Raw genomic sequence first — 72,089 nt, 5'->3', positions numbered from 1 at the left:
CCCAAAACTGTGAATACATAATTTAATTCTTCAGCAAAGACTAGACAAATATAAATAAAATGAAGTGAAAATAAATAGTTTTGAAGCTGGTAAGGCAAGGTTCCTGGATGATACATTATTTCTTGTACAAGCAAAGACTGTTTAAGGAATAAGTACTCAAATAACTCATGACTAACTGATACCAGTATAAGAACCCCTGACCATCTGCTATTGTACTGCTCACAGCAGTGCCAAGTGGAAAGTTTTCCTGAGCCTAGAGCAATGCTTTCCAAGATAAGGTACTTGACAAAAGAGCTCTTAATATCAGTGATTGTGCATTGTTACAGTGCTATTCATAAAACAGATTGTTGGGTCAGACAGAAGCCAGTCTTTTAGTACTTTCTGGTGCTACAGACTGAGATCTATAACATGGTGCTGTTCACAGACCAACAGTACAAAAAATATGGTTTGGCAAGTTAGAGTTCAGTAGTGGAACTCTTGGGTTCAGTGTATTAAGTCTGAAATAACTGTTTTATTTGAATCAGTAGAGATATCAGGATAAAACATGTCAGACTGAGTACTCATACACTCATTGCTTTTGGACTTTCATAAGAAAATGTCCCTTCTACAGTAATCAAACTCCTCACCCGGAACACAGTTAGGGTTCCATTCCTCAACATCAAAGAGATGACTTTGCTTCTTTGAAATGTTTTTGTGCACGTTTGCATTCTTTAAACATGACCAGTGAGTATGTGATATGAGATTATTATCCTGCTATGTATTCTTAATGTAGTGCTATTCATCTTGCAAAAGACTGGTTCTGTCAGTGCTGTATCAAATTAATATTGCATATATTTATACCAAATTATTATCTGTCATTTATCTTACTGTACTCACTTTTGTCTCATAGTATCAGATGTTGTTTTCATAGTTATGAAAACCCTCTTCCTATTAAGCTTAATAAATGTATCAGACTTGGAACTCTGCAGTATAATGGCACTGAAAAAGTGTACATTGTGGAAAAGGGGCAGCATATATAATCAAACGCAATGGTGCACTCCAGGGAACTTTATGGACTTGAATAGCAGTTCTGTGTAAAATTGCTGGACAATAGTGTATCATTCAGTCAAAACTGATGAAAACGTGGGCATCACTTGTTAAAAGAAAGGTAATGTGGCTAAGGACTTTGCAGATGTACTGGGAGTTGTACTGCCTGCATTACCACTGACTAAAAGTCCTCCCATTGGGTATCACTTATCGCAAGAAAACACATAAACAGCTATGTTTCAAAAGTATTCCAGAAAGCATCCCCTCTAGACTGGTTCTGAAATAACCATCTGCCACTCCCCAGCATACGCACCTACAAAGACCACTGCCAAGAACACGCTGACATCCACATAAAAAGTCTCATGCTTGCACTTTCACCACTCCCCAATTTTTAGGGGCGGTCTTACCGTTTCCTTTGTTTGTTTGTAGGAGTATAAATGCTTAGTTTTGTAAATAAATGCATCTTATATTGGTTACTTCTACATTGTGTTTTATTTAATTATGGAAAGGTATTTTTAATCTATTTTATGTTGGAAGTTGAATATCAAGTGTTCCGTGTGTCAGGTGGTGACCTCCACTGTCCTTCTGATGTATCACTGTGCTTTGCCAGGTCAGCGACTAGGCATTATGAGTACCAAAGCACATTAAATAAATAAAGAATCTGGCAGTGAAAATGGAAACATAAGAAAGTGCTATCAAAGATGAAGTAGCTGAAACCAGTAAAGCAAAGAATGTTGTACAGGAACTTTTTCTTTTTATTTTTGTGTGTGTGTAATTGCCCCAGTTGCTATATACTGGTGGCTAGAACAAACTCATGGTGGTGTGGTAGGGAATACCTCAGGCTTGAACCCTGTATCTTATATGCAGGTGTTAAAGACCTGAATTCCCTACCCACCACCATTTGTAAAAAAAATTGCAGATTTTTGCCTCATATTTGATCTGATCTGTTCCTCATAATATCTGTGGTTTCTAAATGCTGCAATGCTTGATATTTGATGGTGCAGTGGTAGTATTATTGCTTCACAGCTGCGAGTTCTCAGGTTTGATTTTTGGCTGGGGTGCCTTCTGTGTGGAGTCTGCATCTTCTCCCTGTGTTTGTGTGGGTTTGCTTTTGTGTCCTCCCATGTTACAAAGACATGTCTGCATTATTTCTTCCTGGGCCTCTGCTGAAAATTGTTTTTTTGTTCCAAGTCAGACTGTCCTGATTAACAAATGTTAAATAAAATTGACAGGCATTTGAATTTCAGACTTCAGGTTTCAGAATGTTTAACTCCTTACTTATTTGATGTTGCAGTGGTAGCATTGTTGCCTCACAGCTAAAGGTTTTCTGGTTTGATTCTTGGCTGGGTTGCCTTCTGTGTGGAGTCTGCATCTCATCCCTGTGTTTGTGTGGATTTGCTCTGGTATCCTGCCATTTTACAAAGACGTGTCTGCAGTATTTCTCCCTGGGCCTCTGCTGAAAATTGTTTTTGTTCCGTCAGAAGTAAAATTGACAGGCATTTGAATTTCAGACTTCATATTCTTCAGAAAATACATAGTAACACTACCTAAGTTTATAAGATGAATATTTGAAATTTGTCCTTATTTTTGGGACTGTATTACCCCATTATTGGCTTTGTCCAGGTTTTTTGTGCTAAGGTTGACAGCTATGGCAAGAACTGAATTCACTGAATATGTTTGAGGGCTGTATTGGGTTTGTCCAGGCGTTTTGTGCTAAGAGGTTGACAGCTATGGTGAGAACTGAATTCATTAAATGATAGCCATTTAAGTTTCAGTCTTCTGCTCTTTCACAAAGCAGCTGATTTGGCGTAGTGGTATGTTGCTCTGACTGTTTTGCACAGAGATCTTGGCAGTAAAATGCATGGTGGTAACACAGCATTTTTCTTTCACAAAGCAGGTGATTTGGCATAGTGGTATGTTGCTCTGACTGTTTTGCACAGGGACATTGGTAGTAAAATGTATGGTGGTAAGCATTTTTCTTTCACAAAGCAGCTGATTTGGCATAGTGATATGTTGCTCTGACTCTTTTGTGCAGGGACCTTGGCAGTAAAATGTATGGTGGTAACACAGCATTTTATTCTAGCCACTTTCCAAGATTATACAAGCAATGTTTAATCTGTCCCTGGTTTTTGGGCTTTTGACCCCCCGCCCCAATAAATTTGGCTTTTTCCAGATTTCTTCTGCTGCGAAGTTGAGATGCAGTTGAGTGTTGAGTAGATTTTACAAGGAGCTGAGAGCTGCAGGGGAAGAGAAGTTTAGTGCTGCTTATGCTAAGGCAGCTTGCATTGTTAATAGCACAACAGGTTGTGGACTTGCTTTTATTGCAGAAGGTTGTTGGTTTTACTCCCACAAGGGGTGAATACTGCCGTACTGAAAAAGTTAAGATATTAGCTATGAGCCTGTTATCAGTTTGCCATCCATTTCCTATTGCAATATTACTAGCTTATTATTTTTAATGGAATATAGGCAATTTATTCCTCAGGGGCATCAGACACTTTATTTTTCAATGAAACCATGAAATATAAAGGTGTTTGCTAGCAGCAACCTCTTCATTAGTTACAGATTTATTTAATGTGGAATTATTTAGATGACTTTTTTACTTCTTCAGAGATTGTGCATATTTACTGATAATGGTGGACTGTAGAATTGTGCATATTTACTGATAATGGTGGACTGTAGAATTGTGCATATTTACTGATAATGGTGGACTATACAAGTTTGAGTAGACTTTTATGATGGAAATGTTCTGAACTGGGCAGCTTTGTCATTATGGGTGCATGCATTTTGTTTCATTGTTTACTGGAAAGATGTTCTGAATTGGGCAGTTTTGTCATTATTGGTGCATGCATTTTGTTTCATAGTTTACTGGAAAAATGTTCAAAACAATAGGAAGGTGTATCAAAGAGCACATGTATGTATGTTTCATATGCAAGGGGCCTATGATTTGAAAACAGCCCAGAATTAATCTTTATCTGCCACTGGTAAAATGTATTTTCTTTGAATGTGGGTTTCAAGGGCAGAGAAGTTTTAATGCTAAGTTTGTTTAGCAGATGTCTTAGTGTTTTGTGCTGTAAAATGCAAAAATAAAACTTTCAAATGAAGTCCAAATCATCATAAAAGTAAATCAGTATGCACATTAGTGTTTATGTAAATGGAGTGAAATAGCCAAGTAATGGATTATTGGAATGGCTGCAGGGGGAGGCTCCATTCGACCTTGATTTTGTGAGGGGGAAGGGCAGCAAACTTAAAGACAGCCCCAGCTGAACTATACCCCCAACTGTCCAGATTTTCAAAGAATGAATAGATTTTTGCTTCTTATTTTTGGTTTGTTCCTCATAAAATTTGTGGTTTTCTGGCAAATCATTTAGGAATTAAGTCACTAAATAATGACACACTGAGTTACAGACTTCATAACCTTCAGAAAAATGCATGCTAAAGTAAGACCTGTTGTTCTATCAACTGCCTCAGTTTATACAAGAGCAATTTTTAGTATTGTTTATATGTTCCCCCAATATATTTGGCCTTGTCCAGATTTATTGCATTAACAGGTTGAGAGGTACATGCAAATAAATTGCTTTATAGAATTAGGCATAGCCAAACATCTCAACTTTCCCTGATTTTGGCTCAAAATGTTGCTCTTCCCCCTAATAATCTCTCCGCAAAATAGCAATTTTGGAAGAAAACATGGAGGGTTTACAATTAAGAAATAACTGTAGTAATCAGAGTTATAGATTACTTTTATTTCAGAAATGCATGTAGATTCTTTTATTTTGTCAGCTGCTCAAGTTAGTAGTATTAATATTAAAGTGTCCCTTATTTGACAGGTTCCCAGCTATATCACATTTTTGGTCCATTTTTCATAAAATTGTGTTTTTTTTTTGCAAATTAGTGACAAATAATTAAAGACTGAAGTTAGAAAATAATGACAGACATTTGAGTTTCAGATTTCATACCATACAGAAAATTCATACTAATGCAAGACCTATTCTATTATCTTTCTAAGTTTATAAGAGCAATATTTAAAAATTGTCCTTATTTTTGGGCATTTGTCCCACTTCTTTGTATGGCTTTGTCCAGATTTCTTGCTCTGAGGTTGAGAGGTATGACAAATGTGTCAGGGCCATCACAGTCAGCCAGAGACATTTGAAATTGTGACATACTTGTTGCACCCCACTCCCCCATGTAGTGACTCTGGATGTGTCGAAGCAAGGCAAGGAGTAGTTATGCAGTGTAAATGTGCAGAGTACCCCCCCATCCAAGGTAGACACAAGTACTAGAGTGGCTTTTCACCTGTCCTTGATTTTTGCAGAATGGTCTGGTTTCTGTCATATTTTTTGTACTGTTGATTTATGCTTATTACTCAAAGTGCCTGTTGCTCTCTGTTTAAGTAGCAATACTTTAATGACCATCAGGTAAGCTTGGCTGAGATCGTAAGATGCAAGTAAGCTTTAATAAGCATACTGTTAAAGAATTGCCAACATTGAAAGCCTTTCTGTTGTTGCCATGTAGAAAATACTTAACTAGATAATGTATAAGCCTTGGGTATTGAAATGCATATGACAGTATTTGTAATAAAGGACAGGATTACATTATTTTAAGAAGCTCATTACACTTGGAGACTTCCAGTCATCTCTGCAGGCTTTGCCCGTAAACTAAACAGAATGCCAATTGTGTGGTCCATAACCTGTACGGTAATCCTTCTAAGCAATGTATCTTGAGCTTATTTCTTGTTTGCTTTTCATTTTTTAATTTGATCATGTTTTCCCCATGAAACAAGTAGATAGTTGTCGGGCAGCAGGTCTTTTTTGGATAAGAAACATTTTTACAAGTGGGGGCATTAGAGATTTCTACTTTCAGCATGTTTCTTGGTACTTTAATAAAGCTGAATATAAATTATAGTTAGAACTGCAGTGAAAGAAGTGGTTTGAGTTGAGTGCTGCTTATTTTTCTTATACTTGATTTTGACTGGCATTCCATTAATGTATTTAAAAAGTAATTTATTTTTTCATGCCTCACAACCTTTTTGTTTCCATCTAGATATTAAGTAAGTTGTCATGCAGCCAATGCATTGAAATATTTTTATTCTTCTACACTTCATTTTGTCTTGATTGGACTCTCATAATGACAGTTTGGCACCCAGGGCAGTGTATTTAGTTTGTTTTTGTGGTTTTGAGCATAGCTCCTCCCCTTTCTAGTTGGCCACACCCATTCTCATTGACCCCACCCATTCAGCTGTCTCCTGCAGCCCCCCTTTGATTTGAAGTCACCAGCCGCCACTGACTGGATCGCTCTCTGGCCGGTTTCCATGTTGGGGCTATGCCACTATGCCTACATGGAAAATCGCTCTGTGTAGGCTTTATTGAATTCCCCCCTTTGTTTGAGTGTGTGTGTGTCTGTGTGTGTGTGTGTGTGTGTGTGTGTGTGTGTGTGTGTGTGTGCGTGTGTGTGTGTGTGTGTGTGTGTGCGTGTGTGTGTGTGTGTGTGTGTGTGTGTGAGAGCGAGAGAGTAAAGAGTGTGAGTGATTTAGCAATCCCTGGCAGTAGCAGCAGCAGCAGTTAAGAGATATGAGTATTTCTTCACCATACCTCTCAATCTCTTGGCACAAGAAATCTGGACAGAGCCACAGATAAAAGTGGGCAAAGGATCAAAAATAGGGACTGATTTTAAATATTGCTCTTATAAACTTAGAAAGTTGCTAGAATAACATGGTTTCCATTACCACGTATTTCTGAAGGGTATGAAGTCTGAACCTCAAATGTCTGTCATTATTTAGTAACTTCAATATCCAAAAACTGGCAACAAGCCAAGCATTTTGGAAATAAGGGACCAAAGTATTACATTTTGGATGTAAAATGCTTCCTCCAACTCCATTAACATATACTACAGCATGTTTGAAACATTAGGTGAAGGAACTGTTTCATAAAAAAAATATTGTAATAAAAAATAAATAACTAAAACAATAATTTTGCAGAACAGACCATTCTCTAAGCACAATAATGCCCTCCAGGGTATGTGTTATTGTGGAAATAATGCCTTTCCAGGGGTGTACAGGCTCTCCACCTCTGGTATTGGGCCTCAGAACACCCTTGTGTGGGCATTATTTCCACAGTAATACACATCCCTTTTGGGTATTGTTGCTTGTTTAATAAATAAATTGTGTATGGTTTGGCATTGAATGCATTTAATTTGGCAATTATTTTTATGTGAAATAGAGTTAAACACTTTGCAAGGTGAAAATAAGAAAAGTGCAGCGTCACGTTATCTAAAGTATGGCAATTGTCTCCACAAAATTCAGTAGGCTCGATCTCCCATAACTAAACTCATAATGTTAAATATATAACAGAAGTCAGTTTTCAGTGTCATTCTGTATAAGCTCCATTATGATCCCCTCCAGGATCTTATGCAAACAGTTCTCAGTCTGATATGTTTAAAACTGCTTCAGACTGATATAACTCCCATGCAAACTGTCACCAATTCATCTTGTTGTTTAAAGTCACAGACATGTCCACATGACAATGTTTTGTTTGCAATTGCTTAAGTTCCTTTTAAAGACTTCCTGATTTACAGTGGAGCCAATAGCAACATTGTACCCATGCTTTCCGCCAAAGACCTTCAATATTATCTTATTGACAAATTTTACCCTTTAGTAACTCTTAACTGTAGAAGGATGCCTGACCATAGGACCCTCACTGCGCTCCGGCTCCAATCCACTAACCCACCCAAGCCCCAATTCCCACATACCCTCACTGCATCTAGTTTTATACTCATCTATCACAATCCACTATATCCTTTATCCAACCACCCTCCATTAAAATCCCACTCCCCCATAAAAACAACCTACCTCCTAATTCCCATAAGTCTACAACGCTTTCACCGCTGTACACATTTTCAAATTCCATACCACTAATACCTTTTCTACCAACCCTAGGCATACGCCCAGTCCTACACCACCACCACACACACATCTGCTTACCAGCTATAGCCTATCCTCACAAACATCACTCATTGCTAATAAATACATTAGTAGAATAATTCAATAACTAGTGCAATTTCTCTCAAAAATGCTCATTCACATGCTCCCAAGTCCTACTCTCTACCCCACGTATTTCCCCTACCATGAAGTGCCTACAATATCTCATTCTCTAATACAACTTTCTTATGTAACCACCATAGTTTCATAGGTTGGCACTAGGCTATTGCCCCTAGGGCCTATAAAAGCCTAGCCGTAACATTCCTCACCTATTTTTCCAGGAATTTTACTTCCCTGGTCCCCTGTCTAGCAGAGCGACTGACATGATCCCGGGGTGAATTTCTTATCTCCCATCCAGTCGTCAAGGTTCCTTCTTAACATATTCACACATATCACAACCTTAGAATCCCACATACAGCCTCTTAATTTCTCTCCGACAAACCCTCAAACACATCAGTCCTTTATAACTCCACATATTTCAATGATATCTCATGAACTGTTTCTACAGTCACTACTAAACACACACACACACACGCACCTTTAAACTTATAAACTCCAGTAATGCATCACAATCCACCCACCCACATGCAATACAGAAGTCAAAATATTTCTACTTACATCTGTATATTACAGTTAAGCTTTTCCATAGTGATGACATCTACCCCACCCTGGCCCACATAGTACTATTTAGCCAAAATCAACCCCTCCATCTCACAGTAGCACAACTCCTTTCCCAAACCACAAATCAGACCAAACATAAATGTTCGAAGCATATGCGACAAAGCCCAAGACCTCCACACATCCCTCTCACATTACCACCTTGAGAAACTTTTGCAACTGAAACCTGCCTAAGGCAGAAATAACTAATAATGAAATAGTAACCCTGGATACAACATTATCCATTCAGGCAGGCAAGCAAAAAGAGGAGGTGGAGTAGTAATAATCTTCAACACCCTAGAACTAACTAACACACTAAAAATACCCCAAAATTTCAAACTCAACAACAGCAAATCCTCTTTTGTAATAGGACTTTACATACCAACAGGAAATAATCTAGTTACAGCTGAAGGACTTCTACAGTGGATGCACAACAACATAAATATAGACTGTATTCTTAGACAACATGAACATTGATTGGAAACAAATAACAAATACCATACTTGACCTAAACATATTTGGGTTTGTGCAACTAATAAATATTATTACCCAGACACACAAAAAAAATAAGTAAAGAAACCACAATAGATTGGATTCTTACAAACAAGACTCAAAACAACAGCGACAGTGGAACTTTAACAGATAGTATTAGTGACCATCTACCCGCTAGGCACTAATTAAACATTCAGAGTCAAGTAACATATAAATAAGTCTAAAATTTAAATAATTTCAACCCTGGACTCTTTACAACAACCCTACATCAATATAATTGGTACAGCCTAAAAAACATATCATTAGATGAAGTCGTTATTGACTTTTAACAATATCTTCCTTACCATACTAAACAAATAAGCCCCAATCAGAAATAAAAGAGTTTCATCCATTCCAGCATCCTAGATAACAAAGACTACCAAGCAACTACTTATAAAAAGAGACCGTGCCTTGAAAACTCATCCAAAAAATAAATACATAAATAAATAAAAAACAAACAAACCTACAAAATTCAGGAATCTCACAAAAAGCAGATACTTAGTGACAAGAAACCAAAATTCACTGCCCTAAAAAATTCCCACCAAAATAACCCCAAACTTTTCTGGCAGTCCTTAAATTCACTGCTGAACCCTGGACAAACTTCTATTGCCACCTCCCCCCAACAACAACAAATAAAAACCCAGGTAACACAACAACTCATTTCAACCCCTACTTGTAAACTCTGTCTTGGCACTAGCCAAAAAAAAAAAACTCCTCATTACCCCTCACTATTCTTCAACTCCATAAAACAATAAGATACCCTTTAAACTTGATTGTGCCCTCACCTAAACAATAAGAAAATGCCTACTAGACCTGAAACCAAACACCTTGGCTGCTGACAAATTACCAGCTAAGTTCCTAAAAATAACAGCAAAAGCTATAACACTACCTGTCTCCATATTAATTAGTAGATTCATGCAAAAGAACTAAGCCCCCAACATCTGGAAATTATCATACATTATACCCCTCCATAAAGGCAGAAATTCTGCAGACCTTACCAACTCCCATGACTTGCTATTCTCCCACTCCTGTCCTTGATATTAGAAAAATGTATCTACACTCTGCTACAAAAATATCTCACCAGCCACAACCTACTCTCCTCTACTCAAAGTGGCTTTTAACCTAACTGCATCAGCAGTACTGCCCTTCTAATCTTCACAAATGCAGTTACTCATCTCAAAAACATTAGAAAATTTGTCTCAGCAGTCTTCCTGGACATGTCAAAAGCATTCAATATGGTAGCACACACAAAAAAACTCCTCTAGGATCTTGCCTGTCTTGACCTAAATACCTATCATTAACCTGGTTTCACAGCTACTTGTCAAATAAACAGACCATGAAATGGCATCAAGACTACTCTGATTTCCTCCCCATAACAGTTGGCTTCCCTCAGGGATCAATTCTGGGCCTCTTTACTCTTTGATGTCTTTATCAATAACCAGAACTGCACCACTAAACAAGCTGCCATGGTACAGTACACAGATGATGCAGTGCTCATGTGTTCAGCCCAAACACTAACCCTCCTGACAGGGCAACACCCAACAATCCTTTCTAATGATCGAATCCTGGTTAGAAAGAAAAAAAATTATGCTTTCCACCCCTAAAAAACTACTCCAATCAAAAACAATCATTCCACATCCTATCTTCCAATAAAACTAAAACAGAATGCATAAAACTAGCCAAACTCCTTTGAGTAATACTCAGTGATAGTCTCATATATGACCAACACCTACTACTAGCCATCAAAAGACAAACTGGAAGTTAGGATCACTCTACAGAGCCAAAACAATCCGTACTGATAACTCCAGGAAAACCACAGCACAAACATGCTTACTCTCCTCTGTATTCTATGTCTCTCCCATCTTTGTAAACCTTAACACAACAATTAAAAATAAGTTAGAGATAGCCTATAGCAAAACTGCAACATTTGCAACTAATAACCCTTTCAAAATCCAACACTGCACCGCTCAAAAAGCCTTAATTGACTAGAACATACAAATTACATGTACTTCTCTCACCTTACCACAGCCCGGAAATTAATACACCCCCAGAAGCACACCCAACTCTAACAGGGACACTACAACCCCATACCACTAATCAAGTCCTGTTGACCAACAACAGAGCTCTACTATCCCTCACAAGATCTAATAACAATACAGGTGATTCATTATGCTCTAATTAGGTAGCAAAAGCCTGAGCCAAATATCCCTTGAGATAAGACAGACAGACACAATAAATAGATTTAAAATGTCACTAAAGAAACACCCACTAAATAACTGGTTGTGCTGTTGTACTGCTCCACACTGAACCGCCAGAACTCAGCCACACTCCTTCTAATTATAGTTCATTAATTTTATCGTTCTTTTCTCAAACTTACACACAGTTTCTTTCTTTACATTATTATAATTATAATATAATACATGACACGTGTTCAATCTCTAGTCTCTTAAAACTTAAAAGTCTTAAGAGATGATAACATATTTAAAGTACTTCAAGAGGATTGTGACACTTTTTATGTGTTTTTTTTAACATTAGTAAAAGTATGCTTTTGTATGGGTTTGTAACAGTATTAGTAGTGTTTGTCTTTAATATGAACAATTGAATAATTGTAGCAGGTTTTTTAGATGATTGGTTAATTGTGTAACTATATTAATGTGTATAGTCAACGAGATGTTTTATTTCTGAAGAAGTCAGGCATTTGGCTTGACGAAAAACGCTTAATTTATTTGTGCCAGTAAATACTATTTACATTATTACTTGCTGTGTTGCTGTGTCACTGTTTTACGCTTGTTGGTTTTATTAGTTTACTTGCCGTTTGTGTTTCTCAGTTTTTATGGCTTCTCGTAAAATCAGCGAACTTGATTCTTTCAAACCGGAAGATACGCCGGTTATTTTTAAACCTAGTACACTTGATGCTACTGCCGCTGACTTATTGGATGTGGGCATACACCCGGTCGTTGGCAATATTTTTGAGAATATTAACAAGAAGCTAGAAAGCCTGCATTCAAGACTAGACAAAATTGACACTGAAAATCGCGAAAACCACGATTTTCGTGAGGCATATGCAAAAACTGTGGATTTATTAAAACAGCAATTCTACCGTGATGGGGATTGTGCAAGTGTCTCTGCTATTAAACATAACCAAAATCGAGCAGTACATCCTGAATCGGAATTGGACAACTGTGATAATGAGCATTTACCACTTGGAGCCGATGGGCTTGGTATTACACCACTTGGAGCCGATGGGGTTGGTATTGCATTACAGCCTGTATTAAGTAATCACTCTGATAACCCTTCCTTTGGGTTACCGTTGGCCAATGGAGAATCAGTACTACGTGGTACGTTTAATGTTTGTGACGGTGAAACTGTTACAACTTCTAGTCAAGCCACAAGACCTACAACTACTCATTGTGTAATGAATGGTTTGCAGACACTACAACTTTCCCAGGCAATGCCTAACACGCCTCAGTTATTGAATTCGCCGAGGCGAGCATCTACAGTCAAAGAAGGTAATAACATCATTAACACTAATACTACTGATAATATACCGATGTGGCTTAATAATCAGTTTTGTTTATCGGAAGTTACAAAGTCTAATGTCTTTAATAATACTGGACATGAATGTGGGCGGAATGACAGTAATGAAAACATTAATGAGAATATTTCTTCAAAGTTGAAAGTATTTGATGCGTGTTTATTAAAATTAAAGAAACTACAGCTCGAGGTGGCTTATTTTAATGAATGCCTCGTACGAAAAATTGTACCGAAAGGTTTGAGGCGTTCACCTTATCCGACTGGACTAGAGGCTGGTTCCGTGTTTCACACGGAATTAGTAAACTTATTTGATAATCAAGGACTGGAACTATTGGCTTTATTTGTTAAACACTACAATTGTTGGATTGACGAATTATCCCAACATTTGATAGCACTTGACAATTCGATATCTGTTGACATTCAATTCAACAGATACAAGTATGAATATGATCGGATATTCGTCAGTATAGGCGACCATCTGTCTAAATTACATCATCAGAAAACCAAAAAATTAAATAGAGACACTGACACTTACAGGACCGGGTTGGCTTACCCTAAACCACCAAACGGTCAAGTTTGGAGGAAAGGGTTGTTTAGTTTTAGTTGTAATAAGACTTTACAAGGCCAAATTGAACCCTCTCCACCCCGGTCTTCTGATATAGGGCGCACGGGTGCACATGATTTAAGGTCAAATGGTGGTGACCGTATGGACAATTCCATGGTTCCCTGTGAGTCCACTAGTACACCATGGAGCCAGAGGTTGAGAAGTGGAAATAACAACCGTATGGGTGGTAATTTCAATAACACCAACCAGGGTTTTTCTTTTTTAGGTGCGAGACCCAAGAACAAAAACTCTTACCAACAGAGGTTCGCACCGAGATGGGGCAACAACAAGTAGTGGATGACAAGACTAGTAGTATGGAGTGTTTAAATGAAGTGACCCTGGACGATGATGGTCATTTATTCACTCACACTGGCTCTGTAAATTCTACCTGTAATGACTGTATTGACATTGAGTCACCTTGTAATAACAGCTTAGTATTGAATATGACAGAGGATGTTAGTTTTTTACCCCTTGTTGGAATCGTTAAAAATATTTCAGGAGATTTTAGTTTGTATAATTTTAGTGATGTTAAATTTGACAGTGATATGCTTTCTTTATTCTCAAAGGGGTTTAGTTTTGTGCCAAAAAAACCTACTAACATTGTTAATAATATATTGGATGTCAAGTTATTTGTAAGAAAGTTGAATTTTAAAATATTGTTAGGTGACTACATGGATTTAACTAGTTCAAATCAACTATATGTCTCTAGTACATTTAATCCTCCACTGCACCCAGTGCTAGAATCTTTTGAAAGGTGTTGTGAATTGGACTTGAGACATATGGCTAACAATAGGACTCATAATTATGGGCCCAATAACATGTCCAATGTGGAGGTAGAATTCATTGAATTTCTCAAAACCCAGAACTTACGATTTTGTAAACCGGACAAGGGGGGTGGATTGGTGGTCTTTACTACCAACGACTATGAGAAACGTATGTACGCAGTATTGAACACAGACAGGTATGACCATAGTTCCAGGTCAGAGGTTAATAGTGCCTATAAACTTATTAGGGACAGTACTGAGGATTTATTTATTGAAAATAAAATTGACTTGAAGACGCATGCCTATTTGAGTACATCTTATCCTAAATATGCATGCGTCTTCGGTATCCCAAACATTCATAAAAATATATATAATCCACCATTAAGGTTACTGGTTGATAGTAGGGGATCACCCACATATACTTGTGCAAAGGTGGTCGACTCTATACTTCAAAAATATGTACGCAAAGAAAGACAGATTTGTAAAGACTCGTGGTCTTTCTTGAGGACAATTAGTACTGTTTTGTTTAACAAAGGGATTAATTTTATAACAGTGGATGTAAAAGACTTGTACAGTAGCATACCTCAGGATATAGCCTTAGAATGGGTTAACTTTATGTTAAGGAAGTACAATGCACCGGATAGAGAAGTTGACTTGGTGACAACATTAGTAGATTTGGTGCTGTCTTATAACTTTTTCACATTTGGAGAAGAGTTTTACAAACAAAAAGTAGGTGTGGCTATGGGATCCCCATGTGGCGGTAGCATAGCCAACTTGGTTATGGCCTACTGGGAATCCCATTGTGTTTTCTCAGAACAAAATCCTTATTATGAACAATTCCTACTATATACCAGATTTCTTGATGACATATTTATATTGGTCCATGTTACTGAAAGTGAAGCTGCAACGTTGGTACAATATTTTAATCAAAGTACAGGTTTTTTAGAATTTACATATACATTTTCCACCGAAAATATTGCATATTTGGATGTGTGTTTGAGTAAAAATCTAACACTTAATTGCTATACTGCTAAAATTCACCGCAAAAAAACATATTCCAACACCTTCTTGCATTTTACCAGTTGTCACCCATTTTCACAAAAGAGATCTGTTGTTAAGGGTCAGCTGGTACGTGCTGCAAGAATGGTTACATTGGAAGATGACTTTAATGATGAATGTTTGAATTTAAAGACAATGTTTATGGCAAGGGGTTACCCGGAGGGTATTTTGGACCAGTTGATTCAGGAAATTATTGAAAAAAGACAGCACCAAGTATATGTACCATTATTACCGGTAAATACTGACAACGCCAGGAATTTTATGACTGGTGAATATGCTAACACTTTGATTAATGAGGCTGGTAATTTTGAGGCACTATATAATTTGAGTTTGGATATGCTTGCTGATTGTGATAAGTCTGGAAGACAGAATACATGCACTGCTAATGAAACATCTCTTAATGGTTTAGACGATGAGACATTTAAATCTATTTATTACTACCTTTAGTCAGGACAGTCGTACATGTACCAATATTATTTTTAAGAATTGGGAATTGTTTAAACTTTACCCGAGCATTTATAACAAAGTAGGATGCCAACCCCGTGTTGTATATAAGAAAGGGAGAAACATGAAAGACATTTTGGAATCAAAGAAAATGCGACCAGTATTGAATGGAGGCATGTATAAATGCCAGAATTGTAATTATTGTAAATATGTAGAGGAGGGTACACATTTTTCTATTACTAATTATACATACAAAATAGGTTTTAAATTGAATTGTAACTCATCTTTTGTAACATATTTAGCTAGGTGCAGATTATGTCCGGCCTTCTATATTGGGAAAACTGTGAGGAGGCTGAGAGATCGCATATACGAACATGTATACACAATTAAAAACTTGAAAATGGAAAATGCCCTAGCTAAACATGTTGCTATTTACCCTGATCATAGTTTTAAATTCACTGCAATTGACCACACACCAATAGATCAGAGGGGTGGACCTAGACCTTTAAAATTGGAAGAAACTGAGTTGTTATGGCAGGTAAGATTACATGCCTACTGCCACCCTGGAATAAATGACACATGTTCAATCTCTAGTCTCTTAAAACTTAAAAGTCTTAAGAGATGATAACATATTTAAAGTACTTCAAGAGGATTGTGACACTTTTTATGTGTTTTTTTAACATTAGTAAAAGTATGCTTTTGTTATGGGTTTGTAACAGTATTAGTAGTGTTTGTCTTTAATATGAACAATTGAATAATTGTAGCAGGTTTTTTAGATGATTGGTTAATTGTGTAACTATATTAATGTGTATAGTCAACGAGATGTTTTATTTCTGAAGAAGTCAGGCATTTGGCTTGACGAAAAGCACTTAATTTATTTGTGCCAGTAAATACTATTTACAGTATTACTTGCTGTGTTGCTGTGTCGCTGTTTTACGCTTGTTGGTTTTATAATATGCTAACACCCAAAGCAGGCCTCAACTACTTTTTGTTATGGTTTTATACCTTTGCCACACCAGCCTACAACACACTTGTCTCCCCTATAAGAATAATTTTTCCAGATAACCACTGATACATCTATTTCTTTTATAAATGCGTTTACTTTCTATCTATCCTAGTAGTTACATATATAGTATCTTACTAGAATTTTTATTTCTTTAAACGTATTCTCCTGTTTAATCCTTCTAATTCCTGTGTTATCCATTTGTACATATTCTAACTAAAATTCTTGCTAGATATGTTAGCAACTCTTAAATGCCAAAACTCTCTGCAATCAACTACCTCATGTTTCAACAACTCAAATGTGTAGGTAAGGTACTCTGCATTATCCTATGTAATGGGTGTGACATCAGGGAAATACTGCCAGTCCAACTATTTTTAATTTTGTGGATAGTCGTGTGACATTTGTAAATATTAATATGATTCGTATGCTTGTCTTACAAATGTAAGAGAACTATGTTATGTGCATATTAAGCTACTGGTGCAGAAGTATGTGTTGAACTGTATGTTATGCACTGAACTTCAAGAATGTAACCACAGTGTACCCTACTGGAAAAGAACAGAAATGTATATAAAATATATACCTGTGCAAATGTATGTTTTAATAGTAGAAGCTGGAACATACAGAGGTAACTTGCAAAACTTCAAGAAAATAAGTGAATTGTTTTACGATTGTGTTATCTCAGTTTTAGTGTAGCAAGTAGACACAATGTCTAGAGCTAGAGGTTTCCCTGTTGTCTGGAAACAGAAATAATTACAAGGTTTCAAATGTAAATGTGTTTAATTGTTGTACGACTTCCAGTTCTAGGCAAACATCTGAGAGATATGTATTTTTCACAGAGAAATGTTAAATTTTGATAAGTTTCTGTTAGCCTGGGAACTGTAGGTAAGGGACAAAGAGTGATGTCATCCGTGCTAACCCAACAGTTTATTTATTTATTTTATTTTCCATTCGTTGACCGTGATAGTCAGACTGGATGTATGTCCATTTTCAGCTGACGCCTGGGGAGAAAAGCTCCACATTAAGACAATTTACAAGACAGAAATCTTGACCATATACAATACAGATAATGTCAGACAGGTAAAACATTTCAAATACAGGAACGTTTATATAGTACTGTTACAGTAACATACCAACATACCCAACTAAATAAGTTAAAAATTTTGAGTAAAAGGATTAATAAAACATTTTTTAGGGTAACATTGTTTATAAAGTTTACCAAACCTTAGGAGGTGAGCTACTACAGTAGGAATTAATAGAGAATATCAGAGCACCTGAAATAGCATGTTAAAAATAGATAGTAAAAGATGGTCCTTCTAGGGGAGAAAGTGTCAGTCAGGATTTGTGCATGGGCAAAGCCATTGAGCTTTAAGGAAGATTCGTAATTGCTTCTTGAAAAGTGGGTTAGAAGAAAGGGCTGCTAGTTCAGTTGGAAGAGTGGTCCAAGAGTTACCAATAGAGTTTGAGAACAAGCTATCTCCAGATTTGTTGTTGGACTTTAGGGTAGCTACTAACTGATTGTTAATTTAAGAACTCTCTCAGAGAAAGTCTGTGCATTTTTTATCTTGTCTTAGGCCTAGAAACATTCATTCAGCACTTCTTATCTGCATTTGTCTTGCTCTGTGAGTAAGTCTAGTGTACAATGATATCTCCTAGATATAGATAGGAATATAGTCAAGATTAGTTTAGATGTTTTCTATATTTATTTGAGACTGTCCTGCAATGTTGTTTTAAAATATTTCCTGTGATTCTGAACTCTGTAGTGACTGTTGTTTAAGTATTGTCTTGTTCTTTTATTATTTATTATTAAATATATTTAAACCTTTTAACTGTGGCTGGTTTGTTTAGAGTTATTTAAGCTCTTAGAGTACTTGCATATGTATTTGGTGACACTGTATAGGTCACTCCAATCCAATAGCCTTAGTGTTGGTCACACTTACCATTTGGATTACACAGTAGGATTGGACACCCTTTGTAAAGGCCTTATAGTATCTGATAATTAGGGTGGCTGGTGGCAGCTGGTACTACCTTATTGTCTGGGCAGAAGGGGGTATAGCTAGTAAACCTGTGCCAGCCTTCTCCAGGTGTGTGTGTGTTTGTATATAAATCAAATCTCAAAGTGTGTGTGTGTGTGTGTGTGTGTGTGTGTGTGTGTGTGTGTGTGTGTGTGTGTGTGTGTGTGTGTGTGCCAGCTACTTGGCCAAGGACACGAAGCACTGATTGGACAGAGAGGGTGCTGGAGGTTTTGGCTTGGCCACTCGGATGAGATCTCAACCCTATATCTGTGCTAGTGGGGTGTCTTATTGTGGATCTGGAGAAAGATGCAGAAACCAGCCCCAGACTGACTGTGATCTCTGTGTGCTCTTAAGGGAAATTGTACTTTACTGTGTGCATAGTTATCTTCCAAATGTGCACGTCCCTCACTGGCGCTAGTGGTGAGGATTGTGGCTCCTTGATTACTGGGCCATGCAGGGACATCACATATTAATTGTTTAGCAGTGGTGGGATACCCACATCACATATTAATTGGTTGATAGTGGTGAGATAGCCACATCACATATTAATTGACTTGAAGTGGTGTAGATATTGAATTCCTGTAGCCTGTGTACAGTGGTCACTGAAAGTGTTTGTACCCTCAATCAGCCATGCAGTGAACATCCAGAGTTCATATCACAATTGTTTTATTCTTTTGTTAGCTTAGTTAGTCAGGGAGAGCAGGCAAGCATGTCAGCAGAGGAGTACGGCAAGCTGACAAGGAGCCAGTTGGCAATGTGTCAGGCTAAAGGACTGGTGCATGCCAACCTGATGAAAGCAGACATGATTGCAGCCTTAGTCAAAGCTGCATCACAGAATAGCAGCCAGGAGCACAATCAGACTGGCTGGGAAGATATACAACTTTTAGAAAATGGACAGCTCAACTTTTCCACAGAGGACTTAAAAATCCTTTGGAGTTAAAGAGACTTGAGCTGGAGACCAAGCATTTAGAAATAGAGGCAGCAGAGAGACTGAGGCATCTAGATACTGACAAAAATGAGAAACTGCAATGTCTGAAGGCTGAGGAAAATGAGAAAATGTGATGTCTGCAGGGTAAGGAGAATGAAAGGCAGAGGCAACATGAAAAGGAGGTGCTGACTCTTCACCAGAGTCATGGAGGTAATGGGGAAGGGAGTAACTGAACTCCATAAGCAACACAGGTCAATAAATGTCTTCCAAAATTTACAGAGGGGGATAATTTTGATAGTTTCATTCATATGTTTGAGAGGGTATGTAAACTGTATAATGTTGACCAAGGGCCCTGGGTATGGTACCTGACCCTCTTACTCCATGGGAAAGCTGTAACTATTATCTCCCAATTGTCTGATGCTGATTGTTTAAATTATAATGTTGTAAACACTGTTTGCTAGAATGTTGTAAGGTAACACCTGAAGCTTATAGAAAACAGTTTTGTGAGCATAGACGCAAGGCAGATGAAAACGTGTGCGAATATGTTGCCGAACTAAGCACTTATTTTCATAAGTGGGAGAGTGGATGTCAGGTCATCACTTTTAAAAGGCTGGCAGACCTTTTGGTGAGAGAACAAGCCCTTAGCACTTTGCCTGAGGACATGAGAATCTGGTTAGCTGATAGACAATGCACTACTGCAGGTGAGTTGAGGAAGAAGGGAGACTTATACCTAGTAAGCAGGGCATCACTGCACAGGAAAGGGACACCCAATGCTGCACAAGCATTTAAGGGAACCCATGGTGGGTAGCTGAGACTGCCCCAACAGAGTCTGCCAATAGTAGGGGAAGCCACTGGTCCAGGTACATGTCCAAGACCAAGGGTTAAATGTTTTAAATTCAGCCAGTGGGGTCATGTTGCATATAGATGTCCATGGAGGCAAGATGGAGAACAAAAGGTGCGAGAGCAAGTAAATGGCAATGACAAAATGCCAAAAGTAGGTTGTCTCGAGACAACAAGGGTACCAAACTACCACAAGAGGTTATATCCTATCTTAATGAATGGGAAAGAGGCCATGGCTAAAACAGAAACAGCCACTGACCTAACCACTGTGAAGCCTGCAATGGTTACAGAGGAGCACTTCTTGCTTGGGCAGTCTACTCCAGTCAAAGCTTTAGGAGGGACCCAATTCCAAATACCTTTGGCTAGGGTTCACCTTGACTTGGATGGTGAAAAAAGAAGAAAGCAAGTAGGTGTGTTTGAGGATATCCCTGCAGATGTCCTTCTAGGGAATGATTTTGATAATGCCGTACCCCGTGTGCATGCAGTTACATGCAGTCAGGCTTGGAGACAAGCATGTGGCCTGGTAGCCTGGGAGAGACCCAGACAGACTGCACACTTGCAGCTAGGACTGGTGAGGTGGCTACTTCAGGGACGGAGCTACCTTGTAGCAGTGAGACTGACGGTGAGCCATAGCTGTTTGTGGGTACTGTTGTTCCCTTGGACAGAGTGACTGCAAGGACAGAGGTGTGTAGTAGCACCATGCTGACAGTTAGGTACTGCTGTCAGAGGATACCAGACTTCCTGTGGAAGGGGAGCTGGGAAAGGTTACAAACAGAGAGTTGAAACAGGCTCAGCTCTCAGACTCTACATTACAAGGCCTGAGGGAGGTAGCTAGTGAGGCACCTGATTCTCAAGGGAAGGGAAAATCTATATACTGGGACAAAGGATTAGTTATAGAGAGTGGACCCCTGAAGAAGGGCTGAGGGTGAGAGAATACAACAGTTGTTAGTGCCCAGAGCCTGCCATCTGGTGCTTCTAGCCATAGCCCATAATATTCCCTTTGCAGATCATTATGGGCATAAAACATACAAAGAGATGCATTATTCAGAACTTCTATTGGCCTGGGATTTCCAGAGATGTAGCAGGGTACTGCAGGACCTATGAGCAGTGCCAAAAGGTAGGCAAGGCAGGAGACAAGGTGAAAGCTCCTTTGATGTCATTGCCTGTGATGGAGGAGCCATTTCAGAGGGTAGCTATGGATATTGTGGGGCCTCTGAGTACTCCAGGTTCCACAGGGAAACAGTATATCCTAGTGGTAGTAGATTATGCTATCAGATACCCTGAGGCAGTGGCTCTGTCCTCCATTGAGGCAGAAAAGGTGGCAAATGCTTTGTTAGAGATTTTTAACAGGATAGATTTTATAGGTTCACGGGTTCATAGGTAGGTACTAGGCTATCTGCCCCAGGGCATTTATAAGCCTAGCCAGAGTGTGTCGACCTTTGCCGCCTCATTGATTAATTAACTGATCACCTGTCAAGCAGAGCCAATGAAGTGATCACAGGGGTGTATTTTCTGTTACCCAGCCACTCGTCAAGGTTTCTCTTGAAGAGTGTTAATGAGAGGCTCTGCCTGATGTAGTTTGGAATTTTGTTTCAAAGCATGGGGAGTCTCTGTAACAGGAATCTATCCCTCCAGCTTGTTCTTTTTATTGTTGTGGTGAGGTTTAGCTCACTAAAGTGCGTGGCTTGCAGTGACTTGGATTTCTTTAGGTGGAGTATGTTCATCAGTTCTGAGTTGGACATGGCTTTATATGTCAGGCATCACCTCTGAGTAAGCGATATGCCACTGAGTACAGCCAGAGTTTTTTCAGTCGGGCTGCATAGGACATATGTTTGAGGCCAGTAATCATCTTGGTGAGGTACTTTTGTAGTCTTTCTAGCTGTTGGAAGTGTCTTGTGAGGTTCATCCCAAATGGGGCATTGTACTCTATGATGGGTCTAATGACTAATGAGTAGAGGGCCACTATAACCTCTTTATTTCTAGATGTAAACCCTTTTGTGATTAGGTGGGCCACATAGAAGGATTTTCTAACCACTTTGGCAGTGTGATTATCAAAGGTGAGATTACTAGGTAGTAACCAAAAAAGAAAAAAAGTTCACCACCAGAAATTCACAGGGTGCAATTCCAGAACAATAAAGGCTGTCTTCCACAAAAATGTCATATTGTAGAGTCCGTTACACTGATATTCCAAAAAATGATTCCAAAATATATAAATGGACACTTTTATTAAAATAAAAACAATAAAATTAAGCAAAGATTAAGCGCTTTCATCTCTCCACGGAGACTTCATCAGAATCATCTAATAAATGTTCTAAAACCATTTTATACCTTTACACTCTCTGTGATTGGCTGGCCTTTTAATACTTCAATTATTTAATTTATAAAAAACTTTTGGTGTTTCACATCTAACCTTTTAGTTACTTTGTTATAAAAAATTCCATACATTTATATCTTGCAAGAATATACATAGGGCCGGATTCACGAAGGCTTGCATGGAGTCTAAGAGTAGAGTAAGACTCTATGCAGCCAACATGTCCGCCGAGCGATCCAGGAACAGCCGGTAGGGGCATGCAACATAGCTCCTAAAATGAGTCTTACACGGACAGGGCTTGGATATGCAAATTACCTCAACTGCAGGCGAAAGCTATGCAAATGAGGTAAATTTGCGATCCAGGAAACCCAAACCTGTCTGAGTAAGAGTAGTGTTATTTGCAGAAATGTACTCAGTTGACAACTGAGTACCATTCTGCAAATTGCAAAATGAAGCCATGACAGCACCAGATAAAGATTGCATCCAATTGAGGAAGCATGCCAATGGCCAAATATACGGCCATTGGAAATGTTCACCGATGCAAAATAAAAATAAAAGTATTTTTTTTATCCCGATCACCGGTGCCGCACAAACACGCTGCACTCTAAAAACCAGAAAACCAATAATTAAAATCCACAAATGTAGATTTTATTGTAATTCCTAATTTACAATGCAAAGGAATGGCAGGCCGAAGACAGCATGGTTTCCGAGTAGAGGTTGCTAAGTGGGAAGCTCAGTCTAAGAGATGTAACCAAGCATTAGTAGGCAATCAAATGCAAATGAGGGTAAGGATAGTGAATCCCAAGTTTACATAGCAAATGAGCACAGTCAGTGGAGTGTAGGAGTAGGATAAGGAGAGTATCAGAGTAGAAGATAGGTGACATCACGAGGAGGGTATGTATGAAAGAAGTGAAGCTCATTACTCATCAGTGGAAGAGGTGTGTCAACAGGTACCCTAGCTAAAGGCAAGAAATTGAAGGTGTATGCCATGGATAACACTAAAGCTTCTTGTGGAAATGCTTGCAACGTGTTTACGTGCGGGTGCGCACCTGTATATCCGAGTAAGACCGTGTGCGCGCATGTACGCCTGTGTGCGCGCGTTTAAGCAGGAGTAAGCATGTCTATGGGTGTTTAAAGTTGTGTAAGCACGTTTGCACCGGTGTGCATGCATTTTAGCAAGAATAAGCAAGTTTTAGTCCGTGTAAGCATGTGTGCGTGTAAGCTGGTGTGAGCATGTTTGCACTTGTGTGCGCGGTGCTGCCCCCCTGAGAAAGCAGAAAGGGAAAAGGAAGCACAACAAATAGTAGGAAGTTAACCAGGGAGTACTAGTAGAGCTAGCAGGTGAAAACAATCAGAAACAGGCAATTACACAGGCAGTACACTAGCCCAGCCCATCACAGCACTTAAAACTCTGCAAACAACATTCCACTATGTTTCTCTCAGAGACACTGCAACACTGCAGTAAGCTAATAGAAGTGAAAATTGAAAAAGCTTTACTGAGACAAAGAAATGTTAGGGGCTGCCATTGCTGTTATAAGGTGACATATGCAACATGCTGAGGGTGGTGACAATGTGAATGCTGCTGGACAACCCACAGTGAGGAGACGGAGAAGAATGTACAGGCCCAGGGTAACCTATCAGGGGCTACATGAGCTGGAGATAGTGGAGCGCTATAGAGTGGACAGAGACCTCATGCAGCAAATTGTTGAGCTGTGCAGGCCACGCCTTACACACAGAACCAACAGAGGGGAACCCATCCCAGTGGAAACCAAGGTATGTGTTGGCCTAAGAATATTAGCAACAGGTACCTTCCAGAGACCAACTGGTGATATGATGGGGATATCACAGGCATCAGCATCCAGGGTACTGCACCAGTTCCTGGATGCCATGTCAGCACATGTCGGTGATCATGTATATTTCCTCAATTCCTATGAGGTATTGGCCAGCAATATGCATCTCTTCCAGAAAATAGTGGAATACCCTGAGGTAGTCAGTGCAATAGACTGCATGCGCATACACATCAAAGCACCAGCCGGTGAGCGGGGTAGGGTCTACTTTAACCGCAAGGGCTTCCCCTCCATCAACTGCCAGGTTGTGTGTGATGCCCAGGGCATAATACTGAATGTGTGTGCTGGCTGCCCTGGAAGCTACCATGATTCCCATATCTGGCATCTGACACAGCTGTACCAGACATTTGCCAATGGGGACATCCCTCATGGTCACCTAGTGGGGGATGCTGGCTATGCACTGGAGCCATGGCTGATGACACCCATCAGAAACGCACACACACCTGAACAGGAACGCCATAATGAGGCACACGCACAAACACAAAATGTAATCGAGCATGTGTTTGGGCTGCTCAAGTCACGGTTCCGGTGCCTGGACACATCTGGTGGAGCCTTGCAGTACTCACCAACTACATGTACCCAAATTGTCATGGTATGTGCTATGCTACATAATATGATCCTGCAAAAACAGCTGCAGCAGGACCAGCATAGGCCCGGGCCAAACAGCCCCCCACCATTGCCAAGGCTATCACAGGCAGAGCGTGACTCAGAGGAGGAACAACCTGAGCCTGCCCCAGTAGGCTGAAGGAGGCATTCCCAGTATGCTTTGACCTTGGCAAAGAGGCAATGCATAGCACATACACTGGCTCAGTAGGAACCCTGGAAATGATACCTCTCTCGCACATATAGTAAAAGGGATGCCTAACTTGACACTACCTGTTTTCAAAAATGTATAGGGAGTGTAGTATGTGCATCTGACATAGGCAGCCCTGCAGCACCACCTGAGGCATGATTGCCATGTGTTAAGCAATATAAAGCAGTGCTAAATAGCTTTTACCACCATTTAGTATATGTAAACAAAATTGCACACACCAACTAGCACAACTGTGGTCAATGTTGAGCAATATTGGGCAACGTTCAGCAATGTTGGTTAACATTGGACAAGCTTGGTCTAAGTTGGGCATAGATGAACAAAAGCCAACATGCTCATATTTGTGCTACTGTCCCTTAAGCAGTCTGGTCTTCTCAGTATGAAAATGTAAAGCAGTGACAGGCCTCAAACCCAGGATATTGCGCATTATAGTCATAGTACTGAACCACTAAACCATGACAGTATGTCAGTGGTCAGCCTGTATGAAGAAATGTTGATAAGTCTATGCAAAGTATCTCATGGAAACCCTGCAGGCACAGCATAATCCCTGTCGAGTTATGACAAAAAGGTGAGCCCTGCAGTAAGAATATAACCTGATTTTCAACACACACATAGTATAAATGTTAATATTGGTCATGTTCACACACATCAACAAATGTAGTGGACCTCAGACAGCATCATACTGAAAGGTCACACTGGGCATGCTCACACACGAATAAATGAGACAAATGACAGGCAACAAAACACTGAAGAGCCAAACTGGGCATGCTCTCACACTTAGGCCATGTCTGAGTACAGCAGTGGGCCACACATATCCGGCAGTTGCATGTGTTAACCCAGGAACCTCTCACTATTCACCAGTCTGCCTTGTGCACACAGTTATATGACAACAGACACATATATAATATAGTGGAACCCTGTCATAATCAAATATGATCTGCAGATACTTAGGTTGTTCATAGAAAGAGGGAAAGCAAAGAAGATAAAAAAACTGCAATCAGTACCATCAATAAACAATGTGCATCTCGAACATTATCATAGGTTCAGAGGTTGATACTAGGCTATCTGCCCTAGGGCATGTATAAGCCTAGCCAGAGTGTGTTTGGCTTTCGCAACCATGTTAGATTAGTAGACTGTGCCTGTGAATAGTAGGTCACACAAGATAGCCCATTTACATTTAGTATATTGTACCTCTATCTAGCAGGGACCCAGAAGATATCCCAGGGGTAAACATATGATCACCCATCCACTTGTCAAGATGTCTCCTGTAGGTGGTCAGTGGGGGGCTCTGCCTATGCAGGACTGGGATCTCATTCCAGAGTGAGTGGAGCCTCTGGGATAAGAATATGTCCCTCCAGCATGCCCTATTAATATCTATGCTGAGGATTACATCCCTGGATTGTAGCTCTAAGGGATTCAGATATCCTGAGGTGGAGCATGTCCATTAATTCTGGGTTGGACATGGCTTTAAACAACAGGCACAGATTGCATCTGAGTAGGCGGTAAGCGACTGAGTAGAGCTGGAGTTACTTTAGCCAAACTGCGCAGGGCATCTGTTTGAGTCCCTAGATCAACTTGGTGAGGTAATTTTGTGGCCATTACAGTTGCTGCAGGTGTTGGGTAAGGTACATCCCAAATGGGGCATTGTATCCAAGCATGGGCTTGATGAGTATAGGGATACAATGACCTCACTTGATCTACATGTGAAACCTTATGGGATAAGGTGGGCTATACAGAAGGTTTGTCTAACCACTTTGGCAACGTGATTGTCAAAGGTGAGAGTACTAACTACTCGTGTCCCCAAATCCCTAATAACTCCTACCATACGTAATGTATTACCACCTATGTGGTAATGTGTGGGAACATTGTTATTCCCAAAGGGGATGACTATGCATCTAATGGCATTTAGCTGTAGGCCATGGCTCTGGCACCAGTCATCTATCTCTGTGAGATCCTTTGTGAGGATGCTTGTGTCAGCTGGAGAGTTGATTATGGCACCCAGTTTGCAGTCATCTGCGAACATGGTCAGCCATATTCCTCCTGTGTTAGCCTGTACGTCAGAGAAATATATACTGAACAAGAGAGGTCCCAGGACTGAGCCTTGTGGGATGCCACATGTAACTGGTGTATAGTCAGACATGGCACCTGCAATACTGACCATGTGGGTGCTATCCCTGATCTAGTTAGCAATCCATCTTGTGACATATTTATCGATATCGAAGCTGGTGAGCTTATGTATAATGCCCAAGTGGCGTATTGTGTTGAAGGGTTTTGCGAGGTCCAGGTAGGCTGTGTGGACAACCTTCCCTATGTCTATGGACCTGGTAACTGTTTAAAGATGTTGAACTGGTTCAAGAGGCAAGATCTGCCCACAACAAAGCTGAATTGTGTAGAATCCAGTGTCTGTAGGTTCCTGATGTCTATGTGTATGAGTTCCATAATGATACGCTCCATAGCTTTGCAGACCAGGCTAGTTAGGCTTATAGGGCGATATTGTCCGGGGTTTGTTGTGGCACCACCTCTGTGGAGTGGGACCACTGTTGCTGTACACCATTCCTTGGGTACATATCCTGTAGTAACTGATATTGAACAGTGACTTAATGTGAGGGTTACGTTCATCATGAAGCTCATGTAAGATGCAGGCCGGGACACCGTCCGGTCCCATTGATGCTGTGTTGTCTGCTTTGGAGAGGGCAGCACTCACCTGTTCATCTGTTCATGTGTGATGTCTGTTGGGATGGACATTTGCTCTTTAGGGGGGCTGGGGGGAGACATTTGCACTGAACCTGTTTGCCAGGATGTTGGCAATGTCTGTGGGTTCAGTGTATGTCTTGTCAGTATGCAGTAACTCATGGCATATCTGAGAGTTTCCACCCAGGTTCGTGACATAACTAAAGAAGGCCTTGTGATTGTCCTTAGTGTCTGGTGCAATTTTCCGTTAGAAGCGGGCCATAGATGAATTCATGAGTGATGGTAGCTTTTTGCTAGTACTGATCAGAGATGCCTTCCCTTTTTGGGATTGTGCTCTATCATATAGTACCTCCCCCTTTTGTTGTATAGCTATTTAATGGCCAGGGTCCACCAGACAAGTCCCCTACCTTTGGAGCAGTGAGTCTTGTTGTTATCTGGGATAGCACGATCCATGCATTCCAGTAGGTGTCCATAGAATGCGTTTGTAAAGGATTCAGCGGTCTGAGCCGTATTTACCACTGTCCCAGGGTCTTTGAAGGATACCACCTTGGTTTGGAGAAGTGTGAAGTTTGCTTTTGAGAAGTTCTTCACTGAGATTACCTAGGATGGGGGTGGGGACGGGATATGGATGTCCAGTGAGATAAATGCATGGTCTGATCGTACCAATGAGGGGTATACCTCTGGTGTGGAACATAGAGTCCCCATGTTGGTGATGATCAGGTCCAATATGTTTTCCCCTCTTGTGGGTGTGGTGACCAGTTGTGCCATAGCATTTGAGTTTATAAATTCTAGCAACTGTTGGGCGAGGGTGTTGGGGCTTGAGTAGTATTCCCAGTCAATGTTTGGGTAGTTGACGTCACCCAATATAATGGTGTTTGGAGAGACCTTCATATTCTCCAGTGTTCACAGGAAAGCCAAGTGGGGTTCCTGAGTTTGGAAGGGTGGTCTGTAGCAGGCTACAAACTGAAAGGCAGTTTTGCCCACTGTTAGTTGCACATGTATGGTCTCCGATGCTTTGTGCAGTGCTACTAACCTGGAGGTGTGTGTATCTGTGATGTATATGGATACTCCCCCTATTTTTGTTGGCTGGTCTGAGTCTTGTGGCAGAAAAGCATGGTATGAAGTATAACCTGGTAGTGCTGGTGTGCATTTGGGAGCCTGAACCAGGTGTCTCTTACTGCACAGATATCGACATTCTCTATACTGAAGAGAGTCCTGAGTGCGTGCATTGTGAGGGTTAGACATCTGGTGTTGAGCAGCAGTACCCTTAGTTTCTTTTACCTTGTAACGTCTATGGAGGTGGGTTTGTCTTTTGAGCCTCGCTTAAAAAAGGCACTATGGGGGTGGCAAGAGCCTTAGCTAGTATTCAAAAGTCCAGGAGTAGCAGGTGCAAGCCGTCCATAGTGAAGCTATGTGGCATGTCGAGCATATCATCCCAGGCTGACAGACACTGGATCCCCTTTGAATGACACCAATATGTTAGCCAACTTTTAACAGTGATCAGTTTGTCTGTATACTGTGACATCATTCTTGGTGAGGGTAGGATGCTACACAAGGTCAGGGTCATACTGGCCTGGGCTACATGATCAGAGAGCTCCTCTATGTCTCTTATCATGTAGTCCAGGGAGGAACATCTGAGGTTATTCACACCAGCATGGACAATGATGGAGCCATATTTGTACTTGCTTTGGAGTGACCTGGGTGCATGTGTTATATGGCGGATCCTGGCACCAGACAGATAGCTCAAAGTTACCTTCTCCTTGTTCAGCCTGGTGAGTGGGACGTCAGTTTGTCTGACAATAACTGTCACCTATTACAAGTGTATTAGGTGTGTTGTTTAGCCCTAAGGGCAGTGACTGTGTGGCATATTGACTTTGTGAACTATGTGATATGTGGGTATTGTTGTGGGGTAGCAGTTGTTTGGGTGTCTGCTTTGGAGGTGTCTGCTGCTTAGGCAGAGTTTATTTAGATCCTCCAAGTATGTTTTTATGTGGTAATGTATTTTGTTTGCTGTCACTATAGGTGTATGTGAGACTGGATTTGTGGTGTGTGTGGTTACATTCACCACCTGATAGACTGTGCCAGTCATGGGTCAAGAGAGCTCAGCATCCTGTTTGTCTATATAGTTGCATCTCTCCCATATATCTGAGTATGTTGGGAGGAGGAGAGGGTTGTCTATGTACATAAGGCAGTTGTAACATTGTGTCAAAATTCCAATATTCACCAGCTGGACTGAAGAGTATACATGAAACCGACCTTTGGACATGCCAGGATATTATGTTGACATACTCTGTTGACTGATCACAAAGGATCAGTAGGGTGTTAAGTGTGTAAAAGAGTATAACAGGGGTTTAGTGCTCAGGTTTGTCGGAGTTTTGGAAAGATTATCTGCGAAGGAGTCCAGGCAGAACCATGACAACCTCCATCAGCTATGTTATAAATAGCAATGTACACTCATATATGTCCTGAGACAGGGCCAACTGTACCTGACTGTCAATGCCGACATCCTGTCAGACAGGCCCATATATACATACCCACCTCCCACTGACAAAAGGCCCTATTATCATACCAGGAGATATCACATGTAGAATGGGTAAACAGCTCCCCCCAAAGCTGAAAACATGCCATCAATTGGATTACATTGTTTCCCTATATGTGTCATGAGTGAACTTCAGAACAAACAGATCCTGCACCTGAACAGTCTGTTGAGCCTCACCCTCTCTACAGGATCTGAAACTGTTGAATGTGTTGCAGCAACATATGGCACACCCCAAAAGTGTTGGTGCACAACAGACCATGGGAACTATAGTCCTATAAGCCTATGATGTCTGATCTGCAAGGCCATTGAGTCCATCATGATTGAAGTCATAAACAGAGCTATCGGAAACCAACAAACACACAACCCTACCAACTTTGGTATATTCATGGGCAGATCATGGTTCCCAAACCTGCTAGACTGTTTGCAAGGCAGCCACCCAAGACATACATCACTGAAAGGAGCTACACACATCCCACACATACTTTGAATAGCCCTTTATCAACATCCCAGACATGTCGTATCCACAAAATCAACAATCTGTGCATAAATATGTATTGTCATATGAAGGAATGGCAATTTGTCCACAGATAGATCACACAAGCTAAGAATTGTGGAGTCCTGTTCAAGCTGTTAACACCTGCAGACCCACATGGTTCATTCCTGGGATTGCATGAAACAAAGTGCACACACATTACCATGTCCAGTCTGATGATGTCAGCATCCTACAAATATAGCAGGAGAAAAGAAACCTTCTTGTAAAGCATATAGCGCGTTGTGTTAATGTGTATCTCTCTTGTATCATAACATAGTTAGGTAGGGGTTTGAATCCTGCACTTGCAGAGTGTGTGTGTGTGTGTGTGTGTGTGTGTGTGTGTGTGTGTGTGATTTCATTTGAGAGGAGTGGCATTTTGGGAGACTGGGAACACACATTAAAAGAGGTAAATTCCTCTTTGGCAAGTCTGATGATGCCAGTATCCCACAAATACAGCAGTGGAAATGAAAGCTCCCAGTAAAGCATATAGCACGTCATGTTAATGCATATCTCTCTAATAGCATAACATAGTTAGGTGGGGGTTTGAATCCTGCAATTGCTGAGTGCGTGTGGGGGGAGGGGTATGTATGTGTGATTTCCTTTGAGAAGAGTCCCCTTTTTGGAGACTGGAAAAACACATTAAAAGAGGTAAATTCCTCTTTGGCAAGTCTGATGATGTCAGTATCCCAGAAATATAGCAGTGGAAATGAAAACTCCCAGTAAAGCATATAGTGCGTCATACTAATGCATATGTCTCTAGTGTCATAACATAGTTAAGTAGGGGTTTGAATTCTGCAATTTCTGAGTGTGTGTATGGGGGGAAGTATGTGTCTGTGTGACTTCCTTTGAGAGGAATGCCCTTTTTGGAGACTAGGGAAACACCTTAAAAGAGGTTTATTCCTCTTTGGCAAGTCTGATGATGTCAGCATCCTACAAATATAGCAGTGGAAATGCAAATCCTAGTAAAGCATATAGCGCGTTGTGTTAATGCGTATGTCTTTAGTGTTATAACATAGTTAGGTCAGGGTTTGAATCCTGCTGAGTGTGTGAGGGGGGGTTGTGTGACTTCCTTTGAAAGGAATGCCCTTTTTTGAGACTAGGGAAACATCTTAAAAGAGGTGTATTCCTCTTTGGTAAGTCTGATGATGTCAGCATCCTACAAATATAGCAGTGGAAATGTAAACCCCAGTAGAGCATATAGCGCGTCATGTTAATGCATATAGCTGGAGTGTCATAACATAGTTAAATAGGGGATTGAATCCAATAATTGCTGAGTGTATGTGTGTGTGTGACACTGTTGGTCAATGCAGTGTGGGTTTTGCTTTTACTACAGTATGACATATCAGGATTAAAACAGTATGTGCATTGCACACATCAGATATCTGTGTGGCAAATAAATATATGTACATGTGACCTCAATTGGTACATAGGTGTGAAGTCTGCATACGACATGAATACATTTGTTACCTTTGACAGATTGTGCCGCTGCTTCTGATATCATAGGTCACATATGTATGCATGTGACAAGGCCAGCCACTGTAGTGATCTGTGGCCAAGATCATCTGTGCCACACACACCCATGACAGTTTCTATAGACTAGTGTGAGTGAGGGTACATGCCTGGGGTATATGTCAGACATGTTCATACACAACAAAGTCTGACAATAATGGACAGTCATTTTAGGTGTACAACAGCCTTGTGGATATGCATACAGGCCCCTAATTTCTTATGTGATATACTGAGGGACTTCACAATAACTTTGGATATGTGGATACCAAAGGACAGATGCATAGACCCTTGGCTGTATGTACACATTGGTACCCGACATACATGTTGGGGGCTACCACCTATGGGGTACTGTCGGGATACTATGTATAGTAAATGTGGATGACTATTTTATACTTGCTTAGAGCTATACAGCATGTGTTGGACAACAGGTATCTGTCTGAATGATACCCTTGTGTAGGATATGTGTCCCATCCAGAGAATGCATTGTAGGCCAATGCATGCATTTCCAGATGTGGATGGACATATCCCTAGTGTATTTGCATGTACCTAAGTGGGCTATATGCCAAACAGGTGTGGTCCCAGGAACGGGTGGTGGTCAATACCACTGGTTACTGTTATAGTATAGTACCGGAAGGATCCAACTGTTACTGACATCTGTGTGCCAGTTGTCAGGACATCATCTAATGATTGGTTATAGTCAGGCTGTTGAGGTTGTGTATACTACCAGAATGCAAAACATTGACAGATAGTAACAGTATCACCCACAGCATAGTGTCAAATCATGTCATACACACATGTGTACCCATGTTAGAACATATCTGTAGTAGAATGCATACTGACCACCGAGAGATACTATGAGATGTTAACACTGTGTAATACAGGCTATGTCACACGTCCCATGTGTCCACTATGCACGTACATGCAGACAGTGCACCCCCACCATGTTCACAGATGTACACCTGCTAATCTGTACTGCACACATCACACATGTACTGTCCACTCACTAACACATGCTGGCAACACTATACACTTTAGCCAAGTGGCACATGGGCGGACAATACATACTCAGACTTAACACTGGTGTAAACAATACTACATTGACAATCATAGCCTTGATGCATCATGCCTGCTCAGACATACCTACAAGGATATCATTACACTTTCCTGTTGACAACATGCTAATATTACTACATTGCTATAATGTCACCCTGTGCATCAGCACCATGTTAGCCTGTTCCTGCATCAATGTTACAGATGACAGGAGGTGGCACAGGTTTCATCATATACACAGGGTGTGTTGTTAGTTTGCCAGGGCCCAACATTGACCCATCCAATCGACATGTGTGTGTGTGTGTGTGTGTGTGTGTGTGTGTGTGTGTGTGTGTGTGTGTGTGAGGGACAACAGTACAGCATGGGCCAATGTTGATGTAATGTGTGTGTGTATGTGTGAGCCTTAGGAGTTTGGTTTATGTGTGTGTGTCAGCATGCACACATCTCCACCATGTATCTGCCATATACGGGAGGTTGTTGGACAGCCACAGACTGTATCTGCCAGGCTGTACAGATCATTGTCTCTGGGCTTGAACACGGTACCTGTGCCTGGCAGGGGTGCTACGGACAGTATCGGGTACCAAGCCTGACTGGGTACTATCATCAGAGGCAGAGGTATGTCGACTGGACCCATGTCCCTGCTGGGACTGCCCAGAGTCACGTGCACGTGGTCTACTAGGATGGTCAATCAACAGGCCAGCCCCAGCATTGCTGGGGCTGCTACTGCCACTACAGGAGCGGCTGTGATCTGTGGGTCATCCGCGATTACTGCCAGCCATTAATGTTGCTGGCATACGTCTGTGTTGATGTCTCATCCATCCCGCACGGTCCTGGCTCATGGAAAACATATTGTGGAGGACATCTAATGTCTCCCCCAGCATCTATCTATGACCTCAGTGTAATTAAGGATGGCACCAGCAAGGTCACAGATACTGTCATTGATAGCGGTGTTATGGGCACTCTGCACCCTTAGTCCTTGTCTGGTGTACCATTCCATACATGCCTGTGCCTGCATTACAGCCTGGAACATACCTGAGGTTGTAAGACCTGTGGGGGCACGTCTGCCAGGGGCATTATGACCAGTGGTGCTCCCACGAGAACCCCTGGACATCCGCCTATGTTGTACCATTCCAGTAATCTGGGTATGGCTGCTGTGAGGTGATGCATGTGCCATGGATACCACACTATCCTGGTCAATGCCAACTGTATGCTGTCCCTCGGCTAAGGCCATTGTTGATGAGGGATGTATTGGCAGTATGAGTGTGCACATAGATGGGGTGGAAAGCTGTGCACTGTCAATTGGTGGACCAACAACAGACCCTGTCAAACCTGCCGGTGCCACAATACATGTATCATAATCTCCACTATTTGTGGCAGTGACTTCAGGTTCCCTACTGCATTCAGCCAACCCAATCTCAGCACCTGTGAGAGGAAGACAGGAAACACACTTTACAATCTGTACATGATGTTTTCACACATGCACAAATGAACACATGCACACATGAACACATGCACTCATGCACACATGCACATATGAACACATGAACACATGCACACATGAACACATGCACACATGCACACATGAACACATGCACACATGAACACATGCACACATGCACACAAATACACTCCTCACTGAAGCAGATACACACACCAGCAATCCAAAACATACTCAATAGTGGTTGAAGGTGGGGACAGTCTCACAAGGCAAACAGTCACCTCGCATGTGTCAGCAAGCAGAATATGTGTTGCTCAAGACCATGAAGTGCGAGTGTAGACAGCCCTAGTTAATAACAGTATGCATAGCTTTGATGCATGTGTGTAGTTGTTCATTGATTGGCTACACCCTGGAACACAATGTGTACAAGGACACAACATTGCTGTGCAAGTATTATAAGCTCTGCAATGTCCTGTGCATCATCACTCACAGGTATACATACCATGGCTGCATGTGTTATCTGTGTGTCACATAGAATTCCATGTCTGATTACAGTGTCTGTGTCTGTAGCAGATAATTGTGGGCACAGGTGTAGCACATGCATGCTATGTACACACACGGGATGAGGGTGCATGTATACGTGATGGAATACCAATGCTCGACATGACTATTGTACAGTGGTAATGGTGAGTGTGGGACATATTGCAGATATGTCAGTGCCAGCCATGACATGGCATGCTACATGACTGCAACATTAAACATCACACATACCCAATATGTGTCATGTGACCTATACACCCAATAGCATTCCAAGACATATATGTGTCACTTTGTACAGATGGTGACTGCTATGCATATTGTGTATAGTTGCATATGTTTGCACACACACAACATGCTATGCATATTGTGTATAGGTGCATATGTTTGCACACACACAACATTGAGGTGCAAAGCAATGACTGCTATGTGTAGTACTGTGGTCACTGTAACTGGATGGGGTGTAGTACCATGAGCCATCATCATCATGCATCATGTGGTCACTCAAGGCTACTAATGTGTGACAGACCACCGCCTAGCATGCTGTACCTGAACTGCAGTGCCGTGGCTGCATTAACAATTACACAGCGACTTTGTGCATGGGTGTGTGAGGTGCCCAATAGGGAGCATTGCCTGACATGACTGTGTTTGTGTTGAAGAGTGTTGCACAGCCCCATGATAGGCCTCTACCCCTCAGGTATATTATGTGTGCTGTGTGGATGACATGTGGGATACTGAAGTGTGACCTTACAGCAGGTGTGTGGTTACGCCATGTGTAGCATGTTGAAGTGTACTGCGTATGACAAACATGTTATGTTGTGTACATCTGTACCAACTATGCCTATCCAATGTGCAGTACGGTGTTGCCACAAGTGTGTCTGATGCTCTGTGTATTGCATGTACTTGAGGCAGCTGCTGACATTACTGAAATGTGAAACATCTTACAGCAAACATGCACAGCATGCATTATGCGTAGGTGTGGTATGTGTACATGGCCTACACCTCATCTATGACATGCACATTTCATTACCAATATTAAAGTTATAACACACTCACCAACATGGATGGTCTGCCCTGCTGTCACACCAGAGGGACCTACAAGAATATGAGACCGTTTGTCAGTGGCCCCAACTTTGGCAGTGCTACTGTGGGTTTGCTAAACTAAAGTAGAACAAAAGTCGACAGTCACAGGTGTACAGATAATATTCCAAATATCAGTATTGCACAACACTAGGCAGCACAACTGCTAAACACACAGTACACATCTCACATATGCATAATCTAACAATACAGGTAACAGTAGTCTACAGATACGGCATGCCACCTGCACGCTCCATGTCAACATGCTGGTTGGCTCCGGCCTCCATGATGACACATGTCAGTTGCTGTTGTTGGCCAGGAGCCACCATGCTTAGTAGCAGCTCCTCGACTCTGGTGAGTGGGGGATGAATGGCCACCCCACCACATGTGGCAAGCTGTTGTCTATGGATATCAGACGCATGGCGCCGGACATGTCTAATTAAATCACTGCAGTGATGGCGTACCTGCTCATAGGTTCATAGGTTCATAGGTTCATACTAGGCTATCTGCCCTAGGGCATTTATAAGCCTAGCCCAAAGTTTTGTGGCTTTCACCACCCCTTAAGTTTGAAAGATATTGTGCCCATTAGTTTACCGTGCCTCTGTCTAGCAGTGACACTGAGGTGATCCCCGGGGTAAACCTGCGATCTCCCATCCATTTGTCAAGATTTCTCTTGAACAGGGCCAGCGAGGTGCTCTGCCTCACATGTACCGGGATTTTGTTCCACAGCATAGGGAGTCTCTGGGTGATGAATCTGTCTCTCCAGCACGTCCTATTTATAACTGTGTTAAGGTTTAAGTCTCTTCCTCTTGTATTTCTTATGGATTTAGATTTTTTGAGGTGGAGCATGTCCATCAGTTCCGGGTTTGACATGGCCTTGTATGTTAGGCACAGGTCACCTCTGAGCAGACGGTATGCGACCGAATAGAGCTGGAGTTCCTTCAGTCGGGCAGCATAAGACATATTTTTGAGACCCTTTATCCTCTTGGTGAGGAACTTTTGGGGCCTTTCCAATTGCTGCAGGTGTCGGGTAAGATACATTCCGAATGGAGCATTATACTCAATCATTGGTCTGATGAGTGGTGAGTACAGGGGAACAATGACCTCCCTTGATCTAGATGTGAATCTCTTCATGATCAGGTGGGCAATGTAGAAGGTTTTCCTAACTACCTTGGCAACATGGGTGTCAAATGAAAGGTTACTGTCAACCTGGGTCCCCAGATCCCTGATAACCTCTTCTGTGCTTAGTGGATTGCCACCTATATGGTAGCTAGGGGTAACCTTGTTTTTCCCAAAAGGTATGACTATGCATTTTTTGGCGTTTAACTTTAGGCCATGGCTCTGGCACCAGTTATCCGTTTCTATGAGACCCTTTTGGAGGATATCTGTGTCTGATGTGTTTTCAACTATGGCGCCCAGTTTGCAGTCATCTGCAAACTTAGTCAGCCATAATCCTCCTGTGTTTGCCTGTACTTCTGAAAAGTAGATGCCGAACAAGAGGGGGCCTAGGACTGAGCCCTGTGGGACACCACTTGTGACCGGCTTGGAGTCTGACATGGCGCCAGCCACTCTGACCCTGTGGGTTCTGTCACTTAGCCAGTTTGCAACCCATCTTGTAACGTATGGGTTTACATTTAAGTTGGTGAGTTTTTCTATGATACCCGAGTGGGGTATTGTGTCGAAAGCTTTTGCAAGGTCAAGGTAGGCTGTGTGACTGTTTCAAAAAAATCAACCAAGTTTAAAAGGCATGATCTGCCCTTGACAAAGCCAAACTGGGTTGGATCCAATGTCTGTAAGTCCCCTATGTCTTTATTTATGAGTTCCATTATGATCCTCAACATAGCTTTGCAGACTAGGCTTGTCAAGCTGATGGGGCGGTAATTACCAGGGTCAGTGGAGGCACCGCCTTTGTGAAGTGGGACCACAGTTGCCGTACGCCACTCCTTGGGTACGTATCCTGAGGTGAGGCTAAGATTAAACAGCTGCCCTAACAGCGGGTTTAATTCCTCATTGAGTTTGTGGAGCACACAACCGGGGACACCATCTGGTCCCATAGATGCTGTGTTTTTTGCCTTGGAGAGAGCAGTTTTCACCTGAGCATTTGAGATGTGTGGGAGGCTACAATCCGCTGGGATAGATATCTCTCCTTTTGGAGGGGAGGGGGGGAGAAATTTGCACTGAGCCTGTCAGCCAGTATGTTGGCAATGTCTGTTGGTTCAGTGATTTATACATAATTTTGAACTAAGTCTGAGCATATCTGGGAGTTTCCTCCCAGGTTTCTAACATAGCTAAAAAAGGCCTTATGATTGTCTTTTGAGTCCTTAGTGATTTTTCTTTCAAAATTTGCCTTGGATGATTTTATGAGCGATCGTAGTTTTTTACTTATAGTGATCAAGGGTGTCTTCCCTTTTAAGGATTTTGCTCTATCTTGTAGTAGCTTTCTCCTTTTATTGTAGAGTTTGGTAATGGCTGGGGTCCACCAGACTGGGCGCTTGCCTTTGGTGAAAAGAGTCTTTGTTTTGTTTGGGATTGCCTGATCCATGCAGTCCTGGAGGTGCTGATAGAAGGCATTTGTAAGTGATTCAGCTGTTTGGTTAATGGTTTCCGCTGGCTCGGGGGCCTTGAAGGAAACCACACCAGTCTTAAGAAGTGTGAAGTTGGCTTTTGAGAAGTTCTTCACTGTGGGTTTTTTTATCTGGGGTGGGGGCGGGATGTGGACTTCCAGTGAGATTAGTTTATGATCTCATCTCACCAATGAGGGGTACACCTCTGGTGCCGAACATTGTGTCCCCATGTTCGTGATGATGAGATCTAGTATGTTTTCTCCTCTCGTGGGGATGGTGACTAGTTGTTCCATGGCATTTGAGTTTTTGAACTCCAGGAACCTTTGGGCTAGAGTGTTGGGGCTTTTGTAATGATCCCAGTCTATATTCGGGTAGGTGAAATCACCTAATATGATGGTGTTTGGAAATACATTTATCCCCTCGAGTGTTTTCAGGAAAGCTGTGTGATGTTCCTGAGTTTGAGAGGGTGGCCTGTAACATGATGCAAATTGCAGAGCAGTCTTTCCTACGTTTACTTGCACCTGGATGGTCTCCGATGCTTCGTACGTTGCCACCAACCTGGGTGTGGGTATCCTTGATGAATATGGATACCCCCCTCCATTCTTGGTGTGGTCCGGATTTTGGGACCTGATTGCATGATATGAGGTATAACCTGATAGTGCCGGGGTGCTCTCAGGAGCCTTGAACCAGGTTTCAGTCACAGCACAGACATCGATGTTCTCCATATTGAGAAGGGCTTCGAGTGTGTGCATCTTGAGGTTTAGACTTCTGGCATTGAGCAGCATTACCCTTAGTTTATTTTCTTTTTTGTGTTCTAGGGTGGTAGGTTTAGAATTTGAGCCTTGCCTAAAAAAGGCACTATGGGGGTGGCAAGAGCCATTGCCAATATCCAGAAGCCCAGGGGTGACAGGTGCAAGCAGTCCTCAGAAGCATCGTGGCTTGTCCAGCATGTCATCCCAGGCAGACAGACATTGATCCCTTTGAATGACACCAGAGATTAAGCCAATTATTAAAGCTGATCATCTTGTCTCTGTATTGTGGCATCATTCTTGGTGAAGGTAGGATACTGCTCAGGGTCAGGGTCATACCTGCCAGGGCTACATAATCAGAGAGCTCCTCTATGTCTCTTTTCATGTAGTCCAGGGAGGTACGTCTCAGGTCATTCACACCAGCATGGACAATGACTGAGTCATACTTGTACTTGCTGTTGAGTGACTTGAGTGCTTGCGTTATGTGGCGGATTCTAGCGCCCGACAGGCAGCTTACTGTGACCTTCTCCTTACTCAATATGGTGAGTGGGATGTCAGTGTGTCTGACTATGGAATCACCTATGACAAGTGTGTCTGGCATTGTGTTTGGCCTTAAGGGCTGTGACTGTTTGGCACACTGACTTTGTGGTCTATGTGTTGCATGTGTTGTGTCATGAGGTGGCAGTTGTTTGGGTGCCTGCTTTGGTGGCCTCTGCTGTTTTGGTAGATTTTTGATCAGAGCCTCCGAGTATGTCTTTGTGTGTTTATGTGTATGATCTGAAGTTGTGATAGTACTATGTGAGACTGGGTTTGTGGTGTGCGTGGTTCCCTTCTCCTCCTGTCTGGTCCTTCCAGTCTTATGTTGAGAGAGCTCGGCCTCCAGTTTGGCTATAGAGTTGCATCTCTCGCATGTATTTGTGTTTTGTGGGAGAAGGAGAGAGTTTTCTCTGTACATGAGGCAATTGTAACATTGCCTCAATATTCCCAGATTCACCAGCTGGGTAGGAGAGGATGCTAGCAACTGGGTTGTCCTGTCTTAGGCAGCCCCTCGGTCGGCCGGATTCCAAAGTCTGGGTCCGGCGTTGGCTGATGTCGCCTCCTCCCCAACGTCAGAGCGGCATATGTCCAGTTATGCATGCCTATGTCATTTACCCGATGAACAAGATCTTGCCACAGTGCAGTCTGCTCATGCTGGTGCTGGCTGCTTCTGGAAAACAGCAGGGAGTAGTGCTGCACCAGGCTGTGGTGGATTTCCTGTTCCTCCGCTGCTGTATAACAGTGATTACGTTGATGGGCCATCACCCTGAAAGAGAAATGAACAATATGTGTGAGCGAGTCCTGTGGCACACTTTACACCCTTAACTACAGATATCACTTAACTGCCATATATAGCATCCGTTTGTCTGTCAGAGTATGCACACGTTCAATACCACATAATGGTGCTCAGGCCACAACTGACTGACAGTGCCTGGCACACTCTATATATCAAACCACTATACACCAGTACCCGGCAAACTGTTTGTGACACAATGCACAACCTCGCCACAAGGGTATATATCAAGTTAATGCATGAAGACAGATGCCATCCATTGCAATGAATGTAAAGTACAGTTACAGTATTACCAGTAAACCACCCTAGTCGTTGATGCCATACCCCTGCCTAACATATGTGCACAGTTGTTAATATAGGTGGCATACTGCTGTAACAGAGTATACATGTTGCTAGATACACACGTATACCCTGTAACATACATATGATAGTGGGCATGGCACAGGCATAATTACACACACATCAGACAAACATACAACACACCAATGTATGCCAACCCAGATGAGCTTTACCTATGTACCATACAGTACTGTGTGCCACTACTTACAAAACCTTATGCCTGAGGTATGTAATCTGTGCAGACTACAGGAAACAAACAAGACAGTGTTTCCAAGCAATGTGAACATACACCATACTGTGCTGTTTAGGCCTACAGCTTCAGGTAGTACTACAGTTCATATGGGAGTTGGATTCACCAGCAGTACCACTCACTAAGCATACATGTATTGCTTTAGCCTAGAATGGGACACCATAGTCGTCAACAAGGAACTACGTCACAATGTATGCCATACTACAATGTCTGCCTAGCAATAACATACACATCTTTAGCTGGCCTCACAGCTAGGACACAAACTACCATGTCAGAAATTAATTCACACTAAGCTATCACACCTTTACATTCACCATCACACTCATTCAACCTCACATAGCAGGTATTGTACTGAGTGCGTGTGTGTGCATCATGTCATAGGTAGGTAATACGCTATTGGCCCTAGGGCCTAGAGCAGCCTAACCATATGCTACCCTGGCCTTTGACACACATGTAATATGATTTCACTTGCCCCTGTCAACCAGAACCACAGATGTGATTCTCGGGGTGTATTATCTATCTCCCAAACAATCATCAGGGGTATTTATGACAGCTGCTAATGAGGAGCCCTGTTTGCTATTGATAGGTGGTTTATTCCAGAGTATGGCATATCTCTGAGATAGGGACCTATCCCTCCAGCATGTGCTGTTTAGTGAGCTGATGAGATTTAGGGACCTAGAGCGTGTAGCCTGGAGGGATTGTGATATGTTGACATGGTGGTTGTCCAACAGCTATGGGTGTGACATACCTCTGTATTTCCGGCAGAGGTCACCTCTGTGTGTGGGCGGTATGCAACACAGTCTAGCTGTGGTTTTGTGAGTCAGTCTGCATAGGGCATCTGTTTGAGGCCAGTATTACTCTTTGTGAGGTATGTCTGTGGCATTTCCACTTGCTGTAGTTGTCATGTGAGGTACCACACGGGGCATTGTGATAAGTAGAGGGGAACGCTGACCTATATTTCCCTAGATGACACACTTTTTGTGATGACACGTACCACATAGACAGATTACAAGACTGGTGTGGCACTGTGATTATCAAAGGGGAGGCTACTGTCCACCTGTGTCCCATGTTCCCTTATCACACCTTCAGTGTTAGGTAGATTTCCACCTATGTGGTAGTTAATGGGTACAGTGTTTTGGAAAGGAGGGATGGCACTGCAGTATCGACACTGGTCTTCAGTCCATGCCTTGGTCACCATGCATCTGTTGCGTTACATATGACCCTGTGTCTCTCTCTCTCTCTCTCTCTCTCTCTATATATATATATATATATATATATATATACATACATCTAAACATCCATTGCTGTACATATAGATGTACATATAGGCACATGTACAGTCCACCTTTCATGGTGGGGATATCAATTATGCGACAGTTGTGAGATATACAGTTATGTCATAATATTGCACAGTGTTGTGCAGAATGCATTTTGGTGTCCTCAGCCCATGTAGCTTTAGTAGGCCTCACTGGCTGTAACACAGCAGATCTGACAAATCAGTCCCACAGCGTTTAACCACCACATGACATATACCAGCACTACATGTTGTTTTCTATGCCACACACTACAACCTACATAGATATATGCACATAACAACCTTCAGCAACATATATATGTCCACCCTTCACTAACAGTTGCAGTATGTCCCTTGCCCTATGCACATGTGCAGATACATGTAGATACGTACTGCTGCCACATATGGATGATTCACAGTATGTAGAGTACTCTTCAAGAACATCTACTACATGCCGGCAAATACGTATGTGCTACATACCTTACCTTTGTATTTCTCTGCTCCGTCTGTTGTTACTGTTTTTTTTTTTTTTTGTTTGTTTTTTTTTTTGGGTTTTCTCTGTTTCTGTTCCTGTCTCTTTTGTCTGTGTCTCTGTCTCTGTCTCTCTCTTGCTCGCTATCTCTCTGTTCCTGCAGTGACATTATTGCATGTGTGGACAGCAGGTACAGCCTGCTTTTCTAGGTATCTGCACATGTGCATGTGACAGCCTCTGCATCAATTGGTGCTCACCATTTAGTAATTGCATGCAGCCTGCTGTGTGTCAGTTGCAGTACTCACTGTGATTGCAGCCCACTGCTATAAAATGCTAGGTTAGGTAGGCGTAGCCCTTTCAGCTTTCCAAGGTGGGGCCCATGCTTGTTTGCTCTGGACACCGTTGTGTCAGTCAGAAGGTTGGTATATGTCTCATATCTGAAGCTAGGGTTGTAGCCAGTGATATGCATGTTGTACTCAAAGCTGAATGTTGCTGCTTCCAGTACACACTTCTCAGTGTAGATGTTTACTCACCCCCTCCAACTGCTAACACAGGATGCATGGGAGTATGTACTTTCTTTTGGAATTAGACAATTCACTGCCATACAAAAGTAGTTATTGCAATGTATTCCTCTGGCACATGCACTGTTTGTGAACTGCTATCCTGTAATTATTATGTTACTCACTTCTGAACAGTTTGTGGTTTGTTTGTGTTGACATTAGCACAGGCTGCTCAAGACAACTGGACATATTACAGTACTGAGTATGCCTGCCTACACCCTTGGTTTTGCCTGAATACACAGGTATATAGTACTTTTGGGTAGGGGTGCAGGACTGCAGAGAGCATTATTTATTATCGTGTGATGTTTATCTTGCTGAACATACAGGGTTGCTGTGTACCTGTTAGTCTATCAAGGCAAGTTGTCTGTCTGCGTAGCTCCCACCTGTGGACATGTCCAGATGGTAGCCAGAGTTTAGCCTATCATTCTTTGTCTGTGTACCACACCAGTCTTTTCAGCACTGGAACAATGGCATTATCACAGTTGGTTGCTAGCAGTGCATGGCTACATCCTTTGATATTTCTGTGTTGTACTCCTACATAAGGCCATGCTTGTGGAACTCCTTCCAAAGCTATTTGCAGAGTGTGCAACAGCAGAAATGCTGATATGCTTGTGTGTTTCTGCCTCTGCCAGGCCTCAAATACTCTCAGGTATATATTTGAACAGCCTCAGGGAAAGGTACATATAAGTGAGATATACCTGTAATATATTACACACATATTTCATTTGAGACTTTGAGGGAATCGGAGCATATGTATTACTACACCTTTTCTGATGTGCAAGCAGTGTCTACTCTAACTTATTGACATTATTCATTAAGTGTGATTCCCCACTTTTCTGCCTAATGTTAGTACTTTTCAGAGTGATTCAGAGGGGCACAGCTAACATTTGTTTACGAATCAGGGACATCCCTGTAAAGCAGTCACAGTTGGGAAGTCTGGCCTTTGCCTTATTCAACTATGCCAGTGTTTATCCTGGTCTGATACTGTGTGGGGTTTGTAAGATGCTACTGTAACATTATTCCCTGCTAGAATGGCTGGTTTTCTTTTCACAGTCATGTCATGCAATTCCACAACAACTGCTGGAAAAGACCCACAGAACAAGATTTGTGTTATGGCATTCCTATTTTCCCTTTACATTCCCTCGTTGTAATGCATGATATATTTATTTCAGCACCATACTATTGTATATCCACTGTGGCTTAGTGGTACTTTGTGCAGTCTAATGTGTCCAAGGTCTGGGGTTCGAGAATGACAGATGTGTTTTATTTTGCTGTTGGGCAGAACAAGGGCCCTGACATAGAGTGACTAAGGCACTTTTAAGCAGTTGTAAGTGGGATTGCACGGGTTTGTGTGATGCTTACCGATGCTTAGCTAAGTGCACACATGTGCACACTCGCTTAAACCCACTTAATACTGCTTAAAAGTGCTTACTCCCGCTAACCCCCGTGCTAATTTCTTTGAAAAAAAAGAAAATGGGGAGATAAGAAAGTGGTGAAAAAGGGGGCACAAAGAGGGAAAGACAGCAGGAAAACAAGCTCAGGATGTGCAGGACGGGTGTAGGGAAGGTCCATAGCTGCCCATTTCTTTACCAGCAACAGTTGTGCATATGCAATAAACTTGGAGTGAAATTTGAAACCTTCCACCCCTGGTCGAGGGGTGAGGACAACAAAGTATGTTGTACTGCCAATTATAATTATCAGTTTACATGTCCAGTGGACATGTGTGCGAAATGGGCAGCTATGTATGGAGCATCATTTTTTTGTGGGTACAGATTGCCCTTTTTTTTTCAGGTGAGAGTGGAAAGTGAGGTAGAGGAAGTAGGTATATTTGGGGAGGTAGGTTGGGAAGGTAAACAGACAAGACAAACAAGATGCATACAGGGGCGGTGTATGACACATGTGGTGGGTGAACACAATTGACGGGGATGGATGTTTGGAAATCGCATGCCCATGAGCCCACAGATGGTAACAGTGGAACTGAGATCCCCACCCATGGGCAGTCACCACTGCACCTTCACAGCCCCGAGGGTGGCTGTGCTGGGGGATGTGTAGGATGGGCAGGCTCACCCGTGAGATGCACCACTCTCACCTCGAGCTGGCGTAGGGGATCAGCGACTGAACGCTGGATCTCCCTATGCACCATAACCCGGACCCTTTGAAGGGTGACAGGTGGCATTTCTCCACCCATGCTTGCACGGGGGGGATGAGCCCCATCCCCTGCAGTGCTTCCACCCAAAGGTGGCACAGGACCAACGGAGGAGGGGAGCCCGGGCTAGGCACTGGACCTGCTGGTGACAGGTGCACTCGCCAGCGAAGGAGGGACAGGTGGGTCTGCTGGGACCGGCCTTCCCATACATTTTGTGATTAGGTGTGTTTAATTACAACATAAACAACATCATTCCAAATTAGTTGTAACAGCATGCAGAAATATTCCCATTAACCCAACACACCAAGGTTCCAACAGTTGAACAGCAAGATAACACATGCATATATTGAACGACAGTGGACATTCCAACAGCATGCAGGGATGATTGGTAGCAACAGGCCACCATGACAGTGGTGTTTAAACAGGGCACATGCATCAAAGTGAATGCAGATATTTATAGAACAATAGGACATATGTCCCAACAAATGTTTTGAGATTACACATACCCATTGAGGTGCGGAATTGCATGGTTTATGCACATACAGTAGGGTGTAGAAAGAAACCTCAATTAACATCTTATAAGTACTGTTACACTACACTACATTCCTAGTGACTGCAGGTGTATATCCCCTACACGTATTATTACATTTGCCAACATGCATTAGGTTGTGTAATAGGTTTGGCTAGTTCATTATATACCTAACCTATATCTGACATACTAACTGTCCAAGATGCAAATGTTACTGCTACATATTTATTGATTTTATTTATATTTCTTTATCTACATATCTGGATGTGTTCACATAACACTTTCAGTTCAATTTGTACAGAACCCTGCATTTCGTGTAGCACACTCACATTTCTGGGGAACAAATTAACGAGCTACTCGTGTGCCAGATTTACTTATGCATGCCAGCCAGTAACTGACTGTTGAGGACTGTATATATGCTTCACAGCTACTAGCACTTCCATCAACCACTTTAGATGGGACTGCCCAACTGTGGGTTGCCAGCACTTATTAAAACAGTACTATTTGTATAATGTAAGGGTACAACAACATCTCAATGTAAGTGACACAGACACACTCCAGGTTTTATACCTTTATTAATTACATTACACACTTTTCCTTAGGATCTCTCCTTTATTTGATATTACAGTGCATATGGAAGACATATTCAAGCCATATTATACCTTTATTAATAGCTTAGAACACCCCTTTTCAGGCTCGCTCACTTATTTTATATGACAGTACCTGCAGAGATATTATTCCGGACATATTTTACCTTTCTTAATGGGTTACTACACTCTTTTTCTGGCTCTCTGACTTATTTTATATAACAGTACATGCAGAGGACTTATTCAGGGCATTTTATGGCAGTATTATTGGGCTAACACTTTCTTTCAGGCTCTCTCACCTATTTTATATAACAATACATGCAGAATAATCACTAACCTGCCTGGTGGCACAGCCTTAGCAGCCTATCTGTATAGGCTTGCTGATTCGTAGCACAGACACCTGCAGTAAATGTAGGGATATTGAGACATACCTATCCATTATACAGAATCAATCATCATTTCTTACATTCTGCATTCCATGACTACCTACTCAGTTGTGGGGCATCTTGCATCCCACGGGCCTCCTGTATCCATTGGTTCAGTAGGTCCTGCTTCCATCTCTTCAGGTCTGCATGGTGGTGATGGACCTGCTCACCAGTCCGAGGAACACCTGTGACACTGGTGAGGTCATGAGCTAACTGGTTCCAAGCCTCTGCCTTGTACTCCGTCCCTTGGAACTGGCCCTGTAGGAGTCTTGACTCATGACAGTGGACAAGGAGCCAAACCATGTATTTCAACTCCTCGATGCCCCAACGTTGCGCTCGGAAGCATGTACCCTCTCCAGCACCAGCCATTCTAACTGCAGATGGGAGCTACAATCAGTTATGGCGAGTATTCCTGCCTATGGGGCTTAAATATGCCACATTTCCCGCACTTTTTTGTGACTGGCCATTTTTGAAAATTCTCAGCTGACTGCAGACCTGCTTAGTAATGGTTAATCTACCATTTATAAGTATATGTATGTTAACAGTTGCTGTTTATCCAAAGCTGTCATGGCTTAGTGGTTCAGTACTTTGATTATGGTGCACAGAGTCCTGGGTTCGAACCTTGTCATTACATTTTATTTTACTACTGTCCAGACAGGCTAGGGGGTGTGGCTGCTCTACGTTGCTCCACGTTGCCCTACGGTGCACTGGTTGGCACGGTGCTCACCTCCACGCAAACCGATTGCGCTGGGTAAAGTGCTATTTAGCTGTGGGCAACTATATTGCACTGGGTAAAGCACTGCTTAACTACGGTCAACTATATTGCGCTGGTACTGTGCTGCTTAACTGCGGGCAACATTATTGCGCAGGGTAAAGCGCTGCTTATCTGTGAACAATTATATGATAGGATCCTTTATAAATATATATTTTGTTCACTGATACATAGGCCATTTCAATGCTTTTTAGTAATATTTTAAACATATATGTCAGGAATTATTTCATATACTAATTTAGAACATAAATAGAAGGGGGAGTGGTGGAACTCGAACGGGGAATGGCTCCTCTTTGTGTGAACGCTCTACCATTACGCTATTGCGATTTGGCATTATTTGCATAAACATTCCTTCTTATGCTCTTCCATGTCAGGATTGCTAACTGCAGCTAAGCAATGGGCACACCCATGCACACACGCGCAAATACGTACAGTTATATCGGGAATTAGAAAAAAAAAAAAATGTTTTACTTTTTATAACTGCGCTGGAGGTTTGCAATGTCATGGAGTGTGGTACATGGACATTTAAGCAGATTCGCTCTTGTGTGTTGACATTTTGCATTTCGGACACTTGCATTGGCATGGACCTTTAGAGTGCTCGGCAGTCGGACATGCCCCCTGCTTTCCTGCATGGTCCGTGTTAGACTTGCAGTTGAGTCAGCATGCCCTCATGAATATTCATGGCACACTGATGTCATACCATTCAACTGCAGCCTCCAAGTAAGACTTATTTAGCCTTACACGGAGGATTCGTGAATCCAGGGGATAGACATTACAAGGTATTTTAATCACAATCTACACTATTAATAAAAAAAAAATTTAAAAAACATTTTATATTCCATCAATAGAGCATTATAAAAATAGACTTGTGAGATATGTTTTTATATAAAGAACTATACCAAGAATAACTGTAAGACCAAATTACTCTTGATGAAGCCCTGAAACTATTATTGTTGTATTGATGTATCTTATTTACTTTTTATATTATGCCTTTAAGGATCTTCTGAAAGCAGTTTCAAGGCTGGGGTAATAGAAATATGGTCATTCAGGCCTTTCCCACTACACGCATCCAGCCTGTGTTGCCATATCATTTCTTTAAATTCTAACCTAGTTTCCCAGTCACCTCCTCTTTCAAAATATTCAACCTCCTCAAGTACCCAAAACTTAAAATCAGCTTCTTTACATGTCAATGTGTGTCTATACAAAGCATTAGTTTCATTTTTGTTATTTATATCTCTTAAATGCTCATATATTCATACTCTTAACTTGACGTTCAGTTTTTCCTATATAATACCCCCAGCAAGCTTTACAATATGCCAAATAAACAACACCCTTAGAGTAGCAACTATTATATCTTTTCGCTCTTAAAGTCATGTCCAAACTTGGAATCCTTACTTCTTTTAACTCTGCTATAAAGGGGCATTGTGTGCATCTCCCACACTTGAAGGTGCCATATTTCAAACATGTTCTACCTACACATATTTTCTTTTTTATCTCTAAAATATATTTCAATTTTTTATTTCTTCTGAAACTGTATCTCAAAGTGTTCTGGAAAACATTCACTCTTGTTTGTATCCTGCTAAACATCCCCACATGTCATTTATGCACTTCTTTAACCATCCTATTCCATTATAATAGGTCAGTGTTAAGAAAGGTAGCTGTACCAAACTGTTTTCATTATTGGCATTTCCTTTTCCCCCCCTATTGTTTCCTTACTGGTTAGTGGTAGTACATATACAGTTCCCTATCTCTGTATAACAAATTATTTGATGGGGTCTATTAACTCATCTGGGTATCCTCTTTCTTTAGACATCCTTTGCACATTTCCTATTTCTTCTAAAAACTCTTTTCTGTCAGATGTCATCCTAGCTATTCTTATTATCTGACCCTTCACTACATTCATTTTAAAATGATAAAGATGATCACTCTCATAGTGAAGGTATGAATTTGAATGACATTCCTTTTTGTAAATACTGGACTTATAAGTATTGTTACTATGGTCTTTCCATAATCTAATGTTTAAGTAATGTGTTTCTTCTTTGCCAATCTCATATGTAAATTGTAAAAACTTAGTACTATGATTTATGAAATACATAAATTCACTAATCATTTGATCTGGGCAGTCCCAAAGGATGAAAATATCATCCAAAAAACTATAATAACATTTTATGTATTGGTAATATAAGGACTTAAATATATATTGTTGTTCCCAGTACAACATAATAATATTAGCATAAATTGGAGCACAGGCTGACCCCATAGCCACCCCATCCTTTTGGTGGTATAGGTCGCCCTGACAAAAGATGTAATTATATTTCAACACCAATTCCATGCTTTCCAAAACAAGTTAAACTCTGCTCGGAGGCTCTGATCAAAAATTTACCAAAACAGGACCACACAGAGTGTCCAACAGTCACAGCCCTAAGGGCAAACAAAATGCCAGACACTTGTTGTTGGTGATTCCATGGGGTCACACACACTGGCGTCCGCTCACCAACCACCTAGAAGAATGCCACAATACAGTGATAAGATGATCTACAGGCCACCCTCTCAAACTCAAGAACCTCACATAAATGTATCTCAAACACCATCATACCAACTACCCTAAACTACCCTAATAACACTACTCAAGCCTACCACACTCTAACACTCTACCAAAAAGATTCCTGGTTCATAAACTCAAGTGCCATGGAACAATAGTCACCCACCCACAAGAGGTGAAAACATACTTGATCTCATCATCACGAACATGGGATCAAAATGTTCAACACAATCATAAGGCCTTCTTTTAGCTATTATAGAAACCTAGGAGGAAACTCCCAGATATGCTCAGAATTAGGATCACGTGCTCCAAGTGGCGCGACGGCGACTGTGTCCCACTTCATAAGGGCGGTGCCTCATAATGGACTCATAAATAAAGACATAGGGAACTTGCAGTCTTTGGATCCAACCCCCAGTTTGTTTTTGTCAAGTCAAGATCAGATGCCTCTTACTTGGTTGACTTTTTTTTTCGGTCACCAAGCCCATTTGATGAGGAAGGCAGTCCATACAGCCCCTACCTCGACCTGGCAAAGGACACAATACCCCACCCCACTCAGGTCGAAAAAAACATCAGCTTGAATGTAGTAAACCCCATCATCACAAGATGGGTTACAACTGGCCTAGCGACAGAAAGGGTTATGACTGACAAAAGTTTGCAGATGACTGCAAACTGCATCATAGTGGAAAACACATCTGACAAGTTACGCCAAAAATGCATAGTCATACCCTTGGGAAAAACAAGGTTACCCTGAGCACAGAAAAAAGTCATCTTGCTAAGTAGTTAGGAAAACCTTCTATATAAGCCCACCTGATCATGAAGGGACATAAAGGCCATGTCAAACCCAGATTTGATGAATATGCCACCTCAAAAAAAAAATCTAGATCCTCAGAACCAAGGGCGGGAGACTTAAAACCTTGACACGTTATAAAATAGAACGTGCTGGAGCTCCCTATGTGGTGAAAAAAAATCCGGCACATGAGAGGTGAGCACCTCGCTAATAAGTTGTTAGAAACCCCATTTCTATTAAAATTTTTTCAAACCATAGTAACCCTTCAGTATGAGGTATAACAGAAAATAAATCTTTAAAATCTATGGTAATAAAACTAATTTTATCTATATATGGGCTCTTTCCAATTTTGTTCAAAAAGTCCCAAGAATCCACTATTATGTGTGGATAATTAACATGAAACTTCTTTAATTTTGTGTCCACATATATAGCAAGCGGTTGCATTTTTGATCCTTGTGAAGAAACAATAGGTCTCATGGGTGGGTTATCGAGTGCTTTATGTATCTTGGGAATGCCAAAAATGGCTGGTATAACTGGTTTAGAAACTTTTAAAAAATTATATAAACTAACATCTATCAGTCCTTGTAATAGGTTGTCCTCTAGAATAAAATCTATTTTCTTATATGAAATATTAACCTCATTCCTTGAAACCAAAGCATAACGGTTATCTTTACATAATATTTCCATCATTCTATTGGTATAGTCCCAGTGATCCATAAGTACAACTCCTCCCCCTTTGTCTGGTTTCATTACTCAAATGTTTTCATTTTTACTCAATTCTATAAGTAATTTACCTTCTTCTATTGTCAAATTCGCCTGTAATTTCTTTTCTTTTTTGTATTCTTTTCTTACCATACTAACAACAAAACTTTCAAAATTTTGTATATCTTGATGTAGGGGAGGGTTGTAAGTACTCCTCTTTTTTAACATATGTAACCCTTTTGGAGGATGTCTGTGTCAGCCGGAGAGTCAATTATAGCCCCTAGTATGCAGTCATCTGTGAACTTGGTCAGCCATAGTCCTCCTGTGCTTGCCTGTACCTCTGATAAGTATATGCTGAACAGGAGATGTCCTAGGACTGAGCCCTGGGGAACCCCACTTGTAACAGATTTAGAGTCGGACCTAGCTCCTGCAACTCTCACCATGTGGGTTCTGTCCATGAGCCAGTTGGCAACCCATCTTGTGATGTAGGGGTTTATGTTCAAGCTGGTGAGCTTGTCTATAATACCAGAAGGGGGAATGGTGTTGAACGCCTTTTCGAGGTCTAGGTAGGCTGTGTGTACCATCTTTCCCTCATCTATAGCCTTGGTAACTGTCTCAAAGAAGTCCACCAGGTTTAGGAGGCATGATCTGCCCTTAACAAAGCCAAACTGGGTAGGATCTAGTATTTGGAGGTTTCCAATGTCTCTGTTAATGCGTTCCATGATGATGCGCTCCATAGCCTTGCAGACCAAGGTAGTCAAGCTTATAGGATGATAGTTCCTGGGGTCTGTTGTGGCTCCTCCTTTGTGGAGTGGAATAACCACTGCTGTGCTCCACTCTATGGGTACGTAGCCTGTGGAGAGGCTGAGTTTGAACAGTGTGTTTAGGTGAGGGGTTAGTTCATCTTTGAGCTCATGTAGGATGCAGCCTGGGACACTGTCCAGTCCCATTGATGCTGTGTTTTTGGCTTTGGAGAGGGCTGTTTTAACCTGAGCATCTGTGATTTCAGGGACTTTACATTCTTCTGGTATGGTTATGGGCCCTATTGGGGGTGAGAGGGGGGTGAAGTTTGCACTGAACCTGTCTGCCAGGATGTTGGTAATATCAGTCAGTTCACCATTCTGCACTAAGTCTGAGCAGATCTGAGCATTGCCACTTAGATTCTTGACATAGCTAAAGAATGCCTTGTGATTATCTTTGGAGTCCTTGGCAATTTTTCTTTCAAAGCTCGCCTTGCATGATTTTATGAGGGATCGTAGTTTTGTGCTGATACTGATCAGGGATGTCTTCCCTTCTTTGGATTTTACTCTTTTCTGTACAAGTTTCCTCCTTCTATTGTATAGCTTGTTTATGGCAGGAGTCCACCAATCTGGTTTCCTTTTCTTGGAGGAGTGAGTCTTGGTTTGGCTTGGGATGGCATGATCCATGCATTCTTGTAGGTGCCCATAGAATGCATTAGTAAGGAATTTTGCAGCTTGGACAGCATCATCCTTCAGCATGGGGGCTTTGAAACTTTCCATCTCAGACTTAAGTAACGTGAAGTTTGCTTTTGAAAAGTTTTTCATGGTGGTTTTCTTGTCCGGGGGTGGGGGTGGAATGTGGATATCCAAAGTGATTTTTTTATGGTCAGATCTAACAAGCGAGGGGTTGACCTCTGGTGTGGAACACCGGTCACCCATGTTGGTGATGCCAGGTCCAATATGTTGTCACATCTGGTGGGAGTGTTGACCAGTTGAACCAGGGCATTTGAGTTTATAAATTCTAGGAAATGTTGGGCAAGGGAGTTAGTACTTGAGTAGTTCTCCCAGTTAATGTTTGGATAATTGAAATCACCCAATATTAGGGTGTTTGGTAGGACCTTTATTTTTCCCAGTGTTTCCAGGAATGTGGAATAGGGGTCCTGGGACATGGTGGGTGATCTGGAGCAAGCTACAATTTGAATTGCAGTTTTGCCTATTGTCAGTTGCATGTGGATGATCTCTGAAGTATCGTGCTGTGCCACTAACCTGGAGGTGTGGGTATCCTTGATGAATATGGATATGCCCCCAACTTTTGTATTTGGTTTGGGTTCTGAGGCCAAAATGTATGGTATGCATTGTAGCCTGATAGTGCTGAGGTGCTCTCTGGAGCTTTAAACCAGGTTTCTGTTACTGCTTTTCTCCATAATGAGGAGTGCTTCGAGTGCGTGCATTTTGAAGTTCAGACTTCTGGCATTGAGTAGCACTACCCTCAGTTTTTTGTTACTTGTGCTATTTATGGTGGTAGGTTTGTCTTTTGAGCCTTGCCTAAAAAAGGCACTATAGGGGTGGCAAGAGCCGTTCAGGCTGGCGAGTTTTTCTGTAATATCCAAGTGGGGAATGGTGTTGAAAGCCTTGGCGAAGTCAAGGTAGGCTGTGTGAACCACCTTTCCCTCATCTATGGCCTTGGTGACTGTCTCGAAGAAGTCAACCCGGTTTAGTAGGCATGATCTGCCCTTGACAAAGCCAAACTGGGTTGGGTCAAGTGTTTGGAGGTTCCCAATATCTTTGTTAATGAGTTCCATGATGATGTGCTCCATAGCCTTGCAGACCAGGCTTGTCAGACTTATGGGGCGATAGTTACCAGGGCAAGTTGTGGTCCCTCCTTTGTAGAGAGGAATAACTGTTGTTGTGCACCATTCTATGGGCAAGTAGCTGTGGAGAGGCTGAGGGTGAACAGCATGTTAAGGTGGGGCATTAGTTCATTCTGTAGTTCGTGTAAGACGCAGCCTGGGACACCATCTGGTCCCACTGATGCTGTGTTTTTGGCTTTTGAAAGGGCTGTTTTCACCTGTGCATCTGTGATTTTTGGGACACTGCACTTTTCCTGTATCATTGTGGGCCATTTTGGAGGTGAGAGGGTGTGAAGTTTGCACTGAATCTATCTGCCAGGATGTTGGCAATATCAGTAGGTTCAGTATATTTTGTGCTATTTTGCAGTAGTTCAGTGCATATCTGTGAGTTGCCACTTAGATTCTTACCATAGCTAAAGAAGGCTTTGTGGTTATCTTTTGAATCCTTTGCTATTTTTCTTTCAAAGTTAGCCTTGGAAGATTTCATGAGGGACCTTATTTTATTACTGATACTGATCAGGGATGTCTTTCCTTCTTGGGATTTGCTTTTTTTCTGAACTAGTTTCCTCCTTATATTGTATAGCCTGTTTATGGCAGGGGTTCTCCAAACTGGTTTCCTTCTCTTAGAGGAGTGAGTCTTGGTTTTGCTAGGGATGGCACGATCCATGCATCCTTGTAGGTGCTCATAGAGTGCATTTGTAAAGGTTTCTGCATCTTGGGCAGCATTATCCTTTAGTGTGGGGGGTGCAAAACTTACCACCTCTTACTTAAGTAAGGTGAAGTTTGCTTTAGAAAAGTTTTTTACTGTGGTTTCCTTAGTTGGGGGTGGTGGAGGGGTGTGGACATCCACAGTGATTAGTTTATGGTCTGATCTAACCAGTGACGGGTTGACCTCTGGTGTGGAACACCTTTTGCCGATGTTGGTGATGACCAGGTCCAATATGTTTTCACCTCTGGTAAGGGAGTTTACCAGCTGATCTAGGGCATTTGAGTTGGTGAATTCCAGGAAGCGCTGGGCCTCGGAGCTTGTACTTGAGTAGTTTTCCTAGTGAATGGTAGGGCAATTGAAATCGCCCAATATCAGGGTGTTCGGTAGGACCTTCATATTTTCCAGTGTCTCCAGAAAGGTGGAGTGGCGGTCCTGGGTCATGGAGGGTGATCTGTAGCAGTCCATAATTTTGCATTGCAGATTTGCCTGATGTTAGTTGCACATGTATGATCTCAAAGGTATCATGCTGTGTCACTAACCTGGAGGTGTAGGTATCCTTGATGAATATGGATACACCCCCTCCTTTTGTGTTTCAGTCCATGTACTGTGGCCGGAATGTGTGGTATGAGTTGTAGCCTGGTAGTGCTGGGGTGCTCTCTGGAGCCTTGAACCAGGTTTCAGTTACTGCACAGATGTCAATGTTCTCCATACTGAGGAGTGCTTCGAGTATGTGCATTTTGAGATTTAAACTCCTGGCATTGAGTAGCATAGCCCTCAGTTTTTTGTTAATTGTGCTGTTTACGGAGGTGGGTTTGACTTTTGAGCCTTGCCTAAAAAAGACATTATGGGGGCAGCAAGAGCTTTGGCCAGTATTCAGAAGTCTAGGGGGTGACAGGTGCAAGCCATCTCTTGTGAAGCAACGTGTCTTGTCGAGCATATCGTCCCAGGCTGACAGACACTGGATCCCCTTTGAATGACACCAGAAGTTTAGCCAATTGTTGAAATTGATCATTTTTATTTATACTGAGGTATCATTCTTGGTGAGGGCAGCATGCTACTCAGGGTCAGAGTCATACCAGCCTGGGCTACATGATCAGAGAGCTCTTCCATGTCTCTTTCCATGTAGTCCAGGGAAGTACATCTCAGGTCATTCACACCAACATGAACAATGACAGAGTCATATTTATACTTGTTCTGGAGTGACCTGAGTGCTTGTGTTATGTGGCAGATTCTGGCTTCCAACAGGCAGCTAACAGTAACCTCCTGCTTGTCCAGCCAAGTGAGTGGGAATCAGTGTGCCTGACTATAGAGTCATGTATTACTAGTGTGTTAGGTATGTTATTTCGCCTTAAGGGCTGTGATTGTGCGGCACACTGATTTTGTGTTTTATGTGTTGTCTGGTTTGTGACGGGAGGTGCAGGTTGTTTGGGTGCCTGCTTTGGAGATCTCTGATGCTTTTGCATGTTTTTATTTAGAGCCTCCCAGTATGATTTTGTGTATTTATGCCACAATTGTGTATTTATGCCACAACTTCCAAAGGAAATACTGATAAAGGTGCCAATTTCATGTCAGATCTGTGGGCTTGTCTGTGGAAATACTGTGGGGTAAAGCACCTAAAGGACACCCTATTATCCCCAGAATAATGGTCTTGTTGAGAGGTTAAGCTGTACACTCAAGATGATGCTATGGGCATTTGAAGAGCAGGTTAAGAGGGAGTGGGACAAATATTTGCCTCATCTGTTGTTTGCTTACAGAGAGGTGCTCCAGGAATCCAGAGGTTTTACATCCTTTGAGTTGCTGTATGGGCATAGGGTGAGGGGACCTCTAGATTTGATTCAAAATAAGTGGGAGTGTGAGTGTGAATCCAACAAGGAGTCTGTTGTGGCATATATTCTAAACCTCAGGAAAAGGCTTGGGGAACTCATGGGCTTGGCCCAGGAGAACCTAGCAGTAGTGCAACGGCAGAAAAAGGTGTGGTATGACAGGAATGCTGGCACTACAGAGTATGCCCTGGGGCAGAAGGTAATGGTTCTCATTCCTGTCAGACACAACAAGCAGCAGGCAGCTTGAGAGGGACCGTACATGGTGGTAAGAAAGATCAGTGATGTTAACTACATGGTAGAACTGCTAGGCAGGAGGCAGGGGCACAAATTGTACCATGTTAACATGATGAAACCTTACCATGACAAGGAGACCCTTGTGCTAAGTATTTGCAGTACAAGGCAGGAGGAGTCAGTGTGGGAACTATGGCTACAAGGAGCCAGCAAGGAAAATCCCAAATTACTATTGTGGAGCCTAGGCTTGCAGGCATGTGATGGGACAGTGCAGCATGGTACTGAGGTCAGCAATGCCAAGGCAGCTGGAATCTCAAGACAGGGTATGGGGCAGGTATACCCAGATAGGCTCAATCTTCTCAAGAAATGTTTGCCAATGGGCACTTGAAAACTAGCTTGAGTTTTCTGGGAGGGGAGAAATGTGACACCAGGCAAATACTGTCAGTCCAGCTATCTGGAATTCTGTGGATAGTCGTGTGTCATTTGTGAATAGTAATATGATTCATATGTTTGCCTTACAAATGTAAGATAACTATATATTATGTGTATATTAAGCTACTGGTGCAGAAGTGTGTGTTGAACTGTATGTTATGTACTGAGCTTCAAGAATGTAACCACAGTATACCCTACTGGAAAAGAAAAGAAATGTATATAAACTATATACCTGTGCAAATGTATGTTTTAATAGTAAAAGCTGGAACATACAGGGTTAACTTGCAAAACTTCAAGAAAATAAGTGAACTATTTTACAATTGCATTATCTCAGTTTCAGTGCAGCAAGCAGACACAATGTCTAGAGCTAGAGGATTTCATATTGTCTGGAAACAGAAATAATTACTATGTTTCAAATGTAAAAGTATTAAATTGTTTTACAACTTCCAGTTCTAGGCAAACATCTGAGCGATATGTATTTTTCACAGAGAAATGTTAAATTTTGTTAAGTTTCTTTTAGCCTGGGAACTGAAGGCAGGTGACAAAGAGTGATGTTGTCTGCGCTAATGCAGCAGTAATGTTGATTATTAGTTTAAGAACTCTCTCAGAGAAAGTCTGTGCATTTTGTATATTGTCTTGGACCTAGAAACATTCATTCAGCAATTCTCATCTGCATTTGTCTTGCTCTGTGAGTAAGTCTAGGGTACAGTGATATCTCTTAGATATAGATAGGAATATAGTCAAGATTAGTTTAGATGGTTTCTGTATTTATTTGAGACTGTCCTGCAATGTTGTTTTAAATAGTTCCTGTGATTCTGAACTCTGTAGTTACTGTGTTGTTTCAGTATTGTCTTGTTCTTTTATTATTTATTGTTACATATATTTAAACCTTTTAACTGTGGCTGGTTTGTTTTGATATATTTAAGCTCTGAGAGTACTTGCATATGTATTTGGTGACACTGTATAGGCCACTCCAATAGCCTTAGTCTTGGTCACACTTACCATTGGATAATAGTAACATTACACAGTAGGATTGGACACCCTTTGTAATGGCCTTATAGTAGCTGATAAGTAGGGTGGCTGGTGGCCTATAGTCTGGGCAGAAGGGGGCATAGCTAGTAAATCAGTGCCAGCCTTCCCCAGGTGTGTGTTTATGTGTGCATGTGTGTTTGTATATAAATCAAATCTCAAAGTATGTGTGTATCATCTACTTGGGCAGGGACACACAGCACTGGTTGGACAGAGAGGTTGCTGGAGGTTTTGGCTTGGCCACTCAGATGAGATCTCAACCCTATAGCAATGCCAGTGGGGAGTGTTACTGAGGATCTGGAGAAAGATGCAGAAACCAGTCCCACACTGACTGTGATCTCTGTGGGCTTTTAAGGGAAATTGTACCTTACTGTGTGTGTACTTGTAGTCCTCCCAATGTGTACATCCCTCTTCTGCTGCTAGTGGTGAGGACTGAGTCTCCTTGATTACTGGGCCAGTGCAGGGGCATCACAATTGGATATTATATAAGCTCACTGTATTATCTATATTATGTTATTTTTTTCTGCTATGTAATGTATTTGTTCGTATTTTTGTAGCTTTTCTCCCTAGGCCTCCACAGTAGATGGAGACACCCCAGTTAGAATTTCTCAGCAAAGAATGTGAAGTAAATAAATAATAAATAATAAATAAACAGGAAAAGTCTTGGGAAGCAATTATGCTACAAGTCCCTTCTGTTTACAGTTTACATCTTGAAAAAATACTAGACCAGCTCTAAAGCATGTAGCATTATTTGTTACAACCTTGCTTCTGTATAAATATGAAATTCTTAACATAGATACTAGATTTGACCAGCATTCTTTGAGAAGGTAAACTGTGTCAAAAATACAGGATTTTTTCTTTGTTTTTTTTTTTTTGTTGTTAATTGAGTATGTAGGCTAGTCAGTTGACCATTTTCAACCACAATCCAGGCCATTTAGGCATCAATAACTTATTACACTTCATGTGTTATTTAAGATAGTACAATGCCATTTCTCTTTAAGGCACTAAACGGAAAATACATCAATTTGTAGTTATGGATAAGGATACTGCATGCGTATTGGTACAATTATTAGTAGTTACTGATAAGGATACTGCATGCGTATTGGTACAATTATCTGTAGAGTATTGGAAGCAAGTGACACTGAGAAGCAAAGGTATCTACATGTTGCTTTGCGGTTGTTAGTCCATATTGTACATCACTATTCTTCACCAAGATACTTATTTGTATTCTTCACCAAGATAATTAGCAAGTTCCGTTTTTGAAACTTTGTAACTCATCAATTTTCTTGATATTGTATGGCAGTGAATTGTGTGAAACAAGTATAAATTTGAAGAATACTTTTTCACCCATTGTTTTTAATGAATGGGGGCATTACAAAGGTGATTCATCTTTATTTGAACAGGGGCATATCTGGCAGTTTTATGTTTGAGTTTAGATACAAGGGTTGAGCAGAATGAACAATGCAGAAACTTGAAAATTGTGTAATTATGTACGATTGCTGCTACAGGTAACCATAGATTGCATCTACAGGTAGCTAGAGATCACTGCTACAGGTAGCTTGATTTTTGCAAACAAAAGCAGGTGGTGTTCCTTAGGGCTAACTAGAGTAATAAACTGACGAATCTTGTTAACAGATGCCTGTAATGATTTTATGTTTAAGGCAAAATTTGGAACATATTTTGGTAAGCAGTGTTTTAATTTAGGCATTAACATTCGGATTGTTATAGTTTCCTAGGTACTTGTCTTATAAACATTTGACAATGTTAGTTAGATCCGACCACAAGCTAATCACTCTAGACATCCACATCCCACCCCCACTAGGGAAACTTCCATAAAAAAATTAGACAAAGCCAACTTTACCCTTCTTAAAACAGAAGTGGCAAACTTCACGATACTCATGTAGATGGACAGTAGAGGTATGACTGCTGAATCCTACACAAATGCACTTCATTAGCACTTACATGAGTGCATGGATCATTCTATCCCTAACAGAACCAAGATGCTATTCTCCAAAAAAAAATTAAGCCAATCTGGTGGTCCTCTGCCATAAACAAACTCTACAACAGAAGAAAGAAACTGTTGCAAAAAAGAGTAAAATCCCATGATTGGAGGAACTCCCTGGTCAGCCTCAGTAAGAAGCTGAGATCCCTCATAAAATCCCCCAAAGCTAGTTATGAAAACAAAATCTCCACTGATTCTAAAGACAACCAGAAAGCATTCTATAGCTATGTCAAGAATCTCAATGGTAATGCTCAGATCTGCTCTGAGTTACAGCACAATGGCACTAAATATACAGAACCAACTGCTATTGCCAACATCATGGCAGATAGGTTCAGTGCTAACTTTACCCCTCCCCATCAGCCCCTAAAGGGCCCATCTCTATATCGGAAGAATGCAAAGTTCCTGTAATCACGGCTGCACAAGTAAAAAACATACTCTCCAAAGCCAAGTACACAGCATCCATGGGACCTAACAACATCCAAGACTGCGTTCTACACAAACTACAGAATTAACTGGCACCCCACCTAAGTACCATGTTCAATCATAGCCTCACCTCAGGCTTTGTGCCCACTGAATGGTGCAGAGTGACGGTTATCCCACTCCACAAAGGGGGAGCCACCACAGACCCCGTGATCTACCGGCCCATTAGCCTGACAAGCCTGGTCTGCAAGGTCATGGAACGTATCATCATGGAACTTATAAACAAAGACATTGGTAATCTCCAAACTCTGGACACTACTCAGTTCAGGTTTGTAAAAGGCAGATCATGTCTTCTAAACCTGATAGACTTCTTTGAAGCAGTCCTCAAAGCCGTAGATGAGGGTAAAGTGGTTTACACAACCTATCCAGATCACGCCAAGGCTTTTGACACCATCCCCCACTCTGGAATTATACATAAACTCACTAAACTAGGTATAAATCCCTATGTCATAAGATGAGTTGCCAACTGGCTCGCTGACAGAACCCACACTGAGAAAGTAGCAGACTCCAAATCCAACTGCAGACCAGTGACAAGTGAAGTACCACAGGGTTCAGTCCTGGGTCCTCTCCTGTTTGGTATCTACTTCTCTGAAGTACAGGCTAGCACAGAAGGTCTTTGGCTAACAAAGTTCGCAGATGACTGCAAACTAGGAGCCATAATCAAAACTCCTAATGATGTGGACATCCTACAAAAGGGTCTCATTGAGACAGATGCCTGGTGTCAAAGCCATGGCCTCAACTTAATGCCAAAACATGCATTGTCATCCCCTTTGGTAAAAACTGTGTACCCATGAACTACGACATAGGCGGTAGTCTACTTAACACCGAAAGTGTGATAAGAGACCTTGGGACAGTAGTCTCTCCTTTGATAATCACATCACCACAGTAGTCAGGAAATCCTTCTACGTGGCACACCTCATCACAAAAGGTTTCTCATCCAGGGAAAAAGAGCTCATTGTTCCCCTCTACTCATCAATCATTTGACCCATTATAGAGGACAACGCCCCTTTTGGTATGTACCCCACAAGGCATTTACAACAACTGGAAAGGCCACAGAAATACCTCACAAAGAGGATTACCACCCTCAAACAGATACCCTATACAGACCGTCTCAATAAACTCCAGCTTTACTCCGTCACATATCACCTACTCAGAGGCAATCTCTGCCTAACATACAAAGCTATGTCAAACCCAGAGCTATTGGGCATGCTCCACTTAAAGAAATCCCAATCCCTCTGAGCTACATGCTCTAGGGACCTAAACCTTGTCAATACAATAAACAGAATATGCTGGAGGGATAGATTCCTGTCCCAGAGACTCCCCATACTCTGGAACAGGCTACCTATCTATGTCAAACAAAGCTCCTCATTAGCACTCTTCAAGAAAAATCTTGATGATTGGATGGGAAATAGGAAATTCACCCTGGGGATCAATTCTGTGGCTCTGCTCGACAGTGGCACAGGAAAATAATTTTCTTGGATGGCTAAAGTCAGGGTACCTTTTTGGCTAGGCTTATATAGGCTCTAGGGCCAATAGCCTAGTACCTTCCTATGAACCTATGTATAAACTGGGTTAAGTACTGTTAGAGTTTGATAAGATATGTTGTTGCATTGAGCACTGAGTTGTAGGTGTTCCTTAAACAAGACACTGCAGTATTTCTTCTGTTACTGTTGAAAGTGCATTGCTTTGGGTCATATATTCTTAGATCTGGTTTGTTTTGAAGTTAATGTTGGACACTGAATCTTCTTCTTCTTCTTTTGGCTGCTCCAGTTAGGGGTTGCCACAGCATATCATCTGTTTCCATTTCCTCCTGTCCTCTGCATCTTGCTCTGTCACACCAACCACCTGCATATCCACTCTCACCACATCCATAAACCTTATCTTAGTCCTTCCTCTTTTCCTGTTACCTGGCAGCTTCATCCTTAGCATCTTTTTCCCAATATACTCTGCATCCCTCCTCAGAACATGTCCAAACCCAACATAATCTTGCCTCTCTGGCTTTGTCTCCAAACCTTCCAACCTGGGCTGACCCTCTAATATACTTATTCCTAATCCTGTCCATCCTCGTCACACCAAGTGCAAATCTTAACATCTTCAACTCTGCCACGTCAAGCTCTGACTCCTGCCTTTTTGTCAATGCCACTGTCTCCAACCCATATAACATAGCTGGTCTCACTACCCTCTTGTAGACCTTCCCTTTCACTCTTACTGGTACTCGTCTGTCACAAATTACTCCTGACACTCTTCTCCATCCACTCCACCCTGCCTGTACTCTCTTCTTCACCTCTCTTCCACACTCACCATTACTCTGAACTGTTGATCCCAAGTACTTAAACTCATTCACCTTCGCCACCTCTCCTCCCTGCATCCTCACCATTCCTCTATCCTTCCTCTCATTCACACATGTATATTCTGTCTTAGTCCTGCTGACCTTCATTCCTCTTCTCTCTAGAGTATATGGACACTGAATAAACAGTAGTTTATTAATAAAGACTATAAACAAAAGAGGCCCTTTGATGGAACCTTGTGGTACTCCAGCGTAAAATGTATCATTATTTGAACTACAATCACCATGTTGTACCATGAAATGTATATTTTACTATACTGTTTTTGTGTATGAGTGCTGACACTTTCAGTGATACATTTAAGATCATATTCTGCAACATAGATACTGCAACATCCTGAAACTTTACAATTTAAATACAATTTATTTTCGATATTGTCACATATATGTATATATTTTTATCATATGTCCATGTTTATATCATATGTCCATGTTTCTGCCTTACCTGATAAGTACTTTTCTCACAGAACAGAATGCATTAAATACACATTACTTTCCATGTGTCATGTGAAAAGCAAGCAGAGTTATTACTGTGTGACATGACAGATGGACAAATGTGGTCACTCTGCAAGAAGGCTTATTTGTGGTCCTTTGAGACCTTCTGGGCCTTATTAATTGTCTGTCAAATTCTCACTGCTATATTCATTTCTGACTGCTCAGTTTTCTTTAATACAGGCTGCCCATTACTAAAGGACTGATTGGTGTCACTTCCCACGGAATTAGTGCATCTGTGAATTCTACTCTTTACTAGTTTCACTCTGATTTCAATTACAATCAGAACCAGCTGCCTAAAGATACATTTTAAAAACAGTTGCTGTTGATCTAATAACATGATGTGGGCTGCTCAGTGCTGCAGTTAGTGTTGTCACCTCACAGAAGGAGGTTCTTTTATTTGATTATTGGCTGGAGTGCCTCCTGTGTGGACACTGCATGCTTTCATGCCATATTCCAAAGACATACTTCTGGAGTGTTGCTCCTCGGGCCTCCACTGAAAATGGGTTGTGTCCCAGTTGGACTTTCCCAGTAAACAAATATTAAATAAATAAAATAAATTATACAAAGAAAGTGTGTAGAGTCTTGCCACTTTGCTCAGCTATTGCTACTACTGGAGACATTTCGTTTTTAAAGTCTAAATACATTTCTGATATTCTACATAAAATATTTGAATAGTTGCTTCATTTGTGCCTGCAGTGGAATCACCTTCCTGTACATCCTTGTAATCAGAGAATTCCTTGAACTGATGAATGTTGAAAGGTAAATAATTGCCAGCCCCCACTATATCACATATATCAAATGTTGCAAATATATAATGAGGTAATATCTTTACATATGAAAATATGGAAAAGAGTTAATTGAATAAGGGGATCTCAAATTGTCATACCTGAGTACTAAGGGAGTAGTCTTTATTGTAGAGAGTTAATAGGGGAGGGGTTGGCATAATGGCTAAGGTGTTTACCTCACAGACACAAGGTATAAGTTTTAATTCTTACCTTTGAAATGAGAATTGGCTAGGATTGAAATGGTCACCTAAGTGTTTATAATTCAATGTCAAAAGCAATGAGACAGCAAAGTCTTTTAATTAAAAAAAATCTCTTTAAGACAGGAAAAGTATATGGTTGAGTTATATAAAACATACATTAAACCCATCCTGGAATAAAATAATGTTTTCTGTACTTACACTAAAGGAGAATTAATCACACTAGAAAGAGTCCAGAGAAAATATATGAAGAAGTAATAACTTTGATATATTATATATATAAAGAAAGATGCCAAATGTTAAAATGCTTATAATTAACTATTGTTATTTTATGGAAAAGTTAATATTAGCAGATATATATACACACATATATATATATATATATATATATATATATATATATATATGCAGAAAAATCAGAAAATATCTATATCATATAACAAATTACATCTTTGTACAAGGCTGTCTAAAACATAAGCACTCCTTAAGAAAAAACTAGATGGATGGGTGGATCCACAGATTTACAAACCACATTTTGAGGAAGCCACAATGCTGTAACCAAACTATATGAACATGTAGTTCCTAAACATAACCACTGGGGGCACTGCCAGCTATGTTGCATGATCCTACCTTGCATCAATAAATGGAACTAGTCATTGCAAACATACTTCTCAACCTTTTAGTGCAAGACATAAGGACAAAGCCTGACAAAATAGGGGGACAGGGGCACAAAAATAGGAGCATATTTAAATATCGCTCTTATAAACTTAGAAGATTGCTAGAGTAACAGGGTTTATTATGACACATATTTTCTGATGGATTTGAAGTCTGAAACGCAAATGTATGTAATTATTTAGTTATATCAGTCCTCAGATCATTCCAGCGATCTGCCAGAAAACTACAAATTTAATGAGGGACAGACCAAAAATATAAGCCAAAAATCTGGGTATTCTGCAAAAATCTGGACAGTTAAGGTGTATGACTGCAAAACAAGACAAGTCGAAGTGCAAAGTTTATATATCAGTTTTGATAAGGAAAGGCCCCATTCTCCTATTTTTTAATGCATCATGAAAGAGAATCACAGCTCTTTTATTCTCCTTGGTCTCTTGTAGCATGCAGGCACTAAACTAATGGTTGAAAGGTGAGTGTCTGTTGCTCTGTTGCTCCTTTCTAAAGTTTCTAAAGGATAAAGTTTAAAGACAACCTCTGGCATTGTTGCAAGAGATAAGATTTTCCTTCAGCAAAGTTAAGACCAGTATGCCTTCAGATCAGCTGAGACCACTTCAAACACACACCCACAAAAAAATTAATAATTATTTTCTTATTTGGCCCCAAAACTACTGCACTGCATTAAAAGTAAAGGCCAGACTCCATCAAGTGCTTCCAGAGAAAAGCAAAGAAATCTCAAGACCTATAAACACAGATACATAGTCCTGACTGTAAAAAACTACATACTTAAGTACACATATAATATATGTGCATGCACTCACATATAAATATGCTATATGCCATAATAACAGCCAAAAGTAAAGTAAATTAAGCTCACCTCATGTGGGTGGATTTCACCACACAATTCCCCACTGTCCCTCACTTTTGTAATGCAGATGCCAGAGTGAAACAGTGATCATTTAAAGCATGAACAAATGTTACTATTACTCTGATATGATGAGTGTCATGGAAACAGTACAAACTCTTATAAAATGAGCCCATTCATATTTCTATCAGATGTAGTGAGCAAGAAACTCTGAGCAAAGAACATATAAAAAACATGTTTGACCAAATAAGTTATGAGCAGAGATGAACTGAATAACTGAAGGGAACCCAATAATTGTTTGCCCTTTTTGGTGTATCCTCTGCATAGCCATATCTCCCTTTTAGGCAAGATCAAAGAAAATAAATGTGGGTACCCTAGTTCCTACATGCTCATACACCATAACAGTGTAGTACTTTTGATTACATGGTTGCAGCCATTGCATTGTAGCACTGGTACTAGTTTCATGATTCACTTCTGCAGTGTTAGCTGTCACTGGATTTATGCATTTTGCTCAAAATACCTGCATTCTAAAGAGACTTTGCATGTGCCCATGCCATGCTACATAAAGTGGATAGTCGTACGTCTGTATGTCTGTGCATCTGTAGTGCAGTGCATTCTACTCAAGGCTCACCAGGCCCTCATTTCTCACCATCCAGGCACTTGTTTCTGATTACACGTACCATGTTAGTCAAAAGATACTGATGAGGATTGCAGTCATCATGGCAGTAATACAAAAGGCACACAGTAGTAGCGACACCAGCATGTCACTGTGAGATTCACAGCCAACAGCGTTATAAATGTGTAAAGGTATTCATCAATATTAGATTGTACTATCTACTGTTTCCATTCTGTACTTTGGCTGCAGCTCTTCAAGGTGTGCTAATGCCTGTGGCATGGAACTTGAAACAGGCATTACTAGCAGTTTGTCCTACTGAACTTGAAACCGGCATTACTAGCAGTTTACCCTACTGAACCTGAAACAGGCATTACTAGCAGTTTGCTCTATTGAACTTGAAACAGGCATTACTAACAGTTTGCCCCATGTATGATATGTCTGCATCTTACACATACGCTAAAACAGGATAGGCATAAATGGATACTGTTGTATATTTCCTGGATTAAGTACAGTCCTTTAAAGAGATGTCCAGAGCAAACAATCGCATGTATATAATGACAGGCATACTTTTGAAGAAAATGCTGTGCCATGTTGCTGACCCATTTCATCACCATCATCATCATCAGCCCCCTTTTTCACATTTTACCTACGGGGTCGGGGTATCATGTTAACTGTCATCAGCTCTCTCGATTCAGTGCCAAACTCCTGCCTTCTTCAACACTCATGCCTGACTGTCGCAGATATTCTTTCACACAATCCATCCACCTCATTGCTGGACGTCCTCATTTCCTCTTACCTACTTCCTGCCTGTCTCAAATCTTCCTCACCAGATTGTCTTCTGCTTTTCTGCACATGTCCAAACCACCATAATCTGTTCTCTTTGATCTTTTCTGCAATTGGAGTTATTTTGGCTTCTGCACTTATGTCCTTATTTCTTCATCTGTCCTACAGTGTGCATCCTACCACCCTTCTCAGGCACTTCATTTCCATCACCTCTAGCTTCTTCAACTGTTCTGCCTTTACTGCCCAGGTTTCTGTACCATACAGTAGTAGTGGTCACACCACTGTCTTGTACAACTTACTTTTCAGCTTCTTTGTCATTCTTCTGTCATACACTACACCTGACACACTATACCATTTGGCTGCAGCCCCTCTAATTCTAGCTTTGACCCTTCTCCTCAACTACCCCTCCAAGATACTTGAAGCTATTTACCTGTTCCACCATCTTCCCTTCTATCTCTATTCTCAGCTTCTTCTGATTTCCCTAATATGCTGCCATTACAACTGTCTTATCTGTGCTTACCTTCATCCCATGTGCCTTGAGGTTTGCATTCCATTCTCCTATACTTTGCTGAAGTTCTTGCTTAGAGTCTGCCTATAATGCTACACTGTCTGCAAACAGCAACTTTGTTGATCTATCCTCTCCGACCTGTGTGCTAATGTAGTCTAGCACCAGTATGAACAGCAGTGGGCTCAGAGCTGAATCCTGGTGTATCCCCACTCCCACTGGGAACCCCTCTGTGAGACTGAACACTATTCATAGTCACTGGGTCCTTGTAAATAGCCTGCACTAATTCTGCCAATGTTTCTGGGACTTAAAACCACCAAAGTACTGCCCAGATCAGCTTTCTTGGGACCTTGTCATATGCTTTCTCCAAGTCTAGGAATGCCCGGTTGAACTTTCTCATCATCTTTAACTTCTTCTCAAGTATCTGTTTCATTGCAAACATCAGGTCAATTGTACTACATCCTGATCTGAATCCAAACTGCTCATCTCTCATCTTACATTCTATTACTCTGAGTATCCATTTATCAATCACCCTCTCCAGAACTTTCATGCAATGTGATAGGAGTTTGATGCCTCTGAATTGCCCACAGTTATAGATGCCCCCTTTGTTCTTCTACATTGGCATGAGTATGCTTATTCTCCAGTCATCTGGAATACACCTTTTTCTCCACAGTGCTATGAGTACCCTCAGGAGCCATTTCTCCTCTATTTCACCCAGCATCTTTATAATATATGCTGTAACCTCATCTGAGCCTGCTTCTTTCCCTGACTTCTTTTTTCTTAGTGCTGTTCTTCCTTCTTCTAGGGTGGGCTTCTCTTCTTTAGTCATCATAGGCTGTTTCTGGGGCAGTACAACTTCTGTGGGGTTTTCTTCATTCTGTAGCTGCTTGACATGCTCCTTCCATCTGCCTTTGATGTCCTGTGGTCTGGTGAGCAGTTTGTTGCTGGCATCCTTATGAAAAGTATCTGACCATCTTCTTTATCTTTCTGTCTTTGCCTTGCAACCTGATATAGTTTCTTTGTGCCATTTACTGTGTCACTTTCCAAAAGCTGATACAGTGCCTCCAATGCCCTATACTTTGGTATTGCAACTTCTTTCTTAGCTTCTTTGTTAGCCAACCAGTAGTCCTTCCCAACCTGGTTAGTCTTTTCTATCTCCCACTTCTTCCTGCACTCCCTATTTCTTTTGATGACTTCCTGGACTTCTGCATTCCACCACCAGCTTTCCTTATGTACCTTATTTCCATACCTGGCTCGGCCACATATCTTTTCTGTAATCCTAACACATGATGTTCTTAGGCTGCCGTTCCTGTTCAACTCCACCTATTTCCTCCTCTTCTTGGGGTGCTAGAGCCCTGAGTATTTCCTTGAACTGTTGTACTTTCTCTCCAGTCAACCTCCAGGTCTTCAGCCTGGTCTCTGTAGACCTTAGAGCCTTCTCTGACCATTGCTTACAACCAACTAGTGGTTTATGCTGTGAGTGGACTGTTTCACTGGAAATAACTTTGCAATCATGGATTCTACCCCAGTGCCTTTTCCATACTAGGAGGAAATCTACCTGAGTTGCATGTTGGCAACTCTTACATGTGATCTTGTGATTGTCTCTCTTTCTGAGCCATGTGTTGGCTGCTATTACGCCATTTGCCAGACAGAAGACTAGAATGTCTTTTCTTTCTTTATTTCTGTTTCCCCACCCATGTGGACCAAGGCAGTCTTCATATCCTGTTCTGTCTGTACTGATATGTGCATTTAAGTCACCCATTATCAACACCAATTCATGTTGTCCTGCTTTATCTAGTAGGTCTTGCAACTGATGTCTGAATAAACTCTTTTCCTCACTATCACAACCCTGTTGTGCGGCATAAGCTGAGATTATTAATACTGTCCTACCATTACACTGGAGTCTGATTGTCATTATTCTGCCATTAATTCTGATGATATCCCTCACTGCTGTCTGAAGCCTCTCTCTCACAACAATTCCTACACCATTTCTAGACTGTCATCCTCCTGAGTAGTAGAGTCTGGATCCAGCCTCCTCCATATCATCATGTCATCCCCTTCCAAGATGCATCCTGTCAGTGAATCTAAATTAAGTGTAGCAATTCTCAGTTCATGTTTGGCATGTTGGTTGTTTTTATGTCCAGCTTTTGCTCAACAGAGTGGTAGCCCAGGCTGGGCAACTAGACTCTGGCCGGCCAATGGCTTATTGACCCAGGGCTGCTGGGCATTATAGCGGGCACCCACTGGCCAATATGGGCACATATACCCCTCCCACCATTAGCATGGGTCCCTGGAGTAGGTCAGAGTAGGCTGGGTCCTCAACCCACTTCCACCGGTAACTCCCCATGCTCATTTTGGTGACATTAGTCAACATGACCAAATCATCTAGAGCCATATTTTACACCATTGAATGGCTAGCCCTGCCACAGTGCGCAGTCTGTGATCCATGTTCTCCTATCTTGAGGATACTGCACACCACAGTAGATGCCCAAAGAGATTGGTCTGTACAACTCCTCCCCTTATAGGGCATCATGTACAGTCTGTGCTGCTGCCCACATATCCGTTTATTGGTGAGTTTGAGATGAAATACTCAGTATGTTTTTCAGACATGGGAGGAACCTCATGAAGACGCAGGAAGAACTTGCAAACTCCAAACAGGCATTGGTCATTGGTCGTAGGTCAGGATCGAACCTTGTACCTTGCTGACCCATTTATCATATATTAATTTATTTATCATTTCTTAACTAAGTAGGCTGATCCATATGAATC

Source organism: Protopterus annectens, chromosome 15.part0, assembly GCF_019279795.1.
Source record: "Protopterus annectens isolate FY-2018-M chromosome 15.part0, PAN1.0, whole genome shotgun sequence".
Lineage (NCBI taxonomy): Eukaryota > Metazoa > Chordata > Ceratodontiformes > Protopteridae > Protopterus > Protopterus annectens.
Note: the sequence above shows the minus strand (reverse complement) of the source record.